This window comes from Lactuca virosa, chromosome 8 (genome assembly GCF_052849685.1).
Source record: "Lactuca virosa cultivar CGN04683 chromosome 8, Lactuca_virosa_CGN04683_v6, whole genome shotgun sequence".
Taxonomy (NCBI): Eukaryota; Viridiplantae; Streptophyta; class Magnoliopsida; order Asterales; family Asteraceae; genus Lactuca; species Lactuca virosa.
In genome coordinates this window covers 89,198,016-89,270,104 of record NC_136433.1, presented here as the reverse complement: position 1 = coordinate 89,270,104, position 72,089 = coordinate 89,198,016, and the positions used below count along the sequence as shown (strand labels likewise).

The following is a 72,089-nucleotide window of genomic DNA, read 5'->3' as shown; positions in this document are numbered from 1 at the left end:
TATATATATATATATATATATATATATATATATATATATATATATATATATATATATATATATATATATATATATGACTGAGTTATTGTGGTAACTAAAATATTTGTGAGAACTTGATAACTCCTAATCCGTTCATCATTTTTCAAAAGCAAAACTACCAATATTATAGAAATGTAGCGTCTAAGCTATATTTAGGATCAAATAAAGATTTGACTTTCTTTTTTATTTTAAATTTGCATGTATACAGATTTGAATGTATATATATATATATATATATATATATATATATATATATATATATATATATATATATATATATATATGCATGCATACATATTTGCGTCCGCGGTCCAAAAATATGCGTTCATGCATATTTAGATGTGTGAGTATATATATATATATATATATATATATATATATATATATATATATATATATATATATATATATATATATATATATATATACATAGCTTGTCAAATCTTTTTTAGCATTGATATTTCTTAGACGTTGAATATCGTTAATATTTATTGTTTGGTTTTGAAAAATGATGAGCGGATTATGAGTTCTCAAGTTCTCAGAAATCTTAAAATTTTCTAAGGAACTTATATATATATATATATATATATATATATATATATATATATATATATATATAACACAGAGAGAGAGTGAGAGAGAGAGAATGAGAGAGTTAGGTTCATATGTTCTCTACATCTATTGTGTGAATATATTAACCAATCGGAATTTAGGAATAATGAAATAATTAATAAATCTTATAAGGATAATTATGTAATTTACCATATAATAATCATAATAAAACCCTTAAATCATGGACATTACCAAAAAAATCTCTTTTGACCAACTCTTTTACCTAACCTCCCATATGATTATGTATTACTATCTCCTCCTATTTTCTTACTGACTGATGAAAACTTAACATCCTATGACCGAAGAAGGAGGGCCGGAGCTGCCAGCCTGCCAACCGTCGTCAGCGACGAGGCCGTCGTAGCCAAGGCACGAAAGTCTGGCCCTTTTTTGTGCGATTCAGAGATAGAAATAATGATTTCAGTGATGACCCTTCTATTTCGTTTTCTTGTTCTCGCCTTCTTCCCCCGTTATTAAATCAATGATTTTCTAGAACAGTTTTTTTTTCGAATTCATGTGCAAGATCAGGGGTGTAAGCGAGACAAGCCAACTCGTGAGAAACTCGAGACCGACTCGAAAAATACTCGAAATCGACTCGACCTTAATCGAGCCGAGTTCGAGCTCGAGCTACTCGGGTACCTTATCGAGCCGAGCTCGAGTACTAAAATACTCATCTTGTACGGCTCGCGAGCTTAGTCGAGCTTAATGTAATTTACATATATGCCATTTTTTTTTAATTTATAAATTCTTAATCATTAATAACATAATAAAAAAAACTAAAAAAAAAATGCCTGATAAGTGATATCCCTATCCGTCGATCCATGATCCATCTAAAGTCCTAATTCCCAAACCCAAAAAAACCCTTAAACCTTCATTCCCTTAGCTATCGGTATCGGCTATCGCTAATTCGCTATTCGCCTTATCCCCTGAGGCCCTGACCCCTATCGTTCGTTCAGACCTTCAATCCTTCACAATTCGAAAAACGCAGATCGCCGTTCGCAGATCGCCGGCACCTCCTGCACTGCTCCACATACCAGTTGCCGCCTGCCGGTGCACTATCTGTGCTCGTCGCCGCTGGTCCACCATTCATAATCGCCGGCCTTTAGTTCATCGATTGTTGCTGACTGCTGAGTAAGAACGGAGAACGAAACATACATACATACGATTGAATGTAAGTCCATATTTCTTTCTTTTTCTTACAGCAATATTCGATTTCTTTTTCTTACAGTAATATTCGATTTCCAGCTTTTAGTTCCTTTTGTGTCTTACAGTAATAGTCCATGTGTATGTAAGTGATAGTCTCTTACAGTAATCATTTGATTTTTAATCTGTAATCTATAAAACATGATAATTGTTTGATCTTATTATGTGATTTAAGAATTCAAAAGGGAAAAATTGAGTATGGGAATTCGAATTACATACCTGAATAAGATATATTGCAGATGTGATAACAGAAATCTTGTTTGGATCTTGTCATTATTAAGCCATTAGTACTTTCATATCAGTTTTATTACCATTTAGGCTTACACAAAAAAAAATTAATTTATTGTTTCAGTATCATGCAAGCTTGCTGAACACTGTTTATGATTCTGATTCTGGATTTCTGTTGCTAAATTTTAAGATAGAACAGCTCAATTCTTTTCTTTTTGTTGGCTGAAATATTAATGTTTTTTTGTTGGCTGAAGTATTAATGTATTTTTTTGTGTGGTAACTTTTCTGATTTGCAGATGGAATCAAACACACCTTCTGATATTTCATCAGCTCCAAACTCGCAACAAGAGAATGATGGTTTGGTAAATGACAGAAACACCCATTCTACAAACAATGAAGAAAATGCAGATGAAGGGAGTTCCCATTTTCAAAAGAAGAAAAGACCAAAGACTTCTCCAGTATGGGCAGATTTTACTGAAGTTAAGATGCCTAATGGGACTATGAAAGCACAGTGTAGATTTTGTAAAGGTCGACTCGCCATAATATCAAGCTCGAGTACTAGTCATTTGAAACGACACTTGAAGACATGTGGCCCAAAAGCAGCTCATGACTTGAAACAACAAAAGATCACTTGGCAAGCAGCTGATTCAGGATGCAATCAAGAAAAACATGTCACTCCCGCCCTTACTGATGGAAAGTTTGATATGATGAAAATGAGAGAGTCTGTTGCGCATTGGATACTTATGCACGAGCATCCTTTCACAATTGTTGAAGAAGAAGGATTTAACATGATGCAAAAGCGTGGAATGCTTGAATGGGAAAATGTCTCACGTGTTTCCATTAAAAAAGACTGCGAAAAAGTTTTTGAGATAGAAAAGAACAAGCTGAAGAATTTATTAAAGTCTATTTCAAAGATTAGTGTGACCACGGATATGTGGAAGTCTACCAATCAGAAAATCGAGTATATGGTTCTTACAGGCCATTTTGTTGATTCTAATTGGCAATTACAAAAACGTGTTCTTAGCTTTATTCACTTACCTCCTCCTCATCGCGGGCTTGAGATTGCTGACAATCTTTACAAGTGTTTTAAGGATTGGGGTATAGAGAATAAGGTGTTCACTATTTCCGTTGACAATGCCTCAAATAACGATTCGGCTGTTAGGATCCTAAGTGAAACTTTTTCAAGGGTTAAAAAGTTGCCTTGTGGAGGAAAGTTGTTTCATGTACGTTGTTGTGCACACATCTTGAATCTTATGGTTCAAGATGGACTTTCTAGAATTAGCTATATTATTGAGGATATTCACGAAACTGTCACGTTTATCAATCAAAATGAAGGGAGACTTAATTTGTTTTCTGAGATTGTGCAACAGTTGCAATTGCCACATAGAAAACTTATTCTTGAATGCAAGACAAGATGGAATTCAACATATCAAATGTTGTCGGCTGCAATCAAATTTAAAGAGGTGTTTCCAATGTACAAAGAAAGAGAGCCACGCTATCTTTGTTGTCCTAGCAATGATGATTGGTTGAAGGTGGAAAAGGTATGTGAAATCTTAGAAGTTTTTGACTCTGCGACTAATATCATCTCTGGGAGTGAGTATCCGACTTCAAACTTATTTCTTAATGAAATTTTTAGAGTGAAAGTTTTGTTGGATAAGAAGTTTGAAGATTCTAACGAAGATGAGTTTGTTCATGACATGGTTAAGTGCATGAAACTAAAATTTGATAAATATTGGGGAGATTGCAACTTAATGATGTCTATTGGTGCTATTTTAGATCCTAGGTGCAAAATGAGGGTTATTGAGTTTTGCTTTCCTAGGATGTATCCTGAAAATGAAGCTTGTGAAAATATAGACAAAGTGAAAAAAGCTTTATATGAATTGTATAAAGAATATGCAGATGAGTATTACTCTAGTAGTGGTGAAGGAAATGGCGAAAGTGTTGGTTTAAGAGGAAACAATGTGACTATTCAAGCTTCATCTTCTGGTTGGTCTGAGTTCGCTCAATTTGTAAGAACAGTTGAAAATATACAACCACAAAAATCCGATTTAGATAATTATCTTGAAGAGAGTTGTTACATTTGTGAAGAGGATCCAATACCATTTGATGTTTTACAATGGTGGCGGTCAAATTCGTTAAAGTATCGTATATTGTCACGCATGGCTCGAGATATACTTGCAATTCCTATCACCACTGTTGCATCGGAAGCTACTTTTAGTGCGGGTAGTAGAGTTATTGACACATATAGAGCATCCTTGGCTACTGAAACGGTAGAAGTCTTACTTTGTGGTGGAGATTGGTGTCGAAGCCTCTATGGTTTGAAAAGAAAGAAAAAGGCATGATTATTTGTTTTTCATCACCTTTAATGTGTTTTTATAATTTCAATTATATTTATTATTCTTGTGTTTATACATTTCAGAAAGAGAAGCAACAAATGGAGATCAATCTTCCCATTCTATGATAAGTAAGTTTATTTAAAATGTTGAAAACAAATTTTTTTTTTTGCTGTTTTTTTTTCTCTTTTGCAGCTTTTTGTAGTTTTTTTACTGTTTTTATGGTTTTTGGTAGTTTTTTATTGTTTCTTTTGCAGTTTTTTTTTTGTTGTTTTTATTGATTTTTATGCTGTTTTTAGGTTAATAGTTGTTAAATAATTGTTGTTTGCTGTTAAATATTTTTTTTGCTGTTTTTTTCCTTTTTTTGCAGCTTTTTGTGGTTTTTTTTTCTGTTTTTTCTGGTTTTTGGCAGTTTTTTTGTTGTATATTTTGCATTTATTTTGTTGTTTTTTACTGATTCTTGTGTTGTTTTTAGGTTACATAGCTGTTAAATAATTGTTGTTTGTTGTTATTTCATCAGGTAGAAGCTGAATAAGCTGTTTTGGTGCTGAGTTGGTATAGTTTTGAAGTCTTAAAAGTTGTTTTGCATTGAAAAATGTTTATTTTTTGTATTTTGAAAGTATGCAAAAACGACATAGATGCTTGAATGGTTGATGCTATTTTGCATTAAAGATTGTTTATTTTTGGTATTTTGAAAATATGTAAAACTTATGACATATATGGACTATGGGTGATGTTTTATTGATATTACACGTTCAATTGTGATTTTTTTTGGTAGTTTGGACATTAGAATATGGAATGTTTTAATAGTTATTACTTAATTTAGTGATTTTAAAAAATATATACATATATTAGTCGAGCCGAGCCGAGCCGAGCTCGAGACTGTCGAGTATTTCAAGAGCCCGAGCTCGAGTTTAAAATCAAAGCTCGAGTCGAGTTCGAGCCGAGCTTCGAGCTCGAGTATTTTTGTCGAGTCGAGCTTCGAGCTTTATAGTGTTCGGCTCGACTCGGCTCGTTTACACCCCTATGCAAGATGGAGAGTCTAACGAAGACAAGCTACAATTCTTTCTTTTTTTTCCTTCTCGTTCTCGACTTCACCTTGGAGGTTGGAACCCTAACCTACAAATTACTTGTAAGATTCTGATTTCACGATTTTTCTAAGAATGAACATGTTTTAGATTTTAGCAATTACGAATTTGTTCTTTAATGTAAGTAAATTGATGTCAAATTTATCAGGAAATTGAAAATTTTCACCAAAGAAACCAAACGAGTAATTGTAATCTTTGTGAAATTGTAATCCACTCATCCTGATAAGCTTTTAAGTATTCCATATGTTCTTTTCTTTTTTGTATACCTAAACTAATAGAAAATGTGATGATTTAAGGAGTTCCCTAAAAGTGTTTGATGAAATGACAAAGAGAAATGTAGTTAGATGGGTATTGATTGTTCAACATGTCATGGCAGTCTCAAATTGTATTATTGGTTAGTGATAGAATATTCATGGCATTTTAGGGTTATGTTATGGTTTTTTACAAGGATTAGGATGCTCTATAATTGTTTAATTTTTTTTCCTATATATATAAAATTTGGTTTGTGATTACAGGAGCAAGCAATAAGAAAAGGGTGGTGATTCTTCCACATTGATTTATTTATCCATCCACTGATATCTAAATTTTTTGACAATTATACCTTTATACCCTCATTTTAATTATATATATTTTTAATTTTAACTATATCTTTTCTTTATTAATAAACATGCGTCCTCTTTCTCTCTCTCTCTCTCTCTCTCGTATACACACACATTCGCACACACATAACGAACAAAAGCTATAATTTCATTTTAAGAACCCAACTTATCTACAGCCGACCATTTCTGAGTATCATTTCTTAAGTTGCACTAAATCATCTGGTTTCACCAAACAGTAGGAATAACCAGATGCTAAGTCGTGGAGTGCTCCTTTTTCTTGGAGCTATTTTGGAGTTAGCATGTCTTCTATATAGTAATGGTTGTGGATTGTTTCTTTCTCCTAATTGCAAACCTCAAATCGTTCAACATCAAGCGGATATTGGGAGATGGAAATACTTGTTGTGGTTCGTTCACCCCATTTTTCTCTGTTGTTTGACAGCAACTATTGTGGTGGCAATCTTTTCTACAAAATTTCGATGCTCCAATCTCTAAAGAGTCTGATCATATTGTTATTAATTGGTTCCCTCATGTGAAGATTTTAGTTAAGGACGCTTTTGACCTTGTGTGCTTTTTCCGATCAATATCAAAATTATAGATGGAGCCGATACTCCATGGTGGTGGTGGTTTGATCATAGATGGAGTTTACAGCAAAATTAATTAGGGTTTTCTGTGGGTTAAAGGAAAACCATAACATATTCAAATCGTGAAGGGAGAGGTAAATCATGAAGGGGGAGTTGATGGATTTAAGAGTCTTTCTAGTTGTTGTTTGATCAAACAAAGAATGAGGGTATTTTACTATTTTTTTACACTAAATTATGGAGCAGAGATTTGTGTGTGTGTGTGTGTGTGTGAGTGTATGAAAGAGAGGGGAGTAGACGTAGTTGAAACAAAAAAGGTAGTGCTTTCTCTTTCTTAAATAACTACATGAGGGTAAAAATGTCCATAGATATAAATGGCAGTGGAAGGATAAAAAAAATTCGTGGAAATATCAATGCCCATAAGAAAAATAGGATGATTGGAGTGAATGTCATTGGGAATGGTCGCAATCCAAACACTAATCTTAAGTCCAAGAATATGTATGTTTTGATATCCTTTTGGAACCCTTTATTCCATAGATTTAAGCCACGTTTTATGACAATATTCAAAGCTTATTATATTCAGAAGTGAATGGCTAATGTCCCATGATTAATGTATCCTAGACTTGGTTTGATCTTTCTGCAACCAAAAGCCTAAATTGGTATGATCTTTCTGAACCGAATTGGATATTTTTTGCCACTATAACCTTAGCTTACTGTTTTGATCATTTCTTCTCAGTATACATGTACATGTTTTTGCAGATACTCTAATCAAAGAACTTTGAAGCTATTGTAGCAGTTAATCAATCAACCATAGAGAGTTTGACTTCTAAATTGAACGAGCTTCAACTTAAGGTATATATCCTTGTTTTAGCTGGTGCATTAGGCATCAGTGCTGAATCATTTGCTAGCCTATTCGGGACAACAGTTAAACCCATTGTCTTGGTGCAACTTGTATCATCATCTCCATGTGTGTTTGCCCATTGTGGGTTGGTGAAGATCTTCACAAATGTTATTTAAAACCTACAAATATTCTTTTAGAATGGCGAAGAATTTAGAATGGGGAAGTCCAATATTCTTTCAAAATAAGGAAGGGAAATATTCTTTTCTGTTATCATGAATGTTTTTTAAGAATTTATTTCATTTTTATGACATTTTGTTAGAATATGTATAATTATTATTCTGTAAGAATATGTTTGAATCTACATTCCGATGTCCATAAATATACAAGGATCTTGTTATTTTTCAACTAATCGTTCAAGAATATTGTCTTCCTTCAAGAAGTTCATTTAATCAAAATATGTATTATGTCAGAAATATGTATGTATTCTGTCATTCTTATAGAATATCATTCTAACAGAATGTCATTCTGACAGAATAAAATCGGATATAATTAAAAATTAAAAAATAATTAAAATTGAATTAAATAAAAAATCATAATTTTTAAATCAAGAGAATCAATTATCCCCAAAAATCTGGAATTTTCATTTTTTTTTAATTTATATCTATTGACTAAAATACCCTTATAGTGAAATTAGATGGTATTTTTCAAATATTTTTAATTCTATAATATTTATTAATCAGTTTTTTAAAATAACTGAAATGATTGGTTCACAATCAATCTTATATCCACACAATAGATAATTAGAATAGAGTAACCTAACCTTATATATATATATATATATATATATATATATATATATATATATATATATATATATATATATATATATATATATATATATATATCTCAAAATAGAGAATCAATATTAACAAAGAAGCAAAAAAAAACAATCATGAGCGTTGGGAATTATAATGATCAACGACCAAGAAAAAGTTGTATATTTTTACATTGGATGTACATGCAGTAGGTTATACCAAAAAACACACTTCGTTTTTGTTTAATTTTTTTAGGTAAGGTTTTTTATTGAAAAAAAAAACGAATATATCAAAATTCATATTTTTTATCCTTTTTTCATACACTTCCATATTGATCAGACTTACTACTTCAACTCTTTGATCATTCAAAAATTAATTTAGTAATTTTACATGTAAATCGAAATACATTCCATTATTTATTTTATAAAATTTAACATTTTCATTACTCATAAATTAATTTTATAAAATCAACAAGTGAATTTATTTACATTGTGAATTTGAACAGTATAAAATTCAATTTTAGAAATTCACAATGTAAAACTGATTTACTAGTATTCACACTGTGAATTTGAGTTGATTATAATTCAGTTTTCAGCACAATGTGAATCTGAGCTAAAATTTCGAAAAACAATATAAATGTATACATCAACTAAATGTCTATTTAAATAGTACAAAAAATACTATAAATTTTGATATAATTTATTTTTATTTGTTTGATAAAAGCTACACCTAAATATTATAAATAAATAAATAAATAAAACAAAGTGTGTGGGGGGGGGGGACGGTGGGGGGAGGGGACGGGTGGTTTATTAAAAATTAAATTTGTAAAATTTGCAAGTGAGTTTATTCACACTGTGAATCTGAACTGTACATAATTTAGTTTTTTTTATTCAAAATGTGAATCTGACTTACAATTATTCACACTGTGAATCTGAATTGTACATAATTCAGTTTTCAACAATCACAACGAGAATCTGAGCTAAATTTTTTGAAAGAAAAAAAATTGTTTTTTACATCAATATAAATATATATTTAAAGAGAACCAAAAAATATAAACAATGAAATCTATATTTGAAAATGAAGTGAGTTTTTTTTTTAACAAAAAAAATTTCATTTTTATATATCAATATCGATCTCTATTTAAAGAAGACGAAAAATCATGAACAATGAAATATTCGGGTTTTTTTTTTTGAACATGACCAAAAAAAATAAAACTAAAAAATGAAGTGAGTTTTTGTTATAATCTGATACATACGCATCCAATGAATAAATCTACAACATCTTTGGCTTCGATCCCATTAAATTCTGATGCCTTGATTTGGTTCTTTGGTTCTTTGCTTAATAATGGTTCTCTATTGAATTTTGTCATATATATATATATATATATATATATATATATATGTGTGTGTGTGTGTGTGTGTGTGTGAAGCTTCGAAGGAGAGCAATTATATGTTTTGAGTACGCGATAACAAATCTCAACCACCAATTTTTTAAACATAAAAAATAAATCACATTAATAACACGGGGGTAATGTTATTGATTCACAGTAACCGATTGTACACGATCGTAACTTTTGCACACACGATCATATCCAGCAAAAAACATATTAATTATAACAAAACCGTCATTTTCTATTTCTCTCTTTATCTGTCATCTTTCACACAAAAATAATCATTTCACCATCTCAATCGTCATTTCGAAGCAAAAACCCTCGTTTAAACCCCCTTTTTTCTGAAACTAAACATTGGAACTTCCGCAACAGCAACAATGTCTTCAGAACAATAATTAGCATAAACTCTTTCTACTTTGTTATAGTTAAAAGGTAAAAAAATTCAATGTATTTTATGTTGTTTTCGAACAAAAAATACGAATATTTGAGTTTTCCTCATTTATATTACAAATAAGAGTGGTTCTTCTACTATTTAAGTTCGTTAACACTTAATTTTTATCATTATCGATGTTTTTTGTTATTATTCTTTGTTTCGCATTTACATTGGTTATTAGTTTGTCAAATTCCGATTATCATCATTATCGACATATTTTCTAAATTATTTTCATCTTTGCTTCAAATAAGATGCAGAAACAAGTAGTCGATTTGAAAAACAATATAAGCGAAAAAAATGAAGGTAAAAATTCATTCTATATATATATATATATATATATATATATATATATATATATATATATATATATATATATATATATATATATATATATATATATATATTAATCACTTGGGATTGATATATGTTATGATATAGTTGTTATAGATCATTCATTATTCATATGATTAAATAAATAATGAACGATATTCATAGGTGATTTAATATATATATATATATATATATATCGCCCACGCTAATTACTTATGATTATTATATGTATGCTGTAGTTGTGATAAATCATGGGTTAATCGCATATGATTAAATGATTAATGAATAATATTCATATGTGATTATATATATTATGGTTGTTCAAAACCGGATATCTGAATTTTCGGACTCGGATACCAAAATTGGATATCCAAAATTTGAACGTTTGAATTTGTAACTTTCATCTATCAATTAATAATCCACAAACAAGTAACACGTATTGACAATATTAATTATCAAACAAATTACAATTTGTAACATCATTAAATGCATGCGATTAGAGCACATAGACACACAGGTAAAACAGAAGGTTTGATGTTTATATCAGTATTCCTTAAACATCAAGAAGCAAGATTTGGTAGTGTAATTGCAGATAAAACATAAACATCAAGAAGCAAGATTTGTTAGTGTAATTGTAGATAAAACAGAAGGTTTGATGTTTATATAATGAGTTTTGTTTCCAACCATTTACAACCATGTATTTCGTGAAAGCTTTATACATAGGCACCAAACTATTTATTTAGTGATTATATGCATATGCTTCAAATTAATGTGCATACTTGTAGTAATCAATATGTATTGTTTTTTCTCATATCTATAATGTTTAAGTTCATAGTTATGTATTGATTCCAAAGTATAGGTAGAGGGTTATCCAAATCTAAACGTTGTCACTAAATGTAAACCGGGAGGAAAGAAAAAATGTTGCATGTAGGGATGTAAACGAACCGAACGAACACGAACAAAGGCTTGTTCATGTTCGTTCGTTTAAGTTAGCCGAACAATCGAACGAACACGAACGGATAAACGAACAAAGTTTTCTTGTTCTTGTTCGTTCGTTTAACAAATTACCTTGTTCATGTTCGTTCGTTTATGTTCATGAACATGCTAAACGAACATAAACGAACGAACATAAACGAACAAAGATAAACAAACACAATTGCACATATATGAACATAAACGAACTATAATATAGTAATGTAATAAAAAAACAATTGAAAATATATGAACATAAAAAAACTTAAACGAACGAACATAAACGAACAACATAAACGAACGTTCACGAACGTAAATGAACGAACGAGACAATTGTTCGTGTTCGTTCGTTTAACTAAACGAACGAGAATTTGTGTTCATTTTCATTCATTTATTAAATAAACGAACATAAACGAACTTCCCGCCAAACAGTTCACGAACGGTTCGCCGAACGTTCAGTTCGTTTACAGCCCTAGTTGCATGTGTGCAACCCTAAACTACAACTAAAGGGTAAAAGAGTATAATGGTTACTTCCAAAAAATAATTGAATTTTATAATTATATTTTCAGATATCGGATATACAAAAATATCCAAAAATTTTGAAAAATACTATCTGAATCTGAATCCGAAAAACCGGATATACGATATTCCGAACATCCGAAATTCCGGATATCCGATTTTTTCGGATAATTCGGATTCGGAATTTTAGAAGTTCGGATCGGAATTTCGGATGAGAATATATTTGAACATCCCTAATATATATATATATATATATATATATATGTGTGTGTGTGTGTGTGTATGTGTGCGGGCGCGCTAATAAATTATGATTAATATATGTTATGATGTAGTTTTGATAAATCATTTGTTAATCACATATGATTAAATAAATAATGAATGATATTTATAAGTGATTATATATACATGTTAATTACTTGGGATTGATATATGTTATGATGCAGTATTGATAAGTCATTAGTTAATCACATATGATTAAATGAATATTGATTGATATTCATTTGTGATTATATATGTGTGTGCTATTTACTTGTGATTAATATATGTTATTGTTGTAAATATGTGTTCAATATCATATCGAATTCGTATAACTTTGGGAATAATAATAAAGTCTTTTTAGGGTTGCTTTCATGAGCTAAAAGAGTTAGAAATAATGTAAGAGAGAGAAATAAATAGTTTATTAATGTTTTCATAGCTTGATAATTTATTTAGAAATAGTTCAATTTTATTTCAGAATTAATTGAAATTAATTTGGTATTAATTAAAAGTACATGGATTGGATTGTAGTTATGCAATAGTTAAGTAACTGGAATACCCTGGAGCCCTACAAGGGTGGGCGAAATCATCTTGTGATTTATCCCTAGTGATTTCGAATTTTAGCTAAAGATATGGAAGAGATTTGAATTTTAATTAAATAAGGATATAATTTTGGTAATTATCATTATCAGGTTTCTTTTAAAACAAGTTTCATTCAAATATAAATAGTTCCTCCCAGCCTCATTATTTTCGTCCATGGTCCCTTGCCTCTCTAGATTTCGAGTTTGGTATTATTTTTCTCTCTTATGGAAAATTCAAGTTCCAACATTTCGTCTCTTGGGTGTGACAATTTAAAGGCAGTCTATTTTGGGTGCTGATCATTCCTAAAGTTTCAAGAAATTCGACAACCTCAAGGGAACTAACGACCCCTTAGTTTTTCTAAGTGCCAGCTTAAATATAAAACATTTTGAATAATCATGTCTAGATTGATTGCATGATTAGGAGAGTCGCAGCAGAACAAAATTTGTTTTTATTTACTGAATTTTCTTTAGTTATTTTCACTGCTATTTTAGTTTTAATTAATAATCAAAAAACCCATTTTTCATATTTTTTTGTTTATTGATTAGTATGTGTCTTATGCAAAATGGCATTGACTGTTAGGTCGTGTCCATGCGGATTCGACCCTGCTTCCCTGTGTTATCATTTAGTGTATTCGAGCAGTGAAATTTTATTTGCTTAAATCGTGTGTGACAGTGGTTTAACAAATTGGCGCCGTTGTCAGGGACACGATGCTGCTAATAGTTTGTATGCCAAGAACTTTTTGTATAGGTACACCTCTAGTTTTTTATCTAGATTTTGAGAAAACCGCAAGTAGGCTGAAGAAGATAGCTGAACTTCATAAGAAACAAGCGGGTTCCTCAGTTACATCCTCCCTACCACCTGAAATCGCCACACCACAAGGAAATACCTTATGGAATGAACCAAAAATCACCGTTTCGTCATTCCCGAAAGCACCCCCATCCTCACCTTCTCACAACCCATACAAAAATACTCACCAAGACCCTCAGTTAAATCTAAGAACACCGAATCATCCGATTCAGACTCTAAAACAAAACCAACCATGAGTGACACAGGGAGACGATCATGAGAAGACTCTCAGAGAATAGGCAACACAAGAGGTTATGCAACAGCCTGTGTGTATCACTTTCCTAGAATCTCATAACTTCGAAATGAAGTGTAGATTAATCCATCTGCTCCCTACTTTCTGAGGCCTTGAGAACGAATACCCGTACAAATTTCTCAAGGAGTTTCATGGTGTCTGTTCTGGGATGAAGCCACATGTTATTATAGAAGACTAAATCAAGTTAAGGGCATACCTCTTTTTCAGTTCAGGATGCAGCAAAAGAATGGCTATACGATCTAGATCTATCACCACATGGAACGAGCTGGCAAAACGTTTTCTGGAAAAAAAAAATACTTTCCAAAAGCAAAGGTGTCTAATTTATGCATAGAAATCCTCACCATAAAATAGGGAAAAAGATAAGCTCTCCACACTTATTGGGAACGCTTCAAGAAGTTACTGGTCCGGTGCCTGCAACATAGGATTAGTGATTACCAGCTTTATTAGTGTATCTATGAAGGTCAAACACCTATGGAGAGGTGATTGATCAATGCTTCAAGTGAAGGTTCACTTGAATATATGACGACAACTGAAATCTGGGCGTTAATAGAGAAATTGGCGATCGAATCAAAACATTCTGCAAATGATGAAGAATGGTATCCAGATAAGCCAAGAGGAGTAAAATAGATCAACAATGCTCACCTGAAATCTCAGATCTCAGAATTGCGAAAGTTGTTCTCTTACTGACAAAAGAAAAGGGAGTCGAGACCAAAGTCAAAACCTGTGGGATATGCTTTAAGAATGGGCACCCAACAGACATGTGCCCAATATTGCAGGAAGATACTGAAGTTGTTCAGGCTGTGGGAACTTATCAAGCATAACAATAAAGACAGTTTGACCAGCTTCACAACAATTAAACTTGGGGAGGTTTCTAGAATAACAACAACTTTCAGCAGAGGCCCCAGGGAAATTTCCAACAGAGACAACAGTACCAACAACCACATGGGTTCCACCAACCTACTTTTTGGCAGAATCAACAACAACCCAATTTCTAGCACCCACTTGTTCAACACCAAGCCAACAGTTCCAATGTGTCCTTAGAAGATATTGTTAAAATCTTAGCCACCAACACTCATGCGTTATAGAATGAAACCAGAGCGAGCATCAAAAATCTAGAACATTAGGTGTCTCGACTTGCTACTTCTGTAAGTGGGCTAGAATCTCAAGGAAAGTTACCAGGGAAAACTGAAAACAATCCAAAGCACAATGTGAGTGCAATTTCCTTGAGAAGTGGGAAGAGTTATGAAGACCCAAGCAAATACGAACAAAAAGAGAATGCTGAAAAAGAAACTGAAGAAGTTTGGGGTAAGAAAGAAGCAGAAAAAGAGGTGGAAAAAGAGACTCCCAAGCAACTCAAGCCAGTTCTAAAAGAGTACAATCCCATCCCACCATTCGCATCGCAACTGAAGAGCACAAAACACGAGCGAGAGGATGAGGAAATCATGGACACCTTTCGTAAGGTAGAGGTAAATATCCCACTTTTAGATGTTATTAAACAAGTTCCTCATTACGCTAAACTTTTAAAAGAATTATGTGTTTCTAAGAAAAAACTGAAAATAAACGAAACAATAAAAGTTGTCGAAAACATTTCTACAATTTTGTAAAAAGGTTTGCCCCTAAAGTGCAAGGATCCAGGAATTTTCTCGATTCCTTGTAAATTGGGAAACCTTACTTTTCCAAAAGCCATGCTAGACTTAGGTGCTTCATTCAATGTCCTCCCCCTTTCTGTTTTTGAAAAATTAAAATTTGGATCTTTACGAAAGACCGAGACCATCATTCAGTTGGTTAATCACTCAACATTATACCCAAAAGGTGTATTGGAGGATGTTCTTGTCCAAGTGAATAAATTAAATTTTCCCGATGATTTTTACATACTGGACATGGGTAATTTTGACATATCAGATAAAAACTCAATTATTTTAGGAAGTCCTTTTATGAAAACTGCTAAAACGAAAATTGATGTTTTTGCTGGTACGCTCTCTATGGAATTTGATGGGGATGTGGTTAATTTTATATTAATTACGCTGATCTTTCTAATAATATTTATGTTAACCTTCTGGGTACCAACAGTCATTTACATGAGGACTGTTGTGAGTTTTATGATGATTTTGTGCAATATTTATTTTTAGACAAAAATATGATGATGCATCAAAGGAGTTGAAACTAAATAAGCTTCGAGAGGTGAAGGAGGATATGATTTCTGCTGAAGGAGCTGAAAAGAAGCTGACAGAAAAAGACAAGCTTGGGGAAGATGAAGAGAAGGTGAAATCTGAAAAGGAGCTGAAAAAGGAAAAAAACTGAGGAAAATGATAAGAATTATGGAAAGAAAATCAGAAAAAGAAAGAGAATCAAAAAGCTGAAAACAAATTTGTTCAATAAAAATCTGAAGTCTTTCCAATTTTTTGTACAACCACTGGATCCATCAATTATACCACATTTGTAGGGATCTGGAGTGAGGAAGAAAAGAATTGAGTTGAAGAGGAGTCACAGCCACACCAGTTAAAAATCTGGTTGGGCATAGTCGAGCCAACGGCTTTAAAAAATGGCAGCTTTCCGGGAGGCAACCCTATGAGTAGTTTATTTTTCTGCTTTCAATAAAGAGATGGTCGCAGTTCCAAGCAAGTTTGGGGAAACCATAGGATCTCCTAGAGTTACTGAAATTCAGATTTTCCGCCAACATCTTCGTCAAAATCAGATTTTCTGCAACATATCAAGTATATTATTTCCTAGCTACAATTCCTTTTGTTCTTATATGTTTTATTTAGTTGTTTATTCCTCTCTGAACATTGACGATAATGCATCATTTTAAGCTTGAGGTGAGGGTTAGTGTCAAAATTTGCATTTTTGGTTAAAAATTTTAAAATTTTTAGTTTTTCAGTTAACTTTTTCAAATTTTCATTTGCATTTTATTTTCTGCATTGCATGTACATATAAAAAAATCGAAAAGTCCAAAAAAATATTTTTGTTTTTATTTTTCTGCATCATTATAAAAAAAACCCAAAAAGATTTTATTTTTAGTTATTTTAGTGTTTATTTTCTACATAAAAATAAAAAATTCAAAAATTCAAACAAAAAATTACATGATGTGAGGATATTCTTTACATTCGATAGCTCTGTAAAGATGGAAAATGAAAGTTCGAAGCGACCAAATCAATGGTGGTAATTTCAGTAATAGTTCTCATAACTAGGGGTTGCAAAACACCGTGAGCCGCCGCACAATCATCCGATTTAGGTCATTTCTACCCTTACATTGAGCATTGAGGACAATGTTTATTCTTAAGCTTGGGGTGGGGTATTCCATTTTTTCTCTTTACTTTTTCATGCATTATTAGTTAATTGCACATTAGCATTTAGTTAAATTGCATTCATTGTTTTTTTAAATACCAAAAAGATTTTATTTTCTTCTTTTCCGCTTTTTATTTTTAGCATAACATTTAATTAGAGCATTAGCATGCATGTATTTTTGTTATCTGTTTATTCTCACCCCTTAGATGCCATGGAACAAGGTCGTAGTTATTGTATCATTATTAGTCCAGGATCTTGTTTGTTATCTCACACATTGTACATGGGACCACTAGGCCGCATTTTGGACTTCATACTTGAGATCAACTGTTGGTGCTTAAAGGGGTAATTGGTCATTGTTATGGCGGTTTTTCATGAAGAATTATGCATCAAATACTAAAAAATGTAGGATATACAATATCAATGGATGTTCATACCCCATGGTTTATACTACAGAGATGGATCACTCTTGATCAAAGTTTGAATCGTTAGGATGAAGCACTGGTGCTTGTCCCCGAGTAATAATCCATATCTTACCTCTTTACTCACCATTTTTATGATTTTAGGTTTTTAGAGAGTCTTATAGTTATCATTTAGAAGTTTTCATTATTTTTTGAAATCAAAAGTTTGAATAGGAGCCTACAACTTTGTGCTCCACATTATGATCATTTTCACATTTAGACTATTCGGATTTTTATCTTTAGGTTCCACACACATATTTTTGGAACCAAGTTTTTAAGTCAAAAATTTTGATAATAATTTCACTATGTTACAAATTGCCTTATATTAAAAAAAGGCACAAATAAGCAACTCTAAATTGAAATTGTTTTAAATTGGTGACCGATCCAATTATTGGACAAGTTTTCTTACATTTTTGGTCATCCGGAGATTGATATATATGTTAGATAGGTAGGTTTATTGTATATAGACAGAGTTGTACCTTTCGTGAATTTGGTGATGCTAGAAAGGCTTTCGAGTCGGATTGCTACAAAAATTTCGAGTCAACACTAAGTGAGCTGATTGTTATAACGGTGCCAGAGCGATAAAAACCCGATTACATATGGAAAGCGGCCATCAAACGAGAGATTACATAACTTTTATGATAAGAGTGCACTTAAAAAGAGCTCTAAACGAGCCCATCCATTTGTTTTCTCCCTACTACAGAGGTTTTTTATTGTATGCATTTTCTGTAACATTCCGTTTAAAATCAATTAAATAAATAATAAACTCTGAAGCCCCGAGATGTAATTATTATTAGTATTTTAATGCCAAATGTTATAAATTGGATTTTGGGGGTTAAAATCGTAATTCTGGGGTTTAAATTGTAAAGACTTTTGAGGTTTGAGGGTTGTTTGGTATCTTTTGGACTTAGATTGGAAGGATTCTTGGAAGCAAGGGGCTATACAGTAAATTTGGGACTTCAAATGAAAGCTTTTTGGGATGGAGGGACCAATTGTGTTAAAAGGGCTGAAGTGTATTATGGAGCCGGGGGTTTAAGACCGTGTCCCGCTTTCCCTCGTCGCACCTCCAAACCCTAACCCTATCTCTAACTTCAGCCGCCACCTTACCAATCTCCAGCCACCACCTCTCCGTTGAGAACCTGAATATCATTGCTACACTGCAGACGACGAATCCGGGAGCCATCAGCGAGGACCACCGAAAAGGAGCCGTTGAAGACCGTCGATGAAGCTGCGAACGTCCATTGCCACCCTCCTCTGTTATCTTCTTCTTCGGCCTTCTGTCGCCATCTTTCGTCCAGCAGACGCCATTGCTGGTGCCGCTCCGAGCGGCGGCTTCTCTTGCTACGTCCCTCAGCTGCAGTCTGCCACCGCATGGGTGGCGGTGTTGTACGTGTTAATCGAGTGTGCAAGGTGCCTTTTCAGTTCAGAACAGCAAACATATGTATGTTTCAGTGTAGATGAATGGGTGTTAATGGCTGGAACGCTTCCACACCACAATGTCAGCCAACCATGGTGGCTGCCGCCGATTCTATTTACTTCTGCCATCTCGTATTGCTGTCGTCGCCACCCATCGCAGGTGGGTGTTGGGTTTATTTGTCCGAGAAAAAGGATGTAGGTGTGTTATTCTGCTTCAAGATTTGTGTGGTGTGTGTGTGGCTGCTTGACTGAGAACCAAAAGAGATCACCGCCACCACCGTGAGGTGGTGGCTGCCGTCCCAAAACTATCGTTGTCTCCGCCTTGAGCCACCAGGTGGGTGGATGGAGAGTATTATGCAATCTAAAGTATGTGTGTGTATTAAGTAGAGCCGAAAAATCAAGGATAGCCACCGCCACCGCCGTGAGGTGGTGGCTGCCACCACCTACCACCACCGGCCACCACAAGGTGGTTATGTGTGTGGGTGTTTAGCTTAACTGTGTGTGTGTTTATTTTGGGATTAAAGCCTTGTAAAATGTATTAGAAAGTGGATTAATGAAAAAGAAACCCTAACCACCACCATGAGGTGGTGGCTGCCGCCATCGGCCACCGTTTTGGGTGGCGGTGTGCCTCGTTTGTAATGTGACTCGTTTGGGATGTTGGACAAAGGGACTAAAACCTTAATGGGCCTAATAAACCCTAGTGGCCCCAATGAAACCCTAATGGGCCCAATGAAGCCCTAATTGACCTAAAAGCCCAAACATGTAACTAATGGGCCTAATGAACCCTAATTGATCAAAAGACCTAGCTATTGGGCCTATTGGGCTAAGATGGGGTTGGAAACCCTAGTTAGGGTTTAGAAAACCCTAATATTGGATTTATGGGCTTGGACTTATCGGGACCCACATTTGGGCCATTGGAATGGAATTGTGTATTAAGCCCAATCACACCATATGATTTATTTAGAAGAGTGATGGACTTAATGGATTAAGTCCTTAATGGGTTAAGTGAGAAACACTTAACCCTAATCTGGAAAATTGGGCCTTAGAGTGAGACCATGTAAAGGTTTCGGCCCAATTTGGAAAATTGAGCCATATGTTAGGCTTTGACTCATAGTTGACTGTTGGGCCTTTGGATTGGGACTTGGGCTTGGATCAAGCTAAGATTGGGGTAAAACAGTCTTTTACCCCAAGCATGGACTTGGACTTATGGTTATGTATTGGAACCCAATTATTAATTGGGTGTTATTTTGATGTTGACAGTTCGGGAACCTGTCATCCAGCCGTTGGGGTTGGGTCTGCGGGACTTTAGCAGTGTGAGGTGAGTTACCTTCCAGTAGAGGTGGGTCTAAGGCACCAATGTCGGCCCACCAGTAGGTGACTATGTATGAGATGATTGTCTTTGTGATAATTGTCTGGTTTGCAACTATCTGATATGCTTTATGTGTTAGGATGCTCTGACATATGTGTTAGTAGTAGTAGGGGTGAAATAGTCCCCAGATACCGGTTGTAAGATATCGAAGGGTTAGTCAGTACCCATGCATTCCTAGCAGTATGATTATGATATGTTATTATGTGATAGTGGTAGGGGTGAAATAGTCCCCGGTTACCGGTTGAAAGATACCGAAGGCAGTTACCGGTTGAAAGATACCGAAGGGGTAGACAGAACCCATGCATGTGATCAGTATGTTTATGATATGTTATTATGTGATCAGTATATGATTTATATATACCTGTTATGCTGTTATGTGGTAGTGATAGGGGTGAAATAGTCCCCAGTTACCGGTTGAAAGATACCGAAGGGGAGGTTAGCTCCCGGTTAGCGGTTGAAAGATATCGAATGGGAGGTTAGCTCCCGGTTACCGGTTGAAAGATACTGAAGGGGAGGTTAGCTCCCGGTTACCGGTTGAAAGATACCGAAGGGGAGGTTAGGTCCTGGCTACCGGTTGAAAGATACCGAAGGGGAGGCCAGCACCCAGATATGCTAGGCAGTATGTGTATTGTATGGTATGTGGTATGATGGGTGAACTCACTAAGCTTCGTGCTTACAGTTTTCAGTTTTTGGTTTCAGGTACTTCGTTTTTAAAGGAAAAGAGTCGGCTTGGTCGCAACGCATCACACTATGTTTTCCGCATATAAGATCATTGGGATTATACTCTGATATGGCTTTATGATGTCATGCTTTGATTATTTACGTACTGGTTTTGACATGATATGTTATTATGGATGTTTTCTTATACTGTTGGTTTTATAATAACTTAATTAAAACGAAATTTTTGGTCTTGAATTTTGGGATGTTACAAGTTGGTATCAGAGCCTTGATTTGAGGGATTCAGACATACTTTCGGGTGTGTCTGGACTCAAACTAAGGACTTGGTATGAAAATATTTCAAAAGTAAAACCCTTTTATAAAAAGAAGTTTGAAAAGAATTTGAAAAGAGAACAGAACTTTGAAAAGAACAAAGTGTGTGATGCGTGCAATTAGCCGAGCTCAAGTAAGTTTTCCCTGAGATACCCATACATGTTATGTTATGATATGATATGATTATGAGAACTGCATGCTAGAATTGGGCTAAGGATCTAGGAAGGATGCCTTATATGCCTATCGAATGTGCTTGTAGACTTGCATGCTAGTACTGATCAGTCAGTGATAGGATTGCTTGTTTAGGTTATGCCTGATTGTATGAGCCTTTGAATTGCATATACAGAATCCTGATTAGAGTTTAGAGCGATTTGATTTGATTATGATGGTTAGATTTTCCATTTTCTGAATGTTGTTTGCTTTGTGATTTGTGGGACTCTTAGTGATGTGAGTTAGCTACTAAGTGAATATGTTAAGTCACATGGCACACATGCCATTTAATCTCAGAGTGATGGACTTGATCCTATTGCGTAGCTCTTGTTTGATTCCAACCGTTCTAGGGACGGGTCTTTTACTCGAAGGATTATCTGATCACTGTTGCATGTGGCTATATTCATGAGGTAGCTAGTTGACATTATTGGGAATCTTTCAGCAGCTGAGGACTGGGTGGGTTCGTGAACCTAGGAAAGCCTAGGATATGGTTCAGTGGGTTAGTAGTGAGGCTCAGTGAGACTTGGGTGTACCAGTTTGAGGCAGTGACTTGGAGGATTCGGGAGGATTGCTGAGGAAAGTATGGATAGGTGTGGAAGGTAGTATTGGGTCCGTACTACTGAAAGCACATGATCCATACTCGAATCAGTGAGAGTCTTGGAGAATCTGAGAAGCTTCGGGAAGGAGTTTGTGACCTGGTGTGGGGACAGAGGATGTTCCAGTTGTTGCATCTTAGCCATTGGCAAGTGAGCTAGTGAGCGTGGCAGGGTGTCAGACCCTGAAGGATATGATTTCCATGAGGTTGCAGATGCGAGATCGATTTGGAGCACTTTGAGAAGAGAGGTTCGTGCCAGGTGCGTATAGTAGAGGGTCTCGGGAAGAGACCTATGAATTCTGATCATCGGGAGAAAGGCCAGCAGGGCCTGAGTTAGTGCAGCACGTACGGGAAAGTGCACAAGGAAGTTATCGCTCCAAGGTTTAGGCTGCTACAGGGTAGCGGGGTTGATCATGTCAGCTGAAGGTGATCAGTATTCCTCCAGATGTTGCGGGTATGTCATCTTCTACTGCTACTAGATGGATGTTGGGAATACGTACCACTTTGGAATTCTGATTGAGTTTGGACAAGTTAGATCTCGGGTCGGTTCTCTTCCATTGTTTGGGTTATGAAGCATAATATATGCCATCCTGCATGTCGAAAAGTCCTTGATGAACCCACACGGGGACGCATCTTGCGGAATGGGTTCCGCGTGGACCGTTATCATTCCAGATCTTTGTCGGGATCTGTGAAAGAGTATTATTTAGAGGATACTCGGTCAGGGTTAGAGCGATAGTTCTTCAGTGAAGTCAGCGTTCAGTGGTTCTATCATAGTTCAGGTGTGGTCGACAATTGTCTATGGATGAACTTTGGAGTTCAAGGCACTACCGTTGCTAGGACAGAACTGGTAACATGAAGAGGTTAGTGTCAGTTGCGGGTGTTAGATGCATAAGTGGTTGGTCATCGGGTGTTCAAGAGAATTGTATTTTCACATGGGTTGTGTACGGTTAGAGTTTAGTGGTGCTGCGAGATTGGAAGTGGGAACGAGGACTCGTCAGCCAGAGTGAAGATTAAAGCCTCTAGTTGTCAGCATGGGAGGTGGATTGAGGTATCAGACTGGACCAGATTTCAAGAGTACTCATCAAGATTTCCGAGTATGGGCGATCTTAAGGTTTAATCGGTGATTAATCGCTAGCATTGGTAAGCACAGGTTGTCATCAGTGGGATACTAGAAAGCGAGAAGGATTGGGAATCCTTCAATTCTCGCGTGCCGTGAAGACTTAGTCGAATCTAAGTGGGGGAGAGACTTTTTATAAAGTTCTCCAAATGTGAGTTCTGGTTGTGCGGGGTGCAATCTCTTGGGCACATTGTCAACCAGAAGGGTATTCTGGTCGATCCAGCCAAGATAGAGGTCGTGATGCAGTGGGAGATTCCGAGGTCTCCAACTGAGATTTGGAGTTTCCTGGTTCTAGCGGGTTAATATCGGAGATTTATACGGGACTTCTCCGAGATTACGGTTCCTTTGACCCGACTGACCAAGAAGTCGGTGGCCTTTCACTGGGGGCCTGAGCAGCAGGCAACCTTCGAGACTCTCAGACAGCAGGTTTCGGTAACCAGGGTAGAGCTCCAGTTAGGACTCAAGTTCAGTTGTGTGTTAGGTCGAGTGCATGTTCGACCCAGTATGGAAAGTTTTGTAAGACTACGGGGGTAGCCGTAGCATTCACTAACAGTCAGATGGTATGGAAAGTGTTGTAAGACTACGGGGGTAGTCGTAGCATTTACTAACAGTCGGATGGCATGGAAAGTGTTGTAAGACTACGGGGGTAGCCGTAGCATTCACTAACAGTCAGATGGTATGGAAAGTGTTATAAGACTACGGGGGTAGCCGTAGCATTCACTAGCAGTCAGATAGTATGGAAAGTGTTATAAGACTACGGGGGTAGCAGTAGCATTCACTAAGAGGCAGATAGTGCTAGGATGTTGTAAGTCTACGGGTGTAGCCGTAGAATTCATGAGGTCGGCAGATAGTGATAGAGTGTTGTAAGGTTGCGGATGTAGCCATAAAATTCACTAGGTTGGAAGATGACATGAGCGCGTTGTTAGAATGTGGAAGGAACAGTAGTACCCGCTAGTTCGGGTGCAACAGTGAGGATATGGAAATCCACGGATTGGATTTCGGAATTACCCAGATGGATTAGATCTGGTTGAGCCAATGATAAGACTGTAGGAGCGTCACTACAGTTATGGGATCAGGGAAGCAATAGATTGTATAAGATTGCTTGTGATATAAGGATACCATCGGTTAGGTGGCAATCACTTTTTGCCTTGGATTTGATTATGACAGGATTCGACGCATGGACCCGATCGGTTAGATCAGAAGGTTGTTAGAGCCACAGTGGCATGATAACTAGTGGAAACTAGTTCCAGAGAAGGATTTCGTTCAGAAGTCGTGTGAGGCGACTAAGTGGGAGTCCTTTGGCTCCGCAGCCGGGCAGGAACCTGGTATTTCAGTTGATTGGCGAATGAATTGAGACCAGGAAGGTCTCGGTAGATTTTGGAAAGCAGCCATGTGGCAACATACTGCTTCAGGTAGTTCAGTGTTCGGGCAGTTTCAGCGTTTGTGCAGTATTAGTATTTGTGTTCTAGGTTGCAAGTTCGGACGGAATAACGGATTGCTTGGGTTATGCTAAATGATCTGCAGGGACAATTGGGTCTGTGATTTCAGTTCTCTAGTGGGGACCACAGGTTATCAGAAGTTGAGTAGTCAGTTGAGGGATAAATAGACTAGATTCAACGATAATGATTCAATATGAGTGGCCTGTCAGGGATTCAGACCATCTCGAGACAGCAGATTTCGGACAGAGTACATCTAATCTTGTTGCGAGGAATTCGTTCACCTGCAGATTTTAGGGCTTACGAAGATTGGTCACGGCTACCCTGGGAAGGCTAGGGTGTACCCCGGGTTGTGGCCATTTTACTTGTGTGGTTTGGCGCGTAGGAATGGTAAGGAATGATTTCGAGGACGAAATCTAATTTAAGTGGGGGAGAGTTGTAACATTTCGTTTAAAATCAATTAAATAAATAATAAACTCTGAAGCCCCGAGATGTAATTATTATTAGTATTTTAATGCCAAATGTTATAAATTGGATTTCAGGGGTTAAAAGCGTAATTCTGGGGTTTAAATTGTAAATACTTTTGAGGGTTGAGGGTTGTTTGGTATCTTTTGGACTTAGATTGGAAGGATTCTTGGAAGCAAGGGGCTATACGGTAAATTTGGGACTTCAATTGAAAGCTTTTTGGGATGGAGGGACCAATTGTGTTAAAAGGGCTGAATGTATGATGGAGCCGGGGGTTTAAGACCATATCCCGCTTTCCCTCGTCGCACCTCCAAACCCTAACCCTATATCTAACTTCAGCCGCCACCTTACCAATCTCCAGCCGCCACCTCTCCGTTGAGAACCCGAATATCATTGTTGCACTGCCGACGACGAAGCTGGGAGCCATCAGCGAGGACCACCGAGAAGGAGTCATTGAAGACCGCTGCTGCGAACGTCCGTTGCCACCCTCATCTGTTATCTTCTTCTTCGACCTTCTGTCGCCATCTTCCGTCCAACAGACGCCATTGTTGCTGCCGCTCCGAGCGGCGGTTCTCTTGCTGCGTCCCTCAGCCGCGGTCTGCCACCGCATGGGTGGCGGTGTTGTATGTGTTAATCGAGTGTGCAAGGTGCATTTTCGGTTTAGAGCAGCAAACGTATGTATGTTTCAGTGTAGATGGATGGGTGTTAATGGCCGGAACGCTTGCGGACCATCATGGAAGCCAACCATGGTGGCTGCCACCGATTCTATTTACTTCTGCCATCTCGTATTGCTGTCGTCGCCACCAACCAAAGGTGGGTGTTGGGTTTATTTGTTCGAGCAAAAGGATGTAGGTGTGTGATTCTGCTTCAAGATTCGTGTGGTGTGTGTGTGGCTGCTTGACTGAGAACCAAAAGAGATCACCACCACCACCGTGAGGTGGTGGCTGCCGTCCCAAAACCGTCGCTGTCTCCGCCTTGAGCCACCAGGTGGGTAGCTGGAGAGTATTATGCAATCTAAATTATGTGTGTGTATTAAGTATAGCCGAAAAATCAAGGAGAGCCACCGCCACCACCTACCACCGCCGGCCACCACAAGGTGGTTATGTGTGTGGGTGTTTAGCTTAGCTGTGTGTGTGTTTATTTTGGGATTAAAGCCTTGTAAAATGTATTAGAAAGTGGATTAATGAAAAAGAAACCCTAACCACCACCGTGAGGTGGTGGATGCCGCCACCGGCCGCCGTATCGGGTGGCGGTGTGACTCGCTTGTAATGTGACTCGTTTGGGATGTTGGACAAAAGGACTAAAACCCTAATGGGCCTAATAAACCCTAGTGGGCCCAATGAAACCCTAATGGGCCCAATGAAGTCCTAATTGACCTAAAAGCCCAAACATGTAACTAATGGGCCTAATGAACCCTAATTGATCAAAATACCTAGCTATTGGGCCTATTGGGCTAAGATGGGGTTGGAAACTCTAATTAGGGTTTAGAAAACCCTAATATTGGATTTATGGGCTTGGACTTATCGGGACCCACATTTGGGCCATTGGAACGGAATTGTGTATTAAGCCCAATCACACCATATGATTTATTTAGAAGAGTGATGGACTTAATGGATTAAGTCCTTAATGGGTTAAGTGAGAAACACTTAACACTAATCGTCATTTTATGTGAAACCCTAATTTCACTTGGGTTTATTGTTGGGCCTTTCTATTGGGCCTTGATGATTGGGTTATTAATGGGCCATCCAAGATCAATCAAATGGACTAGAATAATTAATGGGCTTTGAGGTAAGGCCCATATGAGGGTTTGGGCCCAATTTGGAAAATTGGGTCATAGATGGGCCATAGTTTGGGCCTTAATGATTATATGATATTAGGCCATTACAATGTCAAATGTTGGACTGGAATAAATGGTTGGGCCTTAGAGTGAGACCATGTAAAGGTTTGGGCCCAATTTGGAAAATTGGGCCATATGTTGGGCTTTGACTCATAGTTGACTGTTGGGCCTTTGGATTGGGCCTTGGGCTTGGATCAAGCTAAGATTGGGGTAAAGCAGTCTTTTACCCCAAGCATGGACTTATGGTTATGTATTGGAACCCAATTATTAATTGGGTGTTATTTTGATGTTGATAGTTCGGGAACCTGTCATCCAGCAGCTTGGGTTAGGTCTGTGGGACTTCAGCAGTGTGAGGTGAGTTACCTTCCAGTAGAGGTGGGTCTAAGTCGCCAATGTCGTCCCGCCAGTAGGTGACTATGTATGAGATGATTGTCTTTGTGATAATTGTCTGGTTTGCAACTATCTGATATGCTCTATGTGTTAGGATGCTCTGACATATGTATTAGTAGTAGTAGGGGTGAAATAGTCTCCAGATACCGGTTGTAAGATACCGAAGGGGTAGTCAGTACCCATGCATGCCTAACAGTATGATTATGATATGTTATTATGTGATAGTGGTAGGGGTGAAATAGTCCCCGATTACCGGTTGAAAGATACCGAAGGCAGTTACCGGTTGAAAGATACCGAACGGGTAGACAGAACCCATGCATGTGATCAATATGTTTATGATATGTTATTATGTGATCAGTATATGATTTATATGTACCTGTTATGCTGTTATGTGGTAGTGATAGGGGTGAAATAGTCCCCAGTTACCGATTGAAAGATACCGAAGGGGAGGTTAGCTCCCAGTTACCGGTTGAAAGATATCGAAGGGGAGGTTAGCTCCCGGTTACCGGTTGAAAGATACCGAAGGGGAGGTTAGCTCCCGGTTACCGGTTGAAAGATACCGAAGGGGAGGTTAGCTCCCGGCTACCGGTTGAAAGATACTGAAGGGGAGGCCAACACCCAGATATGCTAGGCAATATGTGTATTGTATGGTATGTGGTGTGATGGGGGAACTCACTAAGCTTCGTGCTTACGGTTTTCAGTTTTTGGTTTCATGTACTTCGTTTTTAAAGGAAAAGAGTCGGCTTGGTCGCAGTGCATCACAGTATGTTTTCCGCACATGAGATCCTTGGGATTATACTCTGATATGGTTTTATGATGTCATGGTTTGATTATTGACATACTGGTTTTGACATGATATGTTATTATGGATGTTTTCTTATACTATTGTTTTATAATAACTTAATTAAAACGAAATTTTTGGTCTTGATTTTTGGGATGTTACATTTTCCATTGAGGACTATGATTGACCTTCCCTCCTTACTCACCCGAAGGAGTTGTTCTAGGTTGTGGTTTATGGTTCTAATAACAACCGGATGAAAAATTCTTGGGATCAACTCAGACCATGTTGACTGACCAGGTTTTGAGGCTCCAACCCTTTTTTTTTTATTTTAGTTCACCCCAAGTTCATTCTAGTCTCGTCTTACTTGAGGACAAGTAAGGTTCAAGCTTGGGGTGATTTGATAGTCTCATTTTATTTACTTCTTTTTCTAGTTTATTTTAGAATATTTTCATTTTAGTTAATCTTCATGCATATTTTCTCTTTTTGTAATTTTGTATCTTTATCGGGTACTTTCTAGTCTTTTGAGTATAATTATAGATTTTTAGAAGACTAATGCGGAGCAGAGATGTTGGGGAACCGTGGGAAGTTTTCGAACTTGAAGAATGAAGAATCATGGGCTTGGCAACTTGTGGAGATGAAGCAAAAAGTGGGCTTGTTCATGAATGGGTCATTAAAGTACAAGTGGGTATTGGACTTGAAAGAAGATGAAAGAAATATTCACGCTTGCGGATTGATTGACCAAGCGAGTGCAAGGGATATGGATGATTTAGAGAGGGGGAAATAGGCCTAATATGAAGAAAACTTGAAGAACTACGAGCTACTAAATGATAGGAAGCAAACTGGGCTTGTGGCCTAAACCATTGAAAGCCCAAATCACAAAGAACCGATTCAGTAGCCCAATCATGCACCCTACCTGATAGCTTCATTTTATTTACTTCTTTTCATAGTTTATTTTATCACATTTCATTTGCATTTTAGTTAATTTCCATGCATATTTTCCTTTTTGTTATTTTATGACCATTTCGGATACTTTCTAGTTTCTTGAGCATTATTGCAGATTTTTTGGAGACTAGCGGAGCGGGATTTTTGGGAGGCGATTGGACCTGAAGGGCAATGGGGATTTTGGGCTTGATGGCTGATGTGTGTAAAACCAACTAGTTTTAATCCTACTAACTTAAACACAAAGACGAACACACGAAAGGCAGTGTACCTATCGATTAGCAGTTTAGTTCAGGTAAGTAGGGTATCGAACACAGGGAACGGTAAACAATTAAAAGAAATGCTAATATTATCTAAATAAAACAAGTAATAGAAAGGGGGTTTCTCTAGTTTTGCAAGACTAGAAACTTAAACAACTAATACTTAGACTACTTAACTAAAAACTAGATAAGCAAAGATTCAACTCAATTCAATAACGAAGGGGACTTCTGTTTAGTTCAACTCAATTGATCCTATGGTTGATATTATGGTAATAGTGCAATGGATTAATTCTTCTATTGGCTACCGATTCAAGTGATTAGCCTTGCGTTCGCTACGATAATCCTTAGAAAACAAACTAACTCAAACAGTGATCAGTTGTCTAATTTAATTTAATTCACTAGATTATTTATTCGGGTTAATTTAGATTTGTAATAGCTAACTAAATTGGTCCTTTAGTTAACCTCTTGCTGATGGTCATCAAACAAGCTCACACATGAATTTACCTAATTTTTCTATTAATTCTAGTTTCACGTTCGTTAGTCCTAGACATATGATAAAGTGGTCACATAAACATATGGGGTTGATAATTAAAAGATGTTCATACTATTTAATTATCTTCCTATTAACAGAAAATTAGTTATCATTCACACATAAGGTTCTTTAACAAGCTAGAATCAACAAAATCACCAATATTAAATTAATCCTACCATAAAATCAAACCATAATCACAAAATCATCTATCCTAAACAGAAGTTATGAGTTTTTAGCTCATATCTACAGCAAATAACAAACTAAAAACATAATCTAATGATTGAAACATGGTTTATGCAAAAGATTAAGATAAAAGTAGTGTGTTATTGCCTTTGATCTTCTTCCAATTTGATATCTAGGTTGAAATCTCGAAAACCACAGCTTCTAAGAACCCTTCTGGCCTCCAAAAATCGTCCTAAACTTCCCCCATTCATTAGGGTTCGAATGAGAAGCGTTTCTATATATATATATTTTGAAAACAGGGGCTACTCGGCGAGTCCAGTGACCTACTCGCCGAGTCCATCACTTAAAATCCCGTGTACGGCAAGTCAGCGCGTCTTTATCTTCTCGAATCTTCGATGCGACTCGCCGAGTAGTCGACCCTACTCGCCGAGTACCTTGTGTTTTTAGCATTTTCTCAAAACATGAAAGTCGTCCGAAATTGTGTCTAGTTTTCAGAACATTTTGAATCTCGTCAATCGGAGTTACGGTTCATGAAATATGGCCAAAACACTGACGAGGGGTCAAGCTGCCCAGCAACATCCTTCTTTCTTCAAAATCCAAGATCCAAGCTTCCAATCGCTAGTTCCGCTTCCTTTTCCACCCGAGCATGTCTTTTATTGCTGAAATTGAAATATTAAGCTAATTAAGTACCTTTTGTCCATAAAATGATATAAAATCAACAATAATTAATAAGATAATGAATGATTTCTATGACTAAATAAGCCCATATCAATGGCTATGAAGATGATGCATGAAGTGGGCTTGTCAATTACTTGAAGGCTTGGAAGAATTAAACTTTAAATTTGCAAGATGCGGGAGAATTTTCGAGTGTGCGGAGATTGATGATCGGCCGATTACGAGAGCTTTAGAGGATTTGGAAAAGTCAAATTGGGCTCAAATTGAAGAAATCTTGAAGAAAAATGGGCTAGAGGCTGATTAGACTCGAACTGGGCCAATGGAATAGTTGTGGGGGCCCAAGACTCGAAGAAGCCCAAAATCCGTCACACCTCACGCGGCCCGCGTAATATTTTTAACCGGCCCGCGCGGATTCCTGTAGGGGCAAATTCGGGATTTTGCTTGAAGCTCTATATTGGGAAGGTTGGTGTGCCTCTTTAGCCTTATCTTTGACATCCGATTTTGACACATTCTCTCTGGAGTTTTGGAGCACTTTGAAGACCAAAAACCTTGAAGAACTTCATCTTTTCATCTCTTGATTCTTGTTAAATGTTGGGTACAATCTTTACTAACTTTGTTTTCTTGAGTTTAGCCATGCTTGGCTAAACAAATCTTGGTTGACTTTTGTTGAATCCTTTGAACTTTTGTTGAATATTGAGGAATCCATGAATTTGTGTTTGAATCTTTATGAAAATGTTTTGTGTTTTAACATCTTATCATTGCTTGTCTGTTTTTATTCATGAGTTTAAATGTGTTTGTGGTGATTAAGTTGGCTAATTTCTTGATTAAGTAAAGGATCTTCAAATTAGCAAGCAACAAGTGATTCTTGTGTTAGTTTTACTTCACACAATCATAAAAACATTTTCTCCAACATGGTAGTGGAAGCTTTTGACTCCTCTTGGATTTGGTGACTTTTTGGTTCTTAATGCTAGTTGACTTTCACTAATTACATGCTTATTGGAATTAGTGACTTTGACTAAGGAAATTGTTATGAGCTTCTCTAACCATTTCAACAACTAAGAAAAGTCTAGGTTATCTCAAGCTTCTTGGATTACTATAGCCAAATTAAGGGTTTAAATCAAGTATTGCACCATTGGATTCTAATGATATGTTCATCAAAAGTCAAAGTGAGGAAACTTTAAGTCAACTATCTTTCTCTTATTGATTTCACATCAAATTCTTATGTTTGCAAAATTGTTCATTTAAGTTCTAGTTTAATTATAGTTGTAATTTAAGTATTTCAAAAAGATCAAAACCCCCATTTTTATTTTATTGTCATTTTACAAGTACTTTTGCAAAGACATTTTCCATAGAATTATAAATTGAACCAATCTCCGTGGATCGACCCCTTTACCACTATACACTATTTTAGTGTAAAAGATTTAGGGTTATTTATTTTTGTTGGCCTCGACAACCACCACTACCCGTGAAACCATGAGTAGCCCGCGTAAGGCCATGTAGGGTCATTTTCGAAAGTTTCCTTTGTTGGTTATTGGAAGGTAGTTTGGTGAGCACTTTCCCATAAATTTTAGATTCGATTTTTGGAGCAAATTCTCTGCATTTTGGAGCCTTAAGAACACCAAGAGCACTTAAAGAACATCATCATTTTTCTCTTGAATATTGCTAAATGTTTGGTACAGTTAAATCATGTTTTGTTTTCTTAAGTTTAGCCATGCTAGGCTAAACTCCTTTTGGTTGACTTTGGTTGGACTCCTTGAATGTTTGGTTGATATTGAAGAACTTCATGAACTTGTTTTTGAATCTCTATGAAAGTGCTTTCTATTTTAACATCTTCTTTCTATTTATATGTCTTTATTCATGATTTTAGATGTATATGTAGTGATTAGTTTTCTAATTTCTTGATTAAGTAATGTATCTTCAAATTAGCAAGCAACAAGTCGTTCTTGTGTTAGTTTTCACTTCACATAACCATAAAAATATTTTCTCCAACATGGTAGTGAAAGCATTTGAATCCTCTTGGATTTGATGACTTTTTGGTTCTTAATGCTAATTAACTTTCACTAATTACATGATGGAAATTGTGACTTTAACTAAGGAAATATGTTATGAGATTCTCTAGCCATCATTCATCATTTTAATTCCCACACCCAAACCACCAAATCACACCCGGATTCCAAAATTAGAAAAAAAGGAAGGAAGAAAAACTTGCTTGAAGAACTAAATACATCCCCTTTCACATGCAATTCAAATTCACGAGCGATTAACTTCTCAATTTCTTGCCATGTTTTAATTCTCATATCTAGGGTTCGATTTGGTGCATGTGATCGAAACACAAAAAGAAGAAGCAAGGGGTGGGTTGTCATCATGGTTGCGTACAAAGAAGAGGGGCTATGATTTGTTTGGTGAGTGTGGACTGATTTTTTTGGTGAGACACACCTATTTTTGATTGAAGAGAATAAAATGGAGAGGTTGCAATCTTGTGTTGTTACAAGTTTAAGAGAAGAGGGAGAAGAAGAAGATCATGGCTGGTTCGCATGAAAGCTTCAAACGATCAAGGGAAATACAACATACGGGGGTGGGGGTGAACAGGGGTTACAAGTTACAAGGGAAAAGGTTATCGGTATGAGGAAGGGTGTGGGACCATTCAATTTAATTTACTCTAACCCCTCGTACACATGACATGTCACTTGTGTAGGTGACCGGCAGGTTACATGCTCAATCTACAAAAAAGGTAAAAATAAATTGTTATAAATGTTTGGTTTTATTGAACCTAAAAACCAGTAAAATCGACATTTTAATGAAAACTTAAAGGATTTTATGACGTCCCTAATGATTTTGTTGTTGATCCTTTAGATTCCTGCTCCTAGTCAACCTTCCAGCCTTAAAACGCCTTCTGGACTCTCAAAACGTCTGCTCTCTGATGTATTTTTGATCTATAATCCGAGGTGTATCTTTTTAGGTCAAGAACAATGCCTTATATAGAGATTTTATGTCGACCTTAAAACGCGACATGTAAGTCAGTTGGATGCGTGTGTAGCTCAAAAAATCGTGTTGTACTCGAAGTCTTCATCTTTACATGTCACGTAGGCACTCTGGAAGCAGAGGATTCTTCATCTTTAATCCTTATCCATTTCTTTGGTCTTTATTAGCTTAATCTGCAAAATATAACTTCCAAGAATTATAAGTACTTTTTCTCTTCAAATGCACCAAAATACAACTCAAAACATTTAGACATCGCACGAAAATATATGTATAAAATAAACGATATCAAATACTTAATAACTGAAAATAAGGCATGATAAACTTAGGTTTGAAGATCAATTTTAGTGAAACACACATGCTCTCTGGCGTATTTTCGATCTATGATCTTAGGTATATCTTTTTAGGTCAAGAAAAATGCATTATATAGGGATTTTATGTCGACCTTAAAACACGGCACATAAGTCAGTTGGACGCGTATGTAGCACAAAAGATCGCGTTGTACTCGAAGTCTTCAATTTTAGTGAAACACGCATGCTCTCTAACATATTTTCGATCTATGATCTTAGGTATATCTTTTTAGGTCAAGAAAAATGCATTATATAAGGATTTTATGTTGACCTTAAAACACGGCGTGTAAGTCAGTTGGACGTGTCATGTAGGCACTCTGGAAGCACATCATTCTTCATCTTTAATCCTTATCCGTTTCTTTGGTCTTTATTAGCTTCTTTTTTCTCATCAACGTATTTAATCTGCAAAATATAACTTCCAAGCTTTATAAGTACCTTTTCTCTTCAAATACATCAAAATACAGCTCAAAACATTTAGACATCGCACGGAATATATAACAAGATCAAATACTTAATAACTGAAAATAAGGCATGATAAACTTAGGTTTGGAGAGAGCAATTTTAGTGAAACACACATGTTATCATAATCAAACAACAAAAATTGTAATTATGGCACAAAACTTAGATTAAACCATGTTCTGATACTACATATTGCATTAATAGACATAATTCAAGATCAATTTATGCATAAATATGAATAACCCTAAACCAATTGGAGATGATGATATCTCATTGATGTTAAAGATGACTATTTCATATGATGATATTTCACTTTCTATAACGGTGTCTAACATATCGATTCCGATTGATGGAATTACACATGCACACTATGATGGTGTTTGTAGAGAGGATTAAGAAGCGTAATGTTGTTACCTCTGAAGAAACATACATTCTTTCAGATGTTTGTGTTTTACTTATCAATTACATCTTAAGGGAAAATTTAGAACCACATGAATTTGGCCTCTCAAATTATGGATAAATGTCATATCCATCATCATACAAATAAATAATCATAGGATCTAATACGTTGTTATGACAAATATTATTGTTCATAATATAACTGTATCAAACATATTAAATCATTAACAAATCAATAAGTTCACAATAACGAGTTATTTTCCCACAAGAAACATTTTCTTAACAACAATATATACCCAATTGCCGATGGCTAATGACAACTTTATTAATCCTTAGTTTTACATATTTGTGAAATCATATGACCATCGACTCACATGACCTTGTCAATGGTGTACGTATAAATATTTGACCCATGCTTCAAAAGTTTCCCATTTAACCTATTCGTTAAACACATTATTACTTCAAATATGCTAGTTGATCGAACATAACCGGCCTTTTAACAGTCTCAACATTATAGAAAAAGTCAAAAGTTATATAATTTATCATACTTTAGGCTTATAAAATACTTTAAACAGTCTATTTACAAAGAAATCATAATACAAATACACAACTAAAAACGTGTTTACTTTTTTTCTATTCAATCAAAAGCCAAAATTGAAACTAACACATCGAACAACTTTTTTTGGTCAAAACTAAGAACACAAAAAGTAGACACCTACGTCGCAAAACAGCATATCACCACCTTTCAGAAAACGATGAAGAAGAATGGTTCCGTAAAACACGCAAACATAAAATCAAAATCTCGCGATACGATAAAATGTATACGATAAACTGAAGAAAAAAAAATACTCATCGATCATAGAGCCGTGGAGAAAACGAGTCAATTTACTCGCCCCCGCTACACACACAGAAACACGTTCAAAACCGGCTATTGCCGGTTACCGGTTACCTCCCACTACCCTTAATAAAACACAGTCGTCCACGCTGAGGCGACTCGAACACAAAGAGAGAAAAAAAGGATTTTAGTTGTTGTGGGTCCCACGGCCACCAGAACAACCACCACCTGCCGCCGTCTTCCTCCGCCGTCTCTTCTTTCTTTCTCTCTCTATCTGTAAATCTTTATTTGCTGTATATGTATGTGGTAGTAATATGCATACAGCTGTTTCGATTAGAAAACGAATAAAATAAATAAATATATATATATATATATATATATATATATATATATATATATATATATATATATATATATATATATATTATATTAAAAAAGATTTGTTATTTTTTAAATCAAAGAAATAATCAGAATAAATTATAAATCAAACCACCCCTCTTTTATTCTCTTTCTCCACCCCCAACGATTTCGCCCTAAAAAGCCTTTTGATTTGCAGATTTTAGAAAGAGAGAGAGAAGGAAGGAGGAGGGAGAGATATACATCATATATATCTAAAAGCAAAGTTATTTATTTTTTCCTTTTTTTTAAATAAATTTTTTCATCAAACGCCAACAGAAGCTGCTCATCTACACATACACACATATTTTACATATATATGAAGAAGGAGATGGAAAAAAGAAAGCATTTTTCAGACTAACTTGCTTATGTAGAGAGAGAAAGAAGTGATTTTGGTATATTTGGGGGCACAATTCTACGCAAAGGGGGCGTTTTCTTCATCTTTTCGTCTTATCCAATCGGTAAGGTAAATACCCTTTTGTTTGATTACTGTAATCTCCACTCGAACAGATCTAATTTGATTTAATTTATAACAAAGAAATCATGTGCTTTGATTTTTAATTAGTTTATTTCTAGGGTTTCCGAAACTGCTGTTCGATTGGATTAATGGGTTTTGTTATTTGATCTTGAGATTAAAAGATCTAAAAGTTGTTTTCTGTTTTTCGATTTTAATTCGTTCGTAATACCATATCTAGCTTAGAAAAGTCTCGATTTTTATTCTGATTGAAAGCTAATTCATTACCCGACTTTCTTGATTGCTAGTCTACTTAATCTATCCCAGATCTTCTAGATAGCGGTTTCATATGAATCTTAAATGCATTTGATTACTCAGGTTTTTCTTGAATTAAAGGCGAAAAATTCAAGATTTTGAATCAGGGATTTCATTATATTGTTTCGGACTTCTTTTCTCGATACATCAATATCAAGATTATGATTAGGGTATGACAGGTATGTCATCACTGATTTTGACAATTTCTTTCACTTTTTATCAAATTTCAGCTTCAAAATTTCTCGTTGCTGATTGGAGGATATAAGGGTTCTTTCCGGTTTTCAAAAAGTCGTCATCTTTCAGGTCCAAATTAGGGCGACATGTTGGAAGATCGATCTTGTTTTGTTTCAAGAAGTTACAGTCGCGAAAGGGACAATAGTCACAATACTTGGAGTTATATGAGCAATTACAGGATAGAAAGACTAGAATCCCAACAAGGAAAACGACCATTAGAACATGATGAAAACGAAGAACTCGATCATACCCATCCCGGAAAAATCTCCAAACAATCAAACAGTTTACAAAACCTACAACTCGAATTAGGGTTCCTCGAGTTTTCTAATCATTCCAATAGTCAAGATCAATCTGGAGATAATTCCGATTCAAGCTCTCTAATCAACGGCCTCGATCGTGACAACTCACTCACATGTCTAATGAAATGTTCCCGATCAGATTATGGTTCAATTGCATCGTTAAGCCGTAGCTTCCGTGAGCTTGTTAGAAGTGGCGAACTTTATAGATTAAGAAGAAAAAATGGGATCATCGAACATTGGGTTTATTTCTCTTGCCACCTCGTAGAATGGGAATCTTTTGATCCAATCACTTCACGTTGGATGCATTTACCCACAATGACGTCAAACCCATGTTTTCAATTTTCCGATAAAGAATCTTTAGCTGTTGGGACTGAGTTACTTGTATTGGGTAAAGAAGTTCTAGATCACGTGATTTATAAATATAGTTTATTAACAAATTCATGGTGCTTAGGTCGAAATATGAACTTTCCACGTTGTTTATTTGGGTCAGCGAGTCTAGGGGAAATAGCAATTGTTGCTGGTGGGTGTGATCCCAATGGCAAAATTGTAAATTCAGCCGAACTTTATGATAGTGAATCGGGTACATGGGAAACACTTCCGTGTATGATTAAACCTCGAAAAATGTGTTCCGGGGTTTTCATGGATGATAAATTTTATGTAATCGGCGGAATTGGAGGTCCGGAAATGAGACCGTTGGCATGTGGGGAGGAATACGATTTGAAAACGCGGGAATGGAAAGAGATTCCGAATATGTCTCCGGTGAGAACTGGGACTGCTCCCGCCAATGAGGCGGGAGCAGTGGTGGTGCCTCGTACTGAGGCACCACCATTAGTGGCGGTTGTGGATAATGAGTTGTATGCTGCTGACTGTGCAGATATGGAAGTGAGAAAATATGATAAAGAAAAAAAGGAATGGGAGACGGTTGGGAGGCTGCCCGAACGGGCAGACTCCATGAATGGTTGGGGGATTGCTTTTAGAGGGTGTGGTGACCGGGTTATTGTTATTGGTGGGCCCCGGGCAATTGGGGCGGGTTTTATTGAAGTTAATTCGTGGGTCCCACGAGAAGGTCCGCCACGTTGGCGGTTACTTGGACGGAAACAATCGAATAACTTTGTTTACAATTGTGCGGTGATGGGGTGCTGATGACGAAGGTGTTTGATTTGGAAACGGTAAAAAGGTAAAAAGGTCGGTGTTTTTGACTCTTTTTATGACAAAATTTTCGAATTTTACTTGAGATTTTTAACGTTTGTGAGAGTCTTGAGTACGTTTTTTTTTTAGAGGTTTTGTGTCTACCTTCACTTTGAATCAACAGGGTAATAACTTGAAGTGATAGATTGGTAGATAGCTTTTTTTTCTCTCAAAAAAAAAAAAAGAAAAAAAAAAGGGTCGAAAAAGTTTGATATATGGTTTTTATGGTCTTTAATTTCTTGATATTTCCCAAGAGAAAAATAAGCTACATGCTTGATCTAATGGAACGTATACATTGTACTAAATTCACATTTTGTTCAATTCATAGGCTTCTCATTGAGCCTTTTGTTTCTCTGTTTTTGCTCTCAATAGTATGTTGCCATTTTGGTGTGATTCTGTTGCCATTTATAGAAATCTTATATATCATGAATGTATTATCGTCCAGGAATCCTAGAAAACAAAGCCCTTTTAAAATCTAGAATCTTTTATGTTTCATTTGTGGGAACTGAACAAGCTTTTTAGGGCTTCTTTTATGATAAGGACGAAGAGGGCATTTATGTCTTTTGCAAAAACAGTAGATATGTATTTTGTGGCTGTGTTTTAGATGCACCTCCACCCACACTCGTCTAATGTGGGACCACAAACGCACACATAAATCACTATTTGGTTGTTCATTTAGCAATACCCCAAAATGATTATAATTTTTTGTCTAATTGATATCTGTCTTAGTCCTACTAAATACAGTACAATCTATTCATTTAGCAACACCCCAAAATAATTATAATTTTTTGTCTAATTGTGTCTTTGCTGGACTAGTGTGCTACTTTGTTTTGATAGTGCAAACTCTTGTGAACAATAAAACAAAACCCTTTTTAATCACGAGTCCTTTTGTGATCTCATAGTGTTATACCATGTTGATGAGGTCTTATGAGTTGCTTTTGTATGGTTCTACGATTATATTTTGATCTTCTATGTAATAATATGTCCCATATGGATAGAAAATTCCCTTATAATGTTAAGGTATTGGCAACAATTTGATAATGAACTTAATTGATTTAATCTACAACTTTGGGTTTGAAGCGTTAGTGCGTTACCCATGCTATCAGAGCAGGAGCCTCTTGAGATAAATGTTCCATGAGAAGAAAAAAAAGTCGTTGAGCATATGAAGAAATGATAGGGGAATAATGATATTAATGAAATTTTGTAAAATTAAGGGAATGTAATTAGTGAATGGAAGTATTTGTCTGTTGAACTTTATATATTTTGATTATGGTCAAAACCTCCCTGATCTTGGTGTTCAAGAAGTTGTAGCAACATGCCTTCTTAAGTAATTTGTTTGACCTTAAACGTAACAACATTTATACCAAAAATGTGGATGGAGGTCTATCTAATTTGAGTATTGAGGATTGCAAGTTTGTGTCTTTTGTTAAAGGGTTGCATGCATACAAATGTCAAATAAAACACATTTAGGCTATTTTTATTTTTGGGTGGTGTATATTTTTTAAGTAAAATAACAACATATTTCAACATATGTCAAACTAGGGCCAAAATTTCTATGCATTTGAGTGCTTTGTCGATTTCCCATTGAGTTAATTTTGGGTTCTCAAAAACCAAAAGTTAATAAAGAAGATTGTTACTAAATTATAATTTTGACAAGTAAACAGATGTTGCAATTTTAAAATTAAATGAATTGAATGGTTATAAGATCCGAATATCATCAATGTAATTTTATAATTTTTTTGGGGAGTTTTTTGTTCAATAAAATCTTGTCATTTCAAAAAGTATATTGGTATAAATTAGATAAGTGAATGAATAAGGAGTAATTACTGAATATATATATATATATATATATATATATATATATATATATATATATATATATATATATATATATATATATATATATATATATATATAGAGAGAGAGAGAGAGAGAGAGAGAGAGAGAGGTTCAAATGTGGATTAACAAATATTGTGTGGATTTAGGGATTAATATGGTCCAAGTATTATTTAATTTTAATAAATAATTAATTAAATCTTCCACCCTTTAATTTAGGCAAATTACTTTATTTAAAACCCTACTGCCTATTTCATCCACACCCACAAAATCGCCTCCCGCTTCCATCGAAGATGTCAAGATCGTCGGAGGGAAGTTCTCAGGTGCGTTGTCCGCTATTCCAGATGTCGTGACCAATCGAGACCGTCTCCGGGGTTCGAAGAAGTTGAAGAGACAAAGGGAATAGGGGAGGTCGTCGTCTCCGGGGTCGGCGAGGCCGAAGGGGAAAAGCAGCGCAGGGTCTGCTCCGGCAATCAAATGTGAAGAGAAGGGAGAAGGTTGATCCGAGAGGGTCAAGGCAAGCAGCAACAACACACGATTTGGGGAGATGAGAAGGAGGGTGCTGCCCTCCTGACCACCGGGTACCTGCAACCTCTTGACTAATCGGAAAGCCCTCCTACGGCGGTACTGGATAACCCACGAAGATGAAGAGGAGTGTTGCTCCGATTGATAGCAGGTTTTCATTTTCTTATCCTTCGTCCACATCTTTACATAATTCTGAGTTTTGGTGTCCTTAATTTTTTCTTAAATGTACCAGTTGAGTCGATTCTTAGATGTGTACACCTAATTCTTATGCATAGCAATTTTTATAGAATTGATGTATTTATGTGGATTTGTTTGTCTGTATATATACATTATGGTCTTTCTAAGTGTGTTAGAAGACAATGAATGAGCCATATGAATTCTTGAAAATATTGTGATGTTGTTTTCTAAAAATGTCATAACCCACATAGCTTTTAGTAATTGTAAAGTTTGAAGCTGTCAAGTTTTTCTTAATTCAGCCATAAAACTTAATTTCTAAACCACATGTTTTCTTGTTATTGTATAATCTTATTCCCATGCTTATTTCTGTTTTTTTTTTAATACAGGTCTTTGTTTACTCGTTAGTTGAAGATCTAAAGTCGAATGAAATAAATCCCCTTCTAGGAAGGAGAATATTCTTATAGAATGAAGATTTTTTCAAGACTTACTTACTATGGAGCTTGTATTCTTATAGAACTTGACAAAAATTCAAAAAAAATGACATTGAATTTTTATAGAATGTAACAGTAAAAATTGTTTTTTTGTTTATTTTTAGACCTTAGATTCTTCAATAATATTAATAATAGATGATTATTCTTTAAGAATGTTGTTATTATTCAACTTATGGTTCAAAAATTTGTTATTTTTCAAAATGTTCATTCAATCAGATTATGCATTCTGTCAGAATTTGTATTCAATCAGAATATGTATTCTATTAGAATATGTATTTTAAACTCTTGGTCCACATTCATCCCTACATCCACACAATACTTACCATCCACATTATAACCTAGCCCTATATATATATATATATATATATATATATATATATATATATATATATATATATATATATATATATATATATATATATATAGAGAGAGAGAGAGAGAGAGAGCTAGGTTGAACTGTTTCTAGCAAATAGTGTATGCCTAAATGCACCAATGAAAATTCAGGAATAATAAATCATTAAATAAATTAAAAAAGGGTATAATGGTAAACTTACTATATCTAATTATGGTAAAAAAATAATTCAATTAATCTCTCCTTAATTAGTTTAACCTTGCAAAGCCAACATCCCTAACCTTAAAGAGCATGACGGCTTCCTCAAATCGTCGATACCTCTGTTCCTCCTTTCCACCAGAAATTGATCCTTACATCCGAGCACCACAGTCGGCATATTATCCGCCATCATGACAACAACTTCTAGATCCTCTATTCGAATACTCCTCTTCCTCATCTTCATGTTCATCGGCCTCTTGCTTTCGATACGCTTGCTAGACGCTAACGGAAAGGTCCTGGATTTGGATCTCATGTTTGACTGCGTTGAGTGGCCAGTCATCTTGAAGAAGTACTATCGTGGCCCTAATGCAGTTGCTTGATTGTGCGCCCCAATCTACCAGGTATTTAATACTTTCCCTCTTCAAATATGAATATCTGAATATTGCTATGCTCTTGTACTAATCATAACATGTTTTTTTAGTTGTATCTCCAGTTCCCGACCACCAAGAAACTGAATTAGTAAGACTCTCACTAATTTTTTTTGAAGAAACTGAAGAAGCACACCACGTGTTCGATAAAATCCATAGTTGAAATCTAGGTTTTTTTAATGCATCTTGATGTCGATCATTCTGCTAGAATGGAATATTGAATTCTAATTTTGTCAGAATAGAATCTTGAATTTCTTGTCAACTTAAGCAGTGAATTATCGTAATCAATTCTGTCAGAATAAAATTGGTTTATATTCTTGTTATTGGTCTCGATTCTTATGGAATAACATCCTAAACAATGAAACATTACATTCTTTCAGAATAATATACATTGCAAGTTTAGGGATGATTGTTAATGTTGGTTTGTAAAAATTATAGTTATATTCTATTTGAATGTATATCACATTCTATTAGAATTTATTGTTTTATTCTATTTAATGCACTAAAAATTTTAATATTGGAAAGTTGATTATGTTTTCCTTATGAATTTAGGTTTTGAAGAGGTTGCCATTAATGTGGAAAATGAAGAAAACATGGAGAACGATAATATTCTTTCGGAATAGAGTAGTGTTTCTGTTAGATTTTGATGTTTTTTTTTCTTTTTTAACCATTTTTAGTTTTAATATTTAAGAATAAATGTAATCCTTAAACCATTATTAGTCATAATTTTTTTAGAATTATTGTAATAATTGTTTAAAGTCTTTTTCTTTACGGATAAATGTAAATAGTGATTCTTAAAGAATAAAATCCGTATTCTTTAGAAAATGTTATTCTTGATAATATGTTGTATAATTCTTTAAGCATGTTTAATATAAAAAATATTTTGAATGAAACAATATTATGCAAGAATAAAACCGCAAATATATTTACTAGTTTATTGTTGACTTTTTGTCATTCTGACAGAATAAAATCGGTTATTATTAAAAGTAATATTAAAATTTAATTATAATTAATTTAAAAAAATTAGATTTTTTAAAAATAAAGGAATTAATGATCCCTTAAAATCCGAAAATTTCCTTTTTAAAAATAGATTAATTGACCAAAATACTCTTTTGCTGAAATTTGTATGATTATATGATACATGTTACCTTATTGTAATATCATAGACCCTCAGATCATGATTGTTGATTCTATTCATCCGGTAGTCCAGGTCTGTGCATTTTGGCACATAATAGTTATTAGAAACAATATAACCTCTATATATATATATATATATATATATATATATATATATATATATATTTGCCAAAAAAAAAAGAAGGTTGTTCCACCCATCTTCATAACTTCCATAAGTGAATTAATAAGTGGTAATTAGTGAATATATATATATATATATATATATATATATATATATATATATATATATATATATATATATATATATATATATATATATGGTTCATGTGAGACGGCATAATTTTGTGAGACCGTAAGACACAATCCAAGCCACTCATTTGGTAGATAAAAAAAACATTTTTAAAATGTAAAATAATTAAAAAATTTTGAAATTTTTTTTTCAAATATTATTTTCGGAATTTATATTTTCCAAAAAAAAAAAATTTTTTTTACATATTCTAGTAGAATATTAGAATATTCTACATATCTGACAAATCTAGTAGAATATTCTAATATTTTAAAAGTCACATTAGAATATTTACAGTGTAATATTCTATTAGAATATTTCACGTATTTAAAAAAAACGGTAATTTTTTTAAACTTTTTTTAGGTAGTTAAAGTTCCGAAAATAATAATTAAAAAGAGAATTTTTGGATTTTTCCTTTTATTTTGCATTTTAAAATTATTTTTAGATTTGGTCTCACGGGCTCACAAAATTAGCATGGTCTCAAATGAACCTGAATATATATATATATATATATATATATATATATATATATATATATATATATAACATTTAGTGTTGATTTGATCTTATCTTTGGTAATAAGAATAATTCGAAAAAATTATAAAACTTTAGTACGTGATCTCATATATGTATCTTGATAAGAAACTGTTCATTGAAAAATTATCCACAGAATTTCGTATGATCCAAACATAGAATTCGAAAAATGATCATACGATCCTTCAAACAGATTCAAAATTCATATCTATTTTAAAACATTATTGTCTTTCTAACCCTAACATGTTTTACTTGATTATATTATAATTAGAAGTATAGTTTTCTTAAAAAAAATGGATACCCATCGACAGCAAATACATAAGCAATTATGGTTGTGACGAATTGGTAAAACATGTGAAAGATATAATGGATAACATATCGACTCATGTTCAAATCATGACACTACTTCGCCCACGTGGTTGCGTTGGTTCGTCTGCTATGACTCAATTTGCGTCGGGAGATTAGTATGTGCGTGAAAACTAGCCCAAAACCTTTATTAGGGAAGATCAATTTCCAAAAAAATGAAAATGAAAATGAAAATTGGTGCCTATAGATTTCAAACTTTAGGAATCAAAACCGGAACCATTTACATCGATTTTGGTTGCAAAACTGACAATTCCAAATGGTTTATGTTCCAAAAATGGATACATAGTCTTTGATACCACCCCTAAACAGCCACAAATTAAATTGCTATCATGAGCAAATTATATATATATACATATATATATATATATATATATATATATATATATATATATATATATATATATATATATATATATATATATATATATATATATATATATAGAAAGAGAGAGAAAAAAAAGAAGCAAGTTTAATGATGAATCATATTTGAGAGAGTGAACTGTAACGCCGTAAAATTTCAAACAAATTTTCACATTTAAAAAAACTTTATTTCACAATATTATAAAACTCATGGTTTCATATATCCAAACATAAGTCAAAATCCAAAGATCATAACATATATAAAACTCCGCGTGTGTGTGTACTGATCATGCCAACGCCTTCCCGCGATCCTCACTAGTACCTTAAACACATAACACAAAACACTGTAAGCACGAAGCTTAGTGAGTTCCCCAAAATACCACACATAACATATACTAGCCACTCGAGGCTATAACTCTGTGGGCCCCTGGGCCCTAACTCTGTGGACCCTCTGGTCCTAGCTCTGTGAACCTTCCGGTTCTAACTCTGATATACTCTGACATACACACAACATAAATCACATAGAAATAATGCAGTGCAACACATCACATAAATAGCATACAATAACTCTGTCACATAACTCTAATTACCACTCAAGGTAAGGTATAGTGAGAAGACTCACATTGGATATCTCGGATAATATCTCGCTCGCGTATACACTGATCTAGCCTCTGCCTAAAACATAAACAATCATCTCAATTAATAACGACTCTCCAGGCTAGGCTAGACTCTCTCTCATGTCCTCTAAGAAGGCTAAAAGACTATTTTACCCTTCAAACGGTCCACAAGTCCAATTGTTGACCAATCCCTAAAAGTCAACAAAAGTCAACGGTTAAACCTTGACCAGACTCGTCGAGTGCACAAATGTGACTCGGCGAGTCCATGTGTGTCCTTCACACTCCTGGTCCTCACTTGACTCACTGAGTCAACCCTCCACTCTTCAAATCATCACTGATCGTGAATCGCGGAACAACCAGTCCCAACTCGTCGAGTCCGGCTCTTGACTCGGCGAGTTCAGTCGTGAACTCAAGTCCTGTAGATCCCCTCTGACTCACCGAGTCATTTCCCCAACTCAGCGAGTCACCAACTGTGTGATTTACGGGGAACCTACTCCTACTCGTCGAGTCTGTTCTTGGACTCGGCGAGTTCATGCCATGCTCAAACTCAAATGACCTCCTGAGGTCAGATCTGTTCCTCTAATCCATAGATCTGACCTTCCCAAGCATGATAATCACGTAAAGTTCAGAACTTGGTGCTCATGCAAAAGCCCAAAGACTCTATTTGAAGAAATAACCACAAATATGACATCCTAAGCTCATGCCTCCCAATATCAATCATAAAGATCAAAGGGTTAAGGTCTCTGGACCTCTTTGGATCCAGATCCAAAGCCTTAATACGAGAAGGGACCAAATGCTCATCAAATCGAGCCTCTAAAGGGTCTAGAAAACCCTAACTCCAAAGGTTAACACCAAAACTGAAGAAGGATCGAATCTATACCTCAAATATGAAGTCCCTGGGCTCTGAAATCTACAGAATAGCACCCTCTTCAGCTCCCTCTTGCCTTGGTCACCTTCTTCTTGCAAGAACACCAACACAAGGATCAAAAATGGCCTCTTTTTCCTCACAAACGCTCTAGCTCTCTTAGGGTCTCTCTCTAGGGTCTGGTAGCCGCAACTGAAGGCTATAAGGGCCTTTAAATAGGTCCCAAACCCGAGAATTAGGGTTTCACTTAAGAGCGTGGACTCGCCGAGTCCACGAGTCGACTCTTCGAGTCCGGTCACTAATCCGGATAAAAGACTCGCGATCCTACTCGGCGAGTCTAAGCATCAACTCGCCGAGTTCCTCCCCAAACTCAAAATGAATGAATAATATAATATACCTGGGAATCCGGATGTTACAATTCTCCCCCACTAGAATTAGACTTCGCCCTCGAAGTCCTGCTCGGCAAACAACTCTGGATGCTGCTTCCGCATCTCCAACTCCGGCTCCCAGGTCAGCTCGGACCCCTTTCGATGTTGCCACTGGACCTGCACCAGAGGCACTTCCTTGCTCCTCAGAACCCTGATCTTCCGATCCCGGATCACGATTGGTCTCTCAACGTAATTCAGGCTCGCATCCACCTGAATATCCTCCAATGGTACCACCACCGACTCATCGGCCACACACTTCCTCAACTGCGATACGTGAAAGGTGTCATGAATCTGACCTAACTCCGCAGGTAGCTCCAACCGGTATGCTACCCTGCCTACTCTTGCGATCACCCTAAATGGACCAATATATCGGGGCCCCAGCTTGCCCCTCTTCCTGAATCGGATCACTCCTTTCCAAGGAGATACCTTCAGGAGTACGAAGTCACCAACCTGAAACTCGAGCTCCGAGCGACGCCTGTCTGCGTAGCTCTTCTGACGACTCTGAGCCGACAGTAACCTCTGCCTGACCTGCTGTATCTGCTCGGTCGTCTGAAGTACTATCTCTGTACTACCCATCACACGCTGCCCGACCTCACCCCAGCAAATGGGAGTCCGACACCTCCTCCCATACAACAGCTCAAAGGGTGGCATACCAATGCTCGAATGATGGCTGTTGTTATAGGAAAACTCAGCCAGGGGTAAATACGTGTCCCAACTCCCTCCGAAGCCCAATACACATGCCCGAAGCATGTCCTCGAGCGTCTGAATCGTCCGTTCGCTCTGCCCGTCGGTCTGTGGGTGGTATGCGGTGCTAAAATGCAGCCTCGTACCCAACTCCTCATGAAATTTCTTCCAGAACCTGGAAGTGAAACGCACATCTCGATCTGAGACGATCGAGATCGGTACTCCATGCCGCGATACCACTTCTCTCACGTACAACTCTGCCAGCCTCTCAGCGGAAGAACTCTCACTGATAGCAAGAAAGTGAGCGCTCTTTGTCAACCTGTTCACGATCACCCAAATTGCATCGACACCTCTTGCAGTCCTTGGCAATTTGGTGATAAAGTCAATGGTAATCTGTTCCCACTTCCATTCGGGAATCTCCAAAGGCTGCAACTTACCATGCGGACGCTGGTGCTTGGCCTTAACCCTGCGACAGGTCAAACACCTCTCTACGAACCATGCGACATCCCTCTTCATACAGGGCCACCAATACTCTCTCTTCAGGTCTAAATACATCTTAGTGGCCCCGGGATGGATTGAAAACCTCGATCGGTGTGCCTCCCCCATCAGGATGGTACGTGCCCCGCCCACAAATGGCACCCAAATCCGACCCTGGAAGGTCATAAGCCCTCGGCTATCGGTGATGAACTCCGATACCTGTCCAATAACCCGCTCTCTCTTGCGGTTCTTCGGTCTCACGACCTCAGCCTGGGCCCCTCGAATGGTGTCCAACACCGGAGTCATCACTGTCAATCTCATACAAACGTCTCGTATCGGGGCGCTCTCCGCCCTACGACTCAGGGCATCGGCTACAACGTTAGCCTTGCCCGGGTGGTACAGGATCTCACAATCGTAATCCTTCACCACATCCAACCATCTCCTCTGGCGCGTGTTCAGGTTGGGCTGATCCATCAAATACTTCAAGCTCTTGTGGTCCGTGTATATGGTACACCGAACCCCATACAAATATTGACGCCAGACCTTGAGGGCGAACACTACTGCCCCCAGCTCCAGATCGTGGGTGGGATACCTCGCCTCATGAGGCTTCAGCTGTCTCGATGCGTATGCTATCACATGCCCTCTCTGCATCAGCACCGCTCCCAATCCCGATATTGACGCGTCACAATACACCACAAAGTCCTCCATCCCCTCCGGAAGGGCTAACACCGGGGCTTCGCATAGTCTCTGGCGAAGCGTCTCGAAGGAGGCCTGCTGCTCTGGTCCCCAAGAAAAAGCAACACCCTTCCGGGTCAACCTGGTAAGTGGCACGGCGATCTTGGAGAAATCCCTGATAAATCTCCGATAATAACCAGCCAACCCTAAGAAACTCCTGATCTCGGTGGGTGATCTCGGCACCTCCCAACTCATCACTGCCTCAATCTTGGCCGGATCGACCAATATCCCATTCTGGTTAATGAGGTGCCCCAGGAACTGGACCTCTCGTAACCAGAAATCACAGTTGGAGAATTTGGCATAAAGCCTCTCCGATCTCAGAACTCCGAGGATCTCCCTCAAATGCTCCTCATGTTGCTCTCTGGATCTCGAATACACTAATATATCATCGATGAACACGATCACCGAACGATCCAACATCGGCCTACACACTCTGTTCATGACATCCATGAATGCCGCCGGTGCATTGGTGAGCCCGAAAGGCATTACTACGAACTCGTAGTGCCCGTAACGAGTCCTGAATGCTGTCTTCTGGATATCCTCATCACGCACCCTCACCTGATGATATCCGGACCTCAAATCAATCTTGGAAAACCAAAACGCTCCTTGCAACTGATCGAACAAACCGTCGATCCTCGGTAATGGGTAACGGTTCTTGACCGTCAGCTTGTTCAACTCCCGGTAATCAATGCACATCCGGTGTGAACCATCCTTTTTCTTGACAAAAAGGATAGGCGCTCCCCACGGCGAACTGCTTGGCCGAATAAACCCCTTCCCCAGCAGCTCCTGAAGCTGCGAGGATAACTCCTGCATCTCTAGAGGTGCAAGGCGATAGGGTGCCTTGGCGATAGGCGCTGCCCCCGGAACCAAATCGATACGGAACTCTACCTGCCTCTCGGGAGGCAAGCCCGGCAACTCCTCAGGGAAAACATCCGGGAACTCTCGCACTATCGGGACCTCATCAGCTGGCCTCGGTCTCCCTGAATCAACCCTCGTATCCATCACATACGCTACAAACCCACTGCAGCCCCGCTGTAGACTCTGCCTCGCTCTAGCGGCCGAACATAATGCCGACCCAAAACGCGTACCCTCACCGTATACCGTAAGAACTCCCCCACTAGGGTCTCGTATGGTCACCAGCTGTCGCTCGCAGTCGATAACCGCTCCAAATTTGCTCAACCAGTCCATGCCCACGATGAGACATACATCTCCCATCGCAATAGGGACTAAATCAATCGGGAACTCAACACCGAAGATCTCGAGTACACATCCTCGGATCACCTCCGTGGCATAAACCGCCCTCTCGTTAGCTATGGAAACTCTCAGAGGTCGACTCAACACCTCTCGACTAATACTGATGTGCTGACTAAAAGCCAAAGATACGAAAGACCGACTCGCACCCGAGTCAAACAACACCAAGGCAGGTACAGAACTCACAAGAAAAGTACCTACGCATATCATAATATAAGCATAATATCTCAGACTCAAAATAAATAGATGAAAGAATACATACCAGCCACAACGTCGGGCGCTGCGCGGACCTCCTCCGCGGTCAACTGGAAGGCTCTCCCTCGTGCCTTCGGTGCCTCGGCCTTCACTGGCCGACTATCAGTAGCTCTCACTGCAGCAGGGGCGGATCCCAGAGATGCTCCCTGCCCTGACCCTCGCAACTACGGACACTCTGCCTTCCGGTGTCCGGTCTGGTTGCAGTGGAAACATACTGCAAACCCCTTGGGGCAATCCTTGGCCATATGCCCCTCCTTGCCACATTTGTAGCAAGACCCTGCTCTGCACACCCCATCACGACTCTTGCCGCACTTGCCACAAGTGCGACCCTTCTGGCTCCCTGTCCTCGAATCGGCGGGCTTGGCCCGCTTGGCTGCCGGCTGAGACTGTGACGGTCGCCTATCCCTCCCCTGAGACTCCGCCTCCTCGCTAGCCTGAGTCTCCAGCTCTATCTCCCTCTTCCGAGCATTTGCGTGAAGCTCGGCAAATGTCCGGTACGATGAGTTCGCCGCGAACTCTCGTATATCCCTCCTCAGAATGCTCAGATATCGTCTCATACGTGCCTGCTCGGAAGACACGTGCTCTGGGCAGAACATCGCCCTCTCATGGAACATCCGGGTAATCACCGTAACAGACTCGGTACCCTGCTTGAGGGTCAGAAACTCCTGGGCCAATCGCTCCCTCTCCACCTGGGGAACATACTCCTCTCGGAACATAGCGGTGAACCTCTCCCAGGTCACTACTGCAAGCTCAGCAGGCGAATAGTGCGCCGTCACAAACTTCCACCAGTCATTCGCTCCCAAGCGAAGCTGGTTCAGCGCGAACCGAACCCTCAAATGCTCTGGACATGAGCATGTGAAGAAACACCCCTCAATGTCCGAAATCCACCTCATCGCCGCAATCGGGTCCTGTGTCCCATCAAACTCTGGTGGTTTTGTGTTGCTGAACTCCCGGAACAGCAACGCATCACCACCCTGCGGTCTAGTCGCAGCTACCGTTGCGGTGGCCGCAGCAACATCAGCATCAGAAAGACCAGCATATCGCTCATTAAAAGTCTCTATCAGCGTGGTCTTGATAGACCCAAACATCTCTGGTATCTCTGCCCTGATGGCCGCAGCCACCTCCTCGTGAATGATCCTACGGATCTCCTCATCACTAGCACCGCTGCTCTCTGGTGTATGGCATGTCCCAACCATGATGTCTCTGAAATACAACATAAGAAATATCAGGGACTCGCTCGAGTATACCCACACCCAATTACTCAACCTTACTTGACCTCTGGTACCCCAAAGATTCTTACTTGGACTGCACACTGATCCGGTGTCTCCAGTAGTACGGGCCCAATACTACTGTCCACACCGCATCAGCATTCACCCCAAGTCCTCCTCCCAGGGTCCCAAATCCCAAGCACTCTATCCTCAATAATCATAGGCTATTCTCTAGCAGATCTCTCATAAACTCCTCGCTGCTATCTGTCACTCTCAAGCTTCCCTAGCAGCAAGACTCCTAGACTAAGGCATCACAAATCAGGCCACTCTAGTCCTAATAAGAATACCTAGTCTACTCTAGTATGCATAACATAACTCATCATATATCACAGCATAACATATCTCATAACACTTATTGTAAGGGTATTTTGGGATATCACCGTTCGGGCGCTGGCTGATCGTACACACGGCTCTGCTCTGTTTGTTTCAAAACTCTTTTACTCTTTGAAAATTACTTTATTATCAAAATTTTCCTCAAATCCTCAGTTTGAGTTCAGATACGCCCGAAGGTGCATCCAAGTCCCTAAAACCAAGGCTCTGATACCAACTTGTAACGCCGTAAAATTTCAAACAAATTTTCACATTTAAAAACACTTTATTTCACAATATTATAAAACTCATGGTTTCATATATCCAAACATAAGTCAAAATTCCAAGATCATAACATATATAAAACTCCGCGTGTGTGTGTACTGATCATGCCAACGCCTTCCCGCGATCCTCACTAGTACCTGAAACACATAACACAAAACACTGTAAGCACGAAGCTTAGTGAGTTCCCCAAAGTACCACACATAACATATACTAGCCACTCGGGGCTATAACTCTATGGGCCCCTGGGCCCTAACTCTGTGGACCCTCTGGTCCTAGCTCTGTGAACCTTCCGGTTCTAACTCTGATATACTCTGACATACACACAGCATAAATGTGACAATCGTCAAAATTCGAGTCGGTTCTAGATTTGAATAAACTTAGTTGCACATATAGGCACGACACATAATAGACTTAGTAACTAGAAGCTAAGTTATAACCTACTAGAAACTTGGAAACAAGTAGGATCGAATGATAGTGTACTTAGATTTCACATTGATATGTGAATTCTACTACTACTTAACTATCCATATTTGGGTCACTCTTTGACTCGAACACTATTTCATGAATCATATACACACATCATGCACTTGACCTAGTAGTAGAAATTAGGTCAAAGTCTCATAGAAACTTAAGTCAAAGTTGAAGACTATGACTAGTATACTTGATTCCTCAATTTCGCTTGAATCTCGGAATCACTACATAGAATGCCAATAAACCGATAAAAATAAATTACAAACATTATTTATAACTATAAAAGAGTTATAATACCATAAGATAATTTAAAGTCTCAAATATTCTATTTATTTTGATATCCAAAGATTTACAAAATCTCAAGACCCTAAAAGCCATAAAAACTCATATTTATAAACTTTAACCTTAAAAATTCTATAAAAATAATTATGAAACTTATAATATGATCTTATAATAATTAAAATTATGAAAATGCATTTAAGGAAAATAATATTTAAGTCATTAACAATTGCCCTAAATTTATAAGTCAAAAATCAAGGTTTCATGAGCAAAAACTTGGTTAGGGTGTATATTTTATAAAAAGTTTGATATTTTTATAAAAGAATTGAATTTTTTTATAAAATTAAAAGAGAGGGAGGGCATTTTACACTCAAAACCGTCCACCCTCTTCCCAAGATGCTTCCCCTCTTCCCAAAACACATAATCACTCCTCTCTCACACTCCATCTCCTTCACTTCTCTCTCTCTCTACACTCTCTCTCACACTCCACCATTTACCACACTCAAACTCTCTCTTTCCCTCTCTAAAACCACGAAATTCTCCAGCCAAGAACATCTCTTAACCTTCAAATCTTCATCTTCTAGGGTTGTTCTTCATGGTAATCACGAAAATCCTTCAATCTCCTTCACTTTTCTTTCTAGTTTTAAAGGTTTTTCTTGCATTTCCTTGTTCTTCTACACCATTCTCTTAGAAAATTTGTGTGAATGTTCATTCACTTCAGTTTTGATGATGATGGTGGTAGATTTTCACCAAAAACATCTTGCATGTTGCAAAATGGTGAAGATCCATGACCTAAACCTAAGTCAAAACCATGGAAATGCACTTTTCTACACGTTTTGGTGGAAAATCACCACATGCATCCAAAGTTTTCTTTCAAAAAACGAATTTTAAACATTTCAAACTCATGAATGAACTTCAAACAAACATGCATGTGATGATCTTCAAGCTTAGATGCTAGATCATCAAAGTATGTTGTTAAAAGCTTTCAAATATGTTCATGAAGGATTTATTTCCAAATAAATATCTAAAACTCCTTTTCTGACCAAATCGGATTTTTCCCAGATTCCCATCAACAAAATAAGATGCTCTGTAAATTTCCAGAAGATAATTCATTTATCTCGAATTACTATAATTAATGCAAGAAAATAAGGCAATAAATCATATAAAATACTTTCTGGGGTCTATAAATCCTAGTTAAATTCGTGGATGACCCCTATGCTAAATAATGATCCCTCATTAAGTTTCATCTATTTTTGCAACTGTTTAATATGGTTTTGAATTTTCTTTTTGTTTGGCTCCAATAAATCATAAAAGCACTTTAGAAAATCTTAAAATGATATATAACAATTTTCGCAGTTACTACCAGAGGTATAAGACTCAGAAAAATATTTTCAGAATTTTTCATAATGCATTCCTATTTTTCCCCGATTTTTGTATTTATAATGGCCTAAAAATAGAAAAAATAGTTCTGCTCACCCAAAATTCATGAAAATTTACCAGAACACTTTATAGTACATTAGGAGGCTACATAAAAATTTTGATGATTTTTCTCTTCTGTATACTATTTTGCTCCTATTTTTTAAGATTAAATACACTTAAATACACAAAATCGGATTTCAGTATATAAAAACCACATTTGGTATTTTTCCCAGATTATTTACTCTGTAAATGAAGTGTACAAAAAGTTTGGTAATTTAATTTAACTGTTTAATAATTATTCTCCAATTAATGATTATTTAAGAGGATAAAACAAAGAAAAATAGAAAGACTAATTGAAAAATATCTTTTATATTTTTCACAGCTTCTACATGTATAATAAAAGTGTTACAAAAATTTTGGGCAATTTTGGAAACTGTTTTCTATTTAGTTCAATTTTTATTAGAATAAATGCTCAAAAATAATAAAATTGGGTTAAACAGTTTAGAAACCCCTTTTTATATTTTTCCCAGCTTAAGTATGTGTAATGACATTGTTATAAAAAGTTTGGGGTATTTTCGTAACTGATTTCTATTTTTCATGAATTTGTATCTATTTAGAGAATTAAATATGTGAAAAATGGTTATGCATATTCATAATCCATGAAAATTTATCTAGAAGTCTTTTAGTACATTTAGAACCAAAATCTGAAGTTTGGTAATTTTTATTAACTGTTTAATATTTTTCATGATTTTATGGTTATTCAAGAAACTAAAATCGTGAAAAATAGTCAGACAAATCAAAAATTCAAGAAAATTTATCTTAAGGTCTTTGACTTCAATTAAAACTTAAATGCAAAGTTTGGGAAAGTTTAGAACTAAATTGATTTAGTTTTGAATATTTAATCATTGGAACACCTCTAAAATGTTAAATATTAACATTGCAATAATGGAAATTTTCCACTTAAATTGTTATATAACAATTGATTCTTTGAAACTTAATTTCCACAGAAAAATGTTTGTAACTTATCAATATTAAATTTTGACACATTATTAGCATAATTCTATTGTAGTAGTAAGTATACTAGTGTTAGATTTCGATTAGAGACTCACTAGCGAATGCCATTATTGTAGGAATCGGTAGTGGTACACGTGGAACGTAGTTCAAGGCATCATTTGCATCATCTCAATGCATAGTGAGTATTCACCACTCCCCTATTTTCGGTTTTTAAATGTTTTGGGGTGGAAAAGCATGTCCTAAACTATTTATGTTCGTTATATTTATTTGACTCGTATAAACTTGGTTGCTATATTTTGCATATTGTGAGTATTCACGCACTCCCCTATTTTCAATTTTTATGTTTTGGGGTGGAAAAGCATGTCCCGAAAAACTATTATTTGTTCGTTGTATTTAAATTGATTTGTATCAAACATGATTGCTATTTTATTGTTATATCTCTCTATGTATGTCTATGCAACACGGAACATGAGAACTTATCGTATTAAGGCCCTTCCCTTATCTCTAACCATTAACTCTTTGAGCCAATGGTCATTATGGATAGCGCTATTAGGAATTGACAACTCCTCACTCGCCCGATTGCTGGAGTGCATGATACCATATTAATCTATGGAACGATAAGCATAGATCTTGATAGGGCTTCAGTCATAGGTTTGGTTGAGAACTCATTGTTTGCTCATACACATACAAACTCGTTACTTCTTATAGCAATAAACTTGTTTATTAATTATAGCAATGAACTTTGTTTCTCATTACAACAACGAACTTTTATTACTGAAAACTTATATACATGTTTCAACAATGAAATTGTTTGCTCCTTGTAGCAATGAAATTGATTGCTCATTTTAGCAATGAAACTTGTTTACTCGTTTGAGTAACGAACTTTATCTTCCATGAGAATATGAATGTTGCATCTTATTTGGGCAACATACTTTATCGCTCATGATGACAAAGAACTTTGTTTTTTTTACAAACTTATTTACTCATTTTAACAATATACTTTTATTATTGGAAACTTTTATCAAAACTTTGATTTCAATTTATGGAACCAATATTATTTTGTTTATCTGTGAGTACTCACCAACTGTTTTTATAGTTGACGCTCGTTTTACATGCTTTTTCAGGAATCATCGAGTAAGTGGCACTTAGGGACACTTCACTTTTAGGAGCATTCGCATGTGTTGTATTTCAATTTACATTGTAATTTCTTTTAAAAGTTGTTCAAACCCATTGTGAATTTGTAATGATTTTTAATACTATGGTTGGTGTTGTCTTTTAACTTTTGCGATGAAACCCTTTGTACTGCCACGCCCTGTGTTTCCGCTTTAGCGGGGTGTGACAATAAATCACATAGAAATAATGCAGTGCAACACATCACATAAATAGCATACAATAACTCTGTCACATAACTCTAATTACCACTCAAGGTAAGGTATAGTGAGAAGACTCACCTTGGATATCTCGGATAATATCTCGCTCGCGTATACACTGATCTAGCCTCTGCCTAAAACATAAACAATCATCTCAATTAATAACGACTCTCCAGGCTAGGCTAGACTCTCTCTCATGTCCTCTAAGAAGGCTAAAAGACTATTTTACCATTCAAACGGTCCACAAGTCCAATTGTTGACCAATCCCTAAAAGTCAACACAAGTCAACGGTTAAACCTTGACCAGACTCGTCGAGTGCACAAATGTGACTCGGCGAGTCCATGCGTGTCCTTCACACTCCTGGTCCTCACTTGACTCACTGAGTCAACCCTCCACTCTTCAAATCATCACTGATCGTGAATCGCGGAACAACCAGTCCCAACTCGTCGAGTCTGGCTCTTGACTCGGCGAGTTCAGTCGTGAACTCAAGTCCTCTAGATCCCCTCTGACTCACCAAGTCATTTCCCCAAGTCAGCGAGTCACCAACTGTGTGATTTACGGGGAACCTACTCCTACTCGTCGAGTCTGTTCTTGGACTCGGCGAGTTCATGCCATGCTCAAACTCAAATGACCTCCTGAGGTCAGATCTGTTCCTCTAATCCATAGATCTTACCTTCCCAAGCATGATAATCACGTAAAGTTCAGAACTTGGTGCTCATGCAAAGGCCCAAAGACTCTATTTGAAGAAACAACCACAAATATGACATCCTAAGCTCATGCCTCCCAATATCAATCATAAAGATCAAAGGGTTAAGGTCTCTGGACCTCTTTGGATCCAGATCCAAAGCCTTAATACGAGAAGGGACCAAATGCTCATCAAATCGAGCCTCTAAAGGGTCTAGAAAACCCTAACTCCAAAGGTTAACACCAAAACTGAAGAAGGATCGAATCTATACCTCAAATATGAAGTCCCTGGGCTCTGAAATCTACAGAATAGCACCCTCTTCAGCTCCCTCTTGCCTTGGTCACCTTCTTCTTGCAAGAACACCAACACAAGGATCAAAAATGGCCTCTCTTTCCTCACAAACGCTCTAGCTCTCTTAGGGTCTCTCTCTAGGGTCTGGTAGCCGCAACTGAAGGCTATAAGGGCCTTTAAATAGGTCCCAAACCCGAGAATTAGGGTTTCACTTAACAGCGTGGACTCGCCGAGTCCACGAGTCGACTCGTCGAGTCCGGTCACTAATCTGGATAAAAAACTCGCGATCCTACTCGGCGAGTCTAAGCATCAACTCGCCGAGTTCCTCCCCAAACTCAAAATGAATGAATAATATAATATACCTGGGAATCCGGATGTTACATGAACCAATAAGTTTTTTATCTAATTCAATTTTAATATCAAATTTCACATGTACATGTGCATATGCATATCTAAGATTTGAAAAAAAAAATATGCATTTGCATATGCACATGTTTTTTATACAATGTGTGTGTATATATATATATATATATATATATATATATATATATATATATATATATATATAATATATTTTTTTTTGAAAAGTTATATTTTTTAAATATTATTTTCGAAATATATAATATTTATTCACAGAATTAGAAAAAATAATCATTTTATTTTAAGTCTAAAAAATACAATTCATCAATTTTTTTTTCAATATTTTGAAATTTAGTATTCAAAAAAAATTTTAAAAAATCACTTTTGATGCATATTTATATTTGTGCATATGCATATTTAAAAAAATGTTCATGTGCACATGCATATAACATTTTTTCAATTTTACTTTCCAATATGCATTAAAATTACATGTATATAAAAAGTTCATTGATTCACCCTCTCAATTTAATTCGGGAAAATGACTTACCAGGGTAATCATTTTTGTCGCTTTGTACACATTTAGACAACTTCTTTACTTTTGTATATATTTGACTGTTTAACTTGTTATGTAACATCTGTCTCTTGAGGTATTATTTAATTAAAGTATTTATATTTATCTATTGGGCTTATTTTGGATTTTGAAGTGGACCTTAGCTAGTAGGCCAAATAGTTGGGCTGCCCATAAGTTATACGTTGGGCGTACGCGGGGCTTAGAGGCGCCTAGGATTCGGGGGGCGCATGCACGTACGCGCAGCGTACCAAGGTGTATGCGCAGCGTACGTGAGCGGACAGAAAACCCTAATCTTTAGGGTTTAAGTCGTATAAATACCCCATTATGGCTCCAAACCTAACCTCCTTACCAGTCTACTCACCCTCAGGAAACCCTAAACCGTCCCATACTCCATTGTTGTGTGTGCTTAAACTTTTGAGCTCATTTTAGTGAAGAAAAGCTTGGAAGGAGAAGAGAGAAGGGGAGGAAGAAGAGCTTATGTATCTTGAGCTCAAGGATCTGAGATTACTTCACCTTTTGGCACTCAAAGGAGGTATAAAGCTCCAAACTTTCTTCTTAGAAGCTTAGATCTAGGATTATGGAGCTTTGGACCTTTCTAGGTCCAAAGGTTGGATCTTTCTCATGCAAAATCGTTTTTGAGCATAGGGTTGCCACCCTTGGAGCTCAAATCCTCCCTTTAGAAGTAAAGTTTCGACCTTTAAGCTATTTTTGAAGCAATGCATGAGATCTAGCCACTTCTATGAAGTTAGTTGTTATTATATTATGTTGGGCTCATTTGGTGGGTTGCAAGCCACCAAGTGATCGACTTTATGGATTAAGACACTGATTACGACCTGGATCTGTGATTATGGCATTTGGAATGGAGTAATAACCACTTAATGGAAAAAATGTCTTAACTAGGATGTACGATGGGCGTATATGCAGGTACGCACAGCGTACACGTCATTTAGCCAGTACGCTTAGCGTACCGAGGAGTACGCCCCGCGTACTCCACAGATATGGGCTTGGCGACCTTTGGCCTCAGATTGGGCTGAGTTTAGGCTTATCAGTTATTGGGCCTCAATGGGCCATTAGGAGTCAGAAATTGGGCCTGGGATTATGAGTTGGATCTAGTGAAAGGCCCAATTTAGAAAATTGGGCCGTAAGTGGGCTTTTAGTGGGCCATTAATGGGCTTGGGAATATTGGATAGTATTGGGCCTAAGTTATGGTCCCTATTAGACCAAGGGGGTAAAATGGTTATTTTACCCTAGGTAGATTATCAGATTCTGACAAAGAATTATTATATAGAGTTAGTCGGGGAGCCGTAGGTGCAGCTAGTAGAGATTCCTCACACACAAGTTCAGCATCCAGTTTGAGAGGTGAGTCTTCTCCTATAGGAACGGGTCTAAGGCACCACGGCCGGCCCGTTTATGTGTGTTTGTATGTGCCGGGGTTAGCCTGATGTAGGTTTTATGTTCCAGACTCCGGTCTGATGTCGGGCGGGGCCCGATGCAGTTAGAATGCTTGATGTCATCGTGATTCTTGCATGTGTCTGATTATGTTAGTTTTATGTTGCTATGTATATGTTATGTTCATGACATTCTTGTTGATATGATATGTATACTGGACCTCGGTCCGATGCCGGCCGGGGCCCGATGCAGGGGCGGGGCCTAAGTTATGCCGGACCTCGGTCCGATGCCGGGCGGGGCCCGATGTCGGGCGGGGCCCGATGCATTGAGCTAGGCCCAGTATGTGTTTATGTGTTTGGTATGTGGTAACTTGGGGAGACTCACTAAGCGTCGTGCTTACAGTTTTCAGTTTTGGTTTCAGGTACTTCCAGTAGCAAGGGGAAGGGCTCGGGTTGACTGCGTGGCACACACCGCATCTTTCTAGCCTGAGATGATTTACTCTAATGTTGAATATGTGTTTTTGATACATTGACAGTTGTTTATGACATTTTCATGGTTTCATGACTTATGGTTTCATGTGATGAATATCATTTATGGTTTTTATGAATAATTAAAAATGAAAATTTGGACCATATTTTTTGGATGTTTCATGTTATGTGCGTTCATATATTACTATTGTCACCGGCTATAACAGGTGGCAATGGTAATATGTGAACACATTAACAAGTTAAATGGTTAAATGTGTACAAAAAAATTTGTCTAAATGTGAAAAAAACGAAAAGTTAATTACTATGATAAGTCATTTTCCCCACTTTTAATAGCGATTTTATTTTTCATATTTGTTTGTAATATTTTTTTCAAACGTTATTTTTAAAATATCCACAATTTCCTAAATATTAATTAAATATTGATCAATTCTAAACTTTACTTTTTAATTAATAAATATGTTTTGTTTTGTGAAATATTTTATATAGCCTCTTATAATTTTTTTCCGTTTGTTTTTAAGCATGTACAATATTTTTAAAGTAAAGAGTATCTAACAATAAAATTAAATAAATTAAATATGTAACAGTAAGTATGGAAGGTCATTTAAAAAAATAAAAATAAAATATTACTTAGCAAACAAAAAAAATCTATATAATGTAAATGTTAAAAAAAAGAGTTTAAAACTTGTAAGAAAAAATTAAAACATTTATAAAATATTTTGTTTAAAAGCACTAGTATTAAAATTATATGAAAGTATAAAAAAGTTTTAAAAATATTATAAGCAAAGTTTAAAACATTGTATTAGAAAAACCTATAGGAAAAAATATCATAAAATTTTTGTAAGAAATATAAAAATTCTTCAGAAATTTGTAAAAAAAATGTTCACATTTAGACAACTTTGTTTTTTGTACACATTTGACCATTTAACTTGTTAAATGTGTTCACATATTACCATTGTCACATGTTATAGCAGGTGACAATGGTAATATGTGAACATATTTAAGAAGTTAAATGGTCAAATGTATACAAAAAAATGAAGTTGACTAAACGTGAACAAATCGAAGAGGTAATTACCCTCGCAAGTCATTTTCCCATTTAGTTCTCCATGGATCTCGTTTATGTGTGTGTGTGTGTTCTAATAAAGATGACATCTATTGTGTTGTTGTAAAGACATTTTTAGACCAATGGATAAAAAAATTAATGACTTTGATATTAAGGTCTACATTAATAAAATAGAATAGCGCGTACCATATAACAACACAAAACTTATTGTAAGAATTTTAGTCAATTAAGCTAGATTTAAAAAAGAAAACTTTTGAATATTAGGAATTATTGATTGTTTTAATTTTAGAAATCTAATTTATGTGATATTGATTCTCTTAATTCGAACATTCTAAAATAATATTTTTATGAGTATGGTATACGTTCTGAAAGAATATGTTATGAATAGGAAATCATTTTTTTCTTTTTTTTTTAAAAAAAAAAATCTAATTTTGATACAATGTATTACACAAAAACATTATTTAAAATAATAACATATCAAATAATTACATTCTATGAAGTAGTTTACATCAAGAGACTAAAAAATCTTAGAAAAAACAACAATTTCTATTTTGGATTCTTGAAGAATGAGATACAAAAAAAAACATTATATCATAATGCCAAAAATAAAATTGAATTTTGGGATTCCTTTCTCTGACTTTTTCATGAAGTTGCATGTAACAGTAACACCAAAATCCATCTTCTTCGATGCTAACAATAAAACTGAATTTTGGCTCTCCTTTCTCTGGCTTTTTCATGAAGTTGCATGTGACAGTAACACAAAAATCCATCTGTCTTCTTTTATGTATATCCTGTGTTCATTGAGAGCATCAAAACACCTACGTTCTTAACTTTTTGAATGTTGAAATATTTTGTATTCTATAATCAATCTTGGGTTCTTTAATCATTTTTGGCTTCATGAGTCTGTCAAACAAATACAAAAATATCAACATCGACTATAATCAAAATTTTAAATTAAAGACTAAATCGTATGACAATCCTTAAGTCCAAATTCAAACTTACAACTCAAATCTTCAAAAACATAATACATACCACATTACTTTTTTTATAAGATTTAATTAGAATGATTTGATGTATATTCTAATACAATGCTCCGGTAAATATTCTAATAAAATGATTCGATGTATATTCTAACACGATGATTACAGAAAACCTAGATAAAAAACATAAAAGATTCAATAAAAGATCAACTATGGTTTCCTTAAATTAATGATCACATGAAATCCAGATAAAAAAACAACATAAAATATTTAATAAAATCAACTTTGGTTACTCTAAATAAATAATTAAACAAAACCTAGATAAAAAGCAGCTAATCAATATATGCAATAAAACTCAAGAATTGAAAGGAGAAACTAAAGCATAATTAATGGTAACAAAAATTGATGAAAACGAAGTTGGGGATCATGGTTGGATCTTTAGAAGTATTAAACTTTGAACTAAAGGTCTAATTAACCTTAGAATGTTTTCAAAATATTTATGGGAAGTTTGACTTTGATTTTGGATGATCTCCATCATCTAAAACTCTTGTAAGAGTCGACCTTGGGTATACTTACTAACTTTTTTCAAGTCTAACACTTGTATATTGTTATGTACTCAAATCAGTATTTTAGAAAAAGGTCGACGGTGGACAATCTTGAACTTTTAGAAGACTACGATTATTGTAATGGTACACTTTAACTTATACTCCATTTTGTTATTTATTGTTACTTTCCTCACGTTTTGAAACAAATAAATGTTTATTTGGACATTGCGACCAAAATTTTGCATTTAAAATTAACGAAATTTTATAAAAATTTTAAAATCGAATATTTTAAAACTATTTTCAAACAGTCCATAAGACAAATGTTTTAATCATACATATGATAATAATCAGGATTGAATATATCGAATGAAAATATACTTATGAAAAAACAAACAAAATGTATTGTTGTAATGGAAAAATATAAAATATATTGTTTGAAAAAAGAGCTGACCTAAATGCATTGTTATTTTATGTACGTTAACCTACAAATTGATGTCGTTAACTAGTGTTTTTCCCGATTTGTCGGATTGATGTTGTAACGCTCGTGTTTCTAGGCTAGACATTAATGTTGATGTAATAGTCTAGGTTAACCTTTGTAACTCATTTTGAAATAATAAAAATGTATTATTTGAGTATTATGTGTTTTATGCTTAATTGTGTGACTTAAATGAATTAAGAATAAAAATAAGCGTAATAATAAAATATTAGGTAAGCCCAATATTTATACCTAAAGAGGTAGTGGTTGTGGCGAGGATTCCGAAAATATAAAGATTGCCGAAATCCGAGTTATAACGAAGAAGTTATGACATGTCGAAGTTTCGCGACAGAACCGATACAACACTGTGTGACGTAAATAGTGAATTTACGATAGAGGGATATTTAGCCTTAGTGATCTAAACGAAAGTCGTAGAATACGTTAAACCGAGAGCGTGCATAAGAAGAACGTCTAAATCTGACTTCGTATGAGGAAGTTATGATTTTTCTAAGTTCCGGCTTAGCGGTATGCAGTCTAAATTTCGAATATGAGATCGAGTGATTAGCCGAAACAATCTAAACGATAATCGAAGATCTCGTCGATAGTAGTGCAACAGAGGAAAGACAGACGAAAACGGACGTCAGATGAAGAAGTTATATATTTCTAACGGAGTTTTCCTGTCCCGACCTATTAAAAATAATAAAATAAAAATAAATTGAAAATTAGCCGACGGAGTATAAACGAGAGTTGTAGAGCATAATCTCACCTACGTGTGGATATAAAGAACGTCGAAAACGGAGCTCGTATGCGAAAGATATGAATTTCTGAAGTTCGGGGCACGAACCCCGATGCTGTGTCAGATCTCACGACGTGAGCAGGGTCCTCACGACGTGCTATGTGATTATATACTATTTGTTATGAGGTATGAGTATTGAACGAATATGTTATACAGGTTTTAGGCTATATACAAACAAGTATATTTTATCTACAAATATGTTGGGTAGAACATGGGTAGATAGTGATGTGTGATGAAATAAAAATGATGAGAGGCCTCGATGTGATTGTGATCTAGTCGTACAACAGAATATGGATGACGACCATGGACTTTTCTAGACAGTTCAGTGGAACACTGGCAGGCTCATAACCTGTAGGTGTAGTGAACTTGGGTGTTCATTTGTTGTATTCTATCCCCCTCATGGTTGCCTTAGGATATTCATTGCTGAGGAAACCCCTTTGCAGTAGTGTCCGTCCCGATGAAAATCCTAGATTAGGTCCCTTGTAATAGTTGTTGTCATAGGGATGTAAAGTGAGGATAACGGGAATGGGTAATCGGGTTATTGTTGGTTGGTGAAATTAAATATAATTATTTGTTGTGGGTTGAAAACCCTATATGCTCACCAAGCTCGCAAGCCTGACCCACCCAGTTTCTTTGTATTACAGGTAGTGGCGCGAGAGCATAAGTTGGACAACTTGTGAAGATATTTTGTTTATAGACCAGTAGTTGTAAATAACTGTTGTAAGGTCTATGTTTTACTGTTTATGCTTTTGGTTTGTATCGGAACATGACATCCTGAGTTTTGTTATATAATGAAAATACATTTCTTCAAGAAATGATTTGATAAACCATATTTTATCATATTGTGTTTTGGGAACAACTTCTGCAACTCTTTTAATCAAAGGATTACTCTGAAACTATTTTAAAAGCATAAATTAAATCGGACTTTTCTGGTCGTGAATTTTGGGGATGTCACAATTGGTATCAGAGCATTAGTTTAAGCGAACTAGGAATTTGTAGGATTTCTAGACTTAAACTTAGAATGCTAAGTGAAGTTTGTGAGATGTGTGTCTGTATATTTTAAGACAAGAGCACTAGTTCATTTTAGGAAAGTTTCCTAAAATGCTTATATGTGCTAAATGTTATATGATTGCCATATATGAAATTATTTGTTCAGATCTACGGTTTGTTGCCAACCGGATCTGAAGGCTTATGTGTTTAGGATTCTAAGCGTATGACTACGGTATTAGAACTAGCATGTAAACGTTTCGGAGTGATATGAATGATTTAAATATCTATCATGAATGAGGATCTAAATTCACCTTATTCGGTGTATAGATCAACAACGGTAAGAACGAGAAGCGGAGTTGGAAACACAAATGAAAACAGGAATCAACCACCTGTAATCGAGCAAGCACCTCTTGTTGCAGCAGCAGCACCTGATCCAATGACAATGGCTGGTGTACAAATGATGATTCGAACGATGTTGGATCGTCAGATCGAAGAAACTAGACGTCTGCTTCGACAGAATCGTGAAGAGCTTTCAATGCCGATTGAAGAGCCTGAAGTGAATGGAGGGCAGTCGGAGGGAGGAAACTTCAGTGGGATCATTGGTCAAGCCAACCCACCGATTGTTAGGAAGAATAACCACGATGGAGGAAATGATGGACCAGGATGCAAGTACAAAGACTTTTTGACTTGCAAACCATCGACCTTCACTGGAAAGGAAGATCCGATCGGAGTCATGGATTGGATCTCGGAGATGGAGCTAGCCTTCATGACGTGTGGCTGCAGAGGCAAGTTGGAGACCACGTTCGCAGTACGTCAGTTCAGGGATGGAGTTGTTCGTTGGTGGAACACTCTGGGGAAGACCCTAAGCCCTAATGAGCCACTGCAACTGACATGGGCAGAGTTCTTGGTGCAGTTCAAATGCAAGTTCTGCTCGGCCTAAAATCTACTGGAGTTGGAGAACAACTTTCTGACATTGACAAAAGGCAGCATGTCAGTCGATGATTACACTAATGCCTTCACCGACAAAATGGAGTTTGCTTTGCGCATCATCCCAGACGAGCTGACAAAAGTTTACTGGTACGCAAAGGGACTCACATGGGAGTACGCAGTGCCAGTACTTCAGGCACCTACTCTAGAGGCAGCTATTTGGGCTGCCAAGTCTGTTGAGAACATGATCACAGGGAGAACCGCTAGCAAGGTTGAAGTTGGTGACAAGAGAAAGTTTGAAGGAACTTCAAGTTCCAACAAGAAAAGAAAATTTTCGAAGTCAGATTCGAAAAAGTTTGGAGGAGGAAAAGCAGGCGAAGCGAAATGGTGTGAAAAGTGCAAGAAAAAGCACTCTGGGAAATGTAGTGAGGAAGTGACTTGCTACAAGTGTGGAAAGACGGGGCATTACGCCAACGAGTGTCCGTCCAACAAAAGAGTGTGTTTTGGATGTAACGAAGAGGGGCACATTTTGAAAGATTGTCCGAAGAAGAAGGAGGCAGCTAGACCCAACATTCCCCCAAAGCCGAAGGCAAGAGCCTTCCAGATGACACTGGAAGCTGCTAAAGAAGAAGCTGATGTCGCTTCAGGTACCTTTCTCGTAAACGAATTGCCTGCCTAAATTTTATTTGATTCTGGAGCCAACTACTCCTTTATTTCGCATGAATTTGGTAGAAAACTAGCTTTGCCTGTCGATAGACTAGATAATGCTTTATTAGTCGAAGTTGCTAGTGGCAAGTTTGTACCTGTTAGCCATCTTATGTAAAACATCTTCATCGACTTGAATGGGAATAAGTTCCACGAGGAATTATTGCCTATTGAGCTAAATGGTTTCGACATCATGCTGGGAATGGATTGGCTTAGCGTTAATTATGCTGAGATATTGTGCAGAAAGAAGATAGTAAAAGTAAACCCGCCAGGGAAAGAGTCATTTATGGTGTATGGGGACAAATGCAGAGTAAATTCTAGGATCATTTCTTTAATGAAAGCCAGAAAGTGTTTGGCCAAAGGATGTACATCATATTTGACATTCGTGATTGATGCAAAGAAGGAGAAAAAGGAGGTGCAGAGTATTCCGGTGGTGTGTGATTATCCGGAAGTATTTCCAGAAGATCTTCCTGGATTACCACCTGATAGACAAGTGGAGTTCAGAATAGACTTGTTACCAGGAAGCACGCCAATAGCAAAAGCACCTTATCGATTAGCACCAACGGAGATGAAGGAGCTTATGATGTAACTTCAGGAGTTATTGGACAAAGTTTTCATTAGACCTAGTTCATCACCCTGGGGAGCTCCAGTGTTATTCGTGAATAAGAAAGACGGAAGCATGCGAATGCGTATTGATTACAGAGAGCTGAACAAGGCAACAATAAAGAATAGATATCCGATGCCAATGATTGATGACCTGTTCGATCAGCTACAAGGGTCAAGTCATTTTTCAAAGATCGATCTGAGGTCAGGGTATCATCAGCTGAAGGTGAAAGAGCATGATATCGAGAAGACTGCATTCAGAACAAGATGTGGACACTACGAGTTTTTGGTTATGTCGTTTGGGCTAACCAATGCTCCAACAGCATTCATGGATTTAATGAACAGGGTTTGTAAACCGTTCCTTGATAAATATGTGATAGTGTTCATAGATGACATTCTGATTTACTCAAAAAGCCAAGAGGAGCATGACAGACACTTGCGAGAAGTATTGGATTTCTTGAAGAAGGAGAAGTTGTATGTTAGGTTCTCCAAATGTGATTTTTATATTAGAGAAGTCCAATTCTTGGGTCACGTGGTCAACCAAGAAGGGATAATGGTTGATCCAGCGAAGATTGAAGCTGTGATGAAGTGGGAACAACCAAAAAGTCCCACGGAGATCCGAAGCTTTTTGGGATTAGCCGGATATTACCGAAGATTTATCCAAGGCTTTTCTTTGATCGCTACTCCATTAACAGCTTTGACCCACAAAGGAGCTACTTATGCTTGGATTGATAAGCACAAAGAAGCATTCGAGAAGCTAAAGAAGAAGCTATGTGAGGCACCGATTCTTTCTCTACCCGATGGTGTTGAAGACTTCGCTGTCTATAGCGATGCGTCTGGGGTTGGATTGGGTTGTGTTTTGACCCAAAGAGAAAAGGTGATTGCATATACGTCTCGACAACGAAGGAGCATGAAAAGAATTACCCCACTCATGATTTGGAGTTGGCAACGGTAGTATTTGCTCTAAAGATATGGAGGAATTACCTTTATGGCACTAAGTGCAAACTTTTCACTGATCATAAGATTCTTCAATATCCCTTTAGTCAGAAAGAATTGAATATGAGGCAACGACGCTGGCTAGAGTTACTTAAGGACTACGACTGTGAGATACTTTACCACCCCGGTAAAGCAAATGTTGTCGCTGATGCTCTCAGTCGAAAAGTCAATCTTGAGAGAAAAAGGCCAAGAGCGTTGAGGATAGAAGTTTTCTTGACAATTGTGGAGAGTATAAAGAAAGCTCAAGACGAAGCTTCTGAGAAGAATGACCGAAAGGAGGAACGTTTGGGCAAAACGTTAGTGTTCGGTGTAAACAGTCACGGACTGAAGGTATTCCAAGAACGTATTTGGGTACCTAAGTTAGGAGGATTAAGAGATCTTCTGATGGAAGAAGCTCACAAAACCATGTACTCGATTCATCCTGGCAGCACTAAAATGTATAGGGACCTAAAACCCTACTACTGGTGGCCGACGATGAAGCTTGATATTGCAAAGTACGTGGCGGAGTGTGTGACCTGTGCAAGAGTCAAGGTACAACATCAGAAACCATACGGGAGTTTAGAACCTTTACCTGTACCTATGGGTAAATGGGAAGACATTACTATGGACTTTGTCACTAAACTGCCCAGAACAAAGAATGGTCACGACATGATTTGGATGGTCATGGATCGCTTCACTAAGAGTGCGCACTTCATAGCAGCCAATGAAAAATGGTCTATGGATAAGCTTGCGAATTCTTACGTGAAGGAAATTGTGAGGCTGCACGGAGTTCCATTAACGATTGTGTCAGATCGTGACAGTCGTTTCACCTCGCAATTTTGGAAAAGTCTACAAGAGGAATTGGGTGCCAAGTTGTGTTTGAGTACAGCTTACCATCCACAGACTGATGGTCAGAGCGAACGAACGATACAAACACTTGAAGATATGCTGAGAGCATGTACCCTGGAATTCCAAGGTAACTGGGATGAACATTTACCTTTGGTAGAATTTTCCTACAATAATAGTTTCCACTCGAGCATACAGATGGCACCTTATCAAGCTTTGTACGGACAGAAGTGTCGTACGCCGTCTTGTTGGCTTGAGGCTGGGGAAAAGCAGTTTATGGGACCTGAGATAGTCCATCAAACTGCTGAAAAGTTGAAAATAATTAGGGAAAGAATGTTAGCTGCTCAGGATCGTCAAAAGAGCTATGCTGACAAAAAGCGAAGACCGATGACTTTTGAAGTTGGAGATTCGGTTTTGCTTAAAGTCTTGCCATGGAAGGGACTTATAAGGTTTGGTAAAAGTGGAAAGTTAAGTCCAAGGTTTATTGGACCGTTTAAAGTTCTTCAGATGATTGGATTACCCGAAGAACTGAATGGAATTCATAAGACTTTTCATGTGTGTTATTTGAGGAAGTTCACGGGAGAAGTTCCCGATATAATTCCAATTTCTGAGTTAAGAATTGATGAAAACAAAAGGTTGATTGAAGAACTAGAGGTAATCGTTGACCGTAAGACTAATAAATTCTGACGCAAGATGGTCGAATTAGTGCTTGTCCGTTGGAAACATACGAATGGGCCAAATCTTACCTGGGAGACGGAGAGTGACATGATGAGTCACTATCCGCATTTGGTTGTTGATGTCTGATTCCGGGGACGGAATCATCCTAAGGGGGAGAGAATTGTAACGCCCGTGTTTCTAGGCTAGACATTAATGTTGATGTAATAGTCTAGGTTAACCTTTGTAACTCATTTTGAAATAATAAAAATGTATTATTTTAGTATTATGTGTTTTATGCTTAATTGTGTGGCTTAAATGAATTAAGAATAAAAATAAGTGTAATAATAAAATATTAGGTAAGCCCAATATTTATACCTAAAGAGGTAGTGGTTGTGGCGAGGATTCCGAAAATATAAACATTGTCGAAATCCGAGTTATAACGAAGAAGTTATGACCTGTCGAAGTTTCGCGACAGAACTGGTACGCCACTGTATGACGAAAATAGTGAATTTACGATAGAGGGATATTTAGCCTTAGTGATCTAAACGAAAGTCGTAGAATACGTTAAACCGAGAGCGTGCATAAGAAGAACGTCTAAATCTGACTTCGTATGAGGAAGTTATGATTTTTCTAAGTTTCGGCTTAGCGGTATGCAACCCAAAGTTCGAATATGAGATCGAGTGATTTCTAGCCGAAACAATCTAACCGAGAATTGAAGATCTCGTCGATAGTAGTGCAACGGAGGAAAGACAGACGAAAAAGGACGTCAGATGAAGAAGTTATGAATTTCTAACGGAGTTTTCCTGTCCCGGCCTACTAAAAATAATATAATAAAAATAAACTGAAAATTAGCCGACGGAGTCTAAACAAGAGTCGTAGAGCATAATATCACCTACGCGTGGATATAAAGAACGTCGAAAACGGAGCTCGTATGCGAAAGATATGAATTTCTGAAGTTCGGGGCATGAACCCCGATGCTGTGTCAGATCTCACGACGTGAGCAGGGTCCTCACGACGTGAACTCAGAAATGACGTCTCTTGGAGCCTGACAGACCCAACTTGCGATGACGCATCGGATGATGGTCGAGCTCACGACGTGAACACTTGAAACTCACGACGTGAGTATAGGAAATTTGCCCTATAAATAGAATTCAAGGGGACAGCTGGATTTGGTTGTTCCTTTATCACACTCTCACTCCCTATACCCTCTCTAGTCGTTTTGAAGTACCCCCGAAGCCCCGGTATCATCCCGACACCCGAAGCGAGTCCCGAAGCCCCGAAGATCCCGAGAAGAAAAGCGTTTCCGAGCCGAAGCTCTGCCCGCGAGAAGCCGGGTTTGTGTGAAGATATCCCAGTTTCACCGAAGAAGTACTACTTTAAGAGTCGTAGTGTTGTCCGATAATCATCTTATCAAGTGAGTGCATAGTCCCTTTCATATACACGATTTTAATACAAGTATTGATGAATGTATTAGATATATGATATGAGTAAGTGTGTAGTTGCTTTCTGCTAATACACATATATGAATTATACTCTATGAAATACGTGTTATGTGATTATATATTATTTG

The 72,089-nt window shown here is 36.8% G+C and overlaps 2 protein-coding genes across 5 annotated transcripts; both read left to right on the top strand.

Moving 5' to 3' along the window:
• The first annotated feature begins 2,654 nt into the window (after positions 1 to 2,654).
• LOC145130609 (zinc finger BED domain-containing protein RICESLEEPER 2-like) lies at positions 2,655 to 4,540 on the top strand. Its single transcript, XM_079065385.1, has 2 exons — positions 2,655 to 4,415; positions 4,499 to 4,540. The coding sequence occupies exons 1-2, from the start codon at positions 2,784 to 2,786 to the stop codon at positions 4,538 to 4,540; spliced, it is 1,674 nt and encodes a 557-aa protein (XP_078921511.1). The 5' UTR covers positions 2,655 to 2,783.
• Positions 4,541 to 36,323: 31,783 nt separating this feature from the next.
• Positions 36,324 to 39,111, top strand: LOC145129305 (F-box/kelch-repeat protein At1g26930-like). 4 transcript variants are annotated; one of them, XM_079064013.1, is made up of 3 exons: positions 36,324 to 36,730; positions 37,102 to 37,217; positions 37,342 to 39,111. In XM_079064013.1, the coding sequence occupies exon 3, from the start codon at positions 37,359 to 37,361 to the stop codon at positions 38,712 to 38,714; it is 1,356 nt and encodes a 451-aa protein (XP_078920139.1). In that variant the 5' UTR covers positions 36,324 to 36,730; positions 37,102 to 37,217; positions 37,342 to 37,358; the 3' UTR covers positions 38,715 to 39,111. The 4 variants fall into 4 exon arrangements, with proteins under 4 accessions (XP_078920139.1, XP_078920138.1, XP_078920136.1 ...); XM_079064012.1 differs by having other exon boundaries at positions 36,324 to 36,735; XM_079064010.1 differs by lacking the exon at positions 37,102 to 37,217 and having other exon boundaries at positions 36,325 to 36,730; positions 37,269 to 39,111.
• Positions 39,112 to 72,089: the final 32,978 nt, after the last annotated feature.

Bases quoted from the DNA above. Each gene is read 5' to 3' on its own strand.
- LOC145129305 (XM_079064013.1), top strand. From the start codon at position 37,359: ATGTTGGAAGATCGATCTTGTTTTGTTTCAAGAAGTTACAGTCGCGAA.
- LOC145130609 (XM_079065385.1), top strand. From the start codon at position 2,784: ATGATGAAAATGAGAGAGTCTGTTGCGCATTGGATACTTATGCACGAG. The intron at 4,416-4,498 runs GCATGATTATTT...TATACATTTCAG, and splicing joins GTTTGAAAAGAAAGAAAAAG to AAAGAGAAGCAACAAATGGA.